Source organism: Phaenicophaeus curvirostris, chromosome 3 (genome assembly GCF_032191515.1).
Source record: "Phaenicophaeus curvirostris isolate KB17595 chromosome 3, BPBGC_Pcur_1.0, whole genome shotgun sequence".
Taxonomy (NCBI): domain Eukaryota; kingdom Metazoa; phylum Chordata; class Aves; order Cuculiformes; family Cuculidae; genus Phaenicophaeus; species Phaenicophaeus curvirostris.
Window position 1 is genome coordinate 50,653,520 of NC_091394.1, and position 70,917 is coordinate 50,724,436.

General features: G+C 41.3%; 3 protein-coding genes across 4 annotated transcripts; all 3 read left to right on the forward strand.

Moving 5' to 3' along the window:
* The first annotated feature begins 4,103 nt into the window (after positions 1-4,103).
* On the forward strand, positions 4,104-23,890 carry IMPACT (impact RWD domain protein). Its single transcript, XM_069853982.1, has 11 exons — positions 4,104-4,161; positions 5,433-5,561; positions 6,160-6,212; positions 7,191-7,253; positions 10,211-10,296; positions 12,007-12,135; positions 12,428-12,522; positions 14,804-14,877; positions 17,546-17,636; positions 21,715-21,849; positions 23,688-23,890. Exons 1-11 carry the CDS (start codon positions 4,126-4,128, stop codon positions 23,757-23,759), a joined length of 963 nt encoding a protein of 320 aa, XP_069710083.1. The 5' UTR covers positions 4,104-4,125; the 3' UTR covers positions 23,760-23,890.
* An 11,461-nt stretch (positions 23,891-35,351) lies between these two features.
* Positions 35,352-40,500, forward strand: LOC138718589 (histamine H3 receptor-like). Of its 2 annotated transcripts, XM_069853098.1 has the most exons (4): positions 35,352-35,438; positions 36,061-36,331; positions 38,578-38,744; positions 39,709-40,500. In XM_069853098.1, the coding sequence occupies exons 2-4, from the start codon at positions 36,085-36,087 to the stop codon at positions 40,498-40,500; spliced, it is 1,206 nt and encodes a 401-aa protein (XP_069709199.1). In that variant the 5' UTR covers positions 35,352-35,438; positions 36,061-36,084. The 2 variants fall into 2 exon arrangements, with proteins under 2 accessions (XP_069709199.1, XP_069709198.1); XM_069853097.1 differs by lacking the exon at positions 35,352-35,438 and having other exon boundaries at positions 35,800-36,331.
* Positions 40,501-45,844: 5,344 nt separating this feature from the next.
* On the forward strand, positions 45,845-52,593 carry LOC138718590 (histamine H3 receptor-like). Its single transcript, XM_069853100.1, has 3 exons — positions 45,845-46,201; positions 48,495-48,661; positions 51,580-52,593. The coding sequence occupies exons 1-3, from the start codon at positions 45,913-45,915 to the stop codon at positions 52,363-52,365; spliced, it is 1,242 nt and encodes a 413-aa protein (XP_069709201.1). The 5' UTR covers positions 45,845-45,912; the 3' UTR covers positions 52,366-52,593.
* Positions 52,594-70,917: the final 18,324 nt, after the last annotated feature.

The following is a 70,917-nucleotide window of genomic DNA, read 5'->3' on the forward strand; positions in this document are numbered from 1 at the left end:
AGATCACTCATTCTTTCAGAAACATGCAAAAATGCATGGCAGTGCCCTGGGGCTGAAAGGACTAGGAAGAGGAGGAAATGCTCAACAGTTAATTGGGAGAGAGGCTTGGATGTAGCAAAACCTGTTGTCTGAAGGTCTGTGTGGGCCATGGGTGGTCCTACTCCAAGGTACGCTGCTTGTGCTTAAGATAGATAGGCCACAGGACTACAGCATCCTGGCTTGTATCAGAAACGGTACAGCCAGCAGGAGCAGGGAAATGATCACCCCCATGTGTGACGCTGGCGAGACCACACCTCAAATACTGTGTTCAGTTTTGGGCTTCTCATTAAAAGAAGGACATTGAGGTGCTGGAACATGTCCAGAGGAGGGCAGTGAAACTGGTGAAGGGTGTGGAGCACAAGTGTTAGGAGCAGCAGCTGAGGGAACTGGGGTTGTTTAGGCTGGAGAAGAGGAGGCTGAGGGGAGACCTCATCGTGCTCTTCAACTACCCAAAAGAAGGTTGTAGAGAGGTGGGTGCTGGTCTCTTTTTCCCAAGTAACAAGTAATAGGGCAAGAGGAAATGGCCTCAGGTTGTGGCAGGAGAGGTTTAGATTGTATATTGGGAAAATATTCTTTACTGAAAGAGTGGTGAAGCATTGGGAGAGGCTGCCTACGGAAGTAGTGGAGTCTCCATCCCTGCAGGTGTTCAAAAAGTATGTAGATGTGGCACTTCGGGACATGGTTTAATAAGCACAGTGGTGTTGGGCTGAAAATTGGACTGTCTGATCCTAGAGGAATTTTCCAACCTTAATGATTCTGTGTTTCTATGAAGGGAAGCTAGTGAGTGCTGAGACAAGCTAGGTAAGTACAGGCAGTCCTGACAGAACCACAGCCAAGAGGCAGGGCAGGGAGCCTATGGCAGTGCCTCACACAGCAGGAGCAGCTGATAAGAGGTATGCTTTGACATCTCTCCTTGGGCTGGCCTGGCAGGAGGGATCCTGGTCCTACCTTGTGGGTGGGTAAGCAAAGCCCAGCTCTCTGGTTAGACGTTTCCCAGTCCCCCAGTGCAGCTCTCTCTGCCATCTCGATCCAGAAGCCAGTTGGGATCTGGCCTCTGGAATGCAACTGCAACTGCATGGGAACACTGGCCACAGAGGGATGGGACAGGATAAAGCCGGCAGTGACCATTTGACACCATTTCTCACAGCATTCTGCTTGAGAAACTGTCTGCTGCTGGCCTGGACAGATACACCCTCTGCTGGGTTAAAAACTGGCTGGATGGCTGGGCCCAAAGAGTGGTGTTAAATGGTGTTAAATCCAGTTGGAGGCCAGTCACAAGTTGTGTTCCCCAGGGCTCTGTGCTGGGTCCAGCCCTGTTCAATACTTTTATCAATGATGAAGGCATTGAGTGTACCCTTAGTAATTTTGCAGATGACACTAAACTGGGTGGAAGGGTTGATCAAGTTGAGGGTAGGGAAGGTCTGCAAATGGATTTGAACAGGCTGTGACCAATGGTGTTGTCACCAAAATTTGGAAAAGGAACTTCTTAACACCAATTGGGGGTCTTAAGAAGCAGGCATTCTTTTAATTTGGTACCGGATATACGGGGGGGATCAATCCTCCTACCTTATATACCAGTGATTATAAGTAGCAGGTTTTTATACACTGAATTTATACATATGTATTATATTTCTCATAAAAATCATGCATATTAATCACATTTCCCAATGCCAATTATAGTAGCTGTCCTCCCCTCGTGCATGCTGCCCTCAGTCCTTTATTGAGTCTGAGGTCTGCAAAACAGCCTCTTACCCTATTTTGTTGGCATCTGGCCGCCTTTGAAGTTTTCATATAAGGTTTGAAATAAGGGTTATCTTGACCTTCCATCTTTTTTTGGCTCCTGAAGTAATGGTCAGCTGCCAGTCTTCTGCAGCCTTCTTTGTTCTATTCTTCAAATATCACAGAAGGAGAAGATTTTACTGTTCATTAACTCCCATTGATTAGATTAGATTAGGTATTAGTATGGACCCTGCATTCTACATATTCTGGAAATCAGGAAAAACTTTTTCACAGAAAGGGTCAATGGGCACTGGCACAGGCTGCCAAGGGAAGTGGTTGAGTCCCTGTCCCTGGAGGTGTTTAAAAGACCGGCAGATGTAGTCGTTAGGGATAAGCACTACATTTAAATACCTGCCCTGGAGCTATTTCATAAAATCATTGAATAACCAGGTTGGAAGAGACCCATGGGATCATTGAGTCCAACCATTCCTATCAAACACTAAACCATGCCCCTTAGCACCTCGTCCACCCCTGCCTTAAACACCTCCAGGGAAGGTGAATCAACCACCTCCCTGGGCAGCCTGTTCCAGTGCCCAATCACCCTTTCTGTGAAGAATTTTCTCCTAATGTCCAGCCTAAACCTCCCCTGGCGGAGCTTGAGGCCATTCCCTCATCCTGTCCCCCGTCAGCTGGGAGAAGAGGCCAGCACTCTCCTCTCTACAACCTCCTTTCAGGTAGTTGTAGAGAGCAATGAGGTCTCCCCTCAGCCTCCTCTTCTCCAGCCTAAACAACCCCAGCTCGCTCAGCCGCTCCTCATAAGGCCTGTTCTCCAGCCCCTTCACCAGCTTTGTTGCTCTTCTCTGGACTCGTTCCAGAGCCTCAACATCCTTCTTGTGGTGAGGGGCCCAGAACTGAACACAGGATTCGACATGCGGTCTCACCAGTGCCGAGTACAGAGGGAGAATAACCTCCCTGGACCTGCTGGTCACGCCACTTCTGATACAAGCCAAGATGCCGTTGGCCTTCTTGGCCACCTGGGCACACTGCTGGCTCATGTTCAGTCGCTGTCAACCAACACCCCCAGGTCCCTCTCCTCCAGGCAGCTTTCTAGACAGACTTCTCCCAGTCTGTAGCACTGCACAGGGTTGTTGTGCCCCAAGTGCAGGACCCGGCATTTGGCCTTGTTAAACCTCATGCCATTGGACTCAGCCCAGCGGTCCAGCCTGTTCAGATCCCTTTGCAGAGCCTCCCGACCTTCCAGCAGATCCACACTTCCACCCAGCTTAGTGTCATCCGCAAACTTGCTAAGGGTGCACTCGATGCCTTCATCCAGGTCATTGATAAAGACATTGAACAGGGCTGGACCCAGTACTGAGCCCTGGGGAACCCCACTTGTCACTGGCCTCCAGCTGGATTTCACACCATTTCCCACCACTCTCTGGGCCCGGCCATCCAACCAGTTTTCCACCCAGGAGAGTGTGTGCCTGTCCAGGCCAGAGGCTGACAGTTTCCGAAGCAGAATGCTGTGAGAAACTGTGTCAAAGGCTTTACTGAAGTCCAGGAAGACCACATCCACAGCCTTTCCCTCATCCAGCAACCGAGTTTAAAAGATGGGTAGACGAGGTGCTCAGGGACATGGTTTAGTGACAGATAGGAATTGTTGGACTCAGTGATTTAAGGGGTCTTTTCCAACCTAGGGATTCTGTGATTCTGTAGAAGCTCATATTTCTGCCCAGGGAGGTGGTCGAGTCACCTTCCCTGTTGGTGTTTAAAAGATGGGTGGATGAGGCACTGAGGGGTATGGTTTAGTGCTTGGGATTGGTTGGATGCGATGATCCAGTGGGTCTTTTCCAACCTAGTGATTCTATCTTTCTATATTGGTTTGCTTGGGGGTATGAGGTTCAACTCGGCCAAGTGCCAGGTCCCTGAAGGTGTTTAAAAGATGGGTAGACAAGGTTCTCAGGGATATGATTTAGTATTGGACAGGTAGGGTTGGACTCAAATAATCTCCCAAGGTCTTTTCCAACCAAATAATTCTAGGAACATGCTGCCCAGGGAGGCGATTGAGTCCCCGTTCCTGGACGTGTTTAAAAGACGGGCGGATGTAGCGCTCAGGGATATGATTTAGCAGTGATCAGGTACGGTTGCCCTTGATGACCTCCAAGGCCTCTCCCAACCTACGGATTCCACAGCCCGCACGACCCCAACGACCCCCCCGGCCCCCGCGTCCCCCGGCCCCCGCGCATGCGCGCTCCCGCCGGCGAGGTGCGGGGCTGGCGGAAGGGCGGGCAGGCGGCTTCACCGCCGCTGCCGCGCAGGCTCCGCCCCCCGCGCATGCGCACCCCTCTCGCCCCCTCCCGGGCTCCGATGGCGGCGAACGGGGCGGAGGCGGCTCAGCAGCAAGTGAGCGGCGGCGGGGGGCGAGGGGGCTGCCCTCGGGCAGGCAGCGTGAGCGCCGCGATTTTAGAGTCAAGGAATAGTTTGGGTTGGAAGGCACCTTAAGGATCATCCAGTTCCAGCCCCTCTGCTGTGGGCGGGGACACCTCCCACCAGACCAGGCTGCCCAAGGCCTCATCCAGCCTGGCCTTGAACACCTCGAGGGACGGGGCAGCCACAGCTTCCCTGGGCAACCTGTGCCAGGGCCTCACTACCCTCACCGTGGAGAATTTCTTCCTAATGTCTAGTCTACATCTTCCCACTTCCAGTTTAAAAGCATTCCACCTCATCCTGTCACTCCATGCCCTTGTAGAAAGTCCCTCTCCAGCTTTCTTTTAGCCCCTACAGGTACTGGAAAGTTGCTATTAGGTATTCCCAGAGCTTTCCCTTCTCCTGGCTGAACAAGCCAAACTCTCCCAGCCTGTTCTTGTATGGGAGGCGCACTAGCCCTTGGATTATCTTCATGGTCTCCTCTGGACTTGCTCTAACACTTCCATATCTTTCTTATGTTGGGCATTCCAGAACTGAATGCAGCACTCCAGGTGGATTCTCGTGAGATCGGAGTAGAAGGGGGCTGCTGGTGAGCCCTGGCCTTGTGAGCAGCTCCGTGCCCGTAGGACGCGGTGCTGTCTGGTGCAAGTGCAGTTGTCTTGCTTCAGGCACTGACTAGTGACCACAGATTTGCACTGAAGGGCCATTTCAGATGATGTCTAGGTGGAAGGTGTCTGTCCGCTTCTTATAGGAATTTGTTAGATAGTTTTATTCAGTCTTGGAAAGAACGAGTGAAGAACCTTATTCCTTTCTATAACTATCTGAAAGGCGATTGTTGTGAGGTGGGTGTTGGTCTCTTCTCCCAAGTAACAAGTGATAGGATGAAAAGAAATGGCCTCAGTTTTGCCATGGGTAGGTTTACATCGGATATTAGGAAAAATTTTGTTACTAAAAGAGTGGTGAAGCATTAGAACAGAATGCCCAGGGAGGAAGTGGAGTCTCCTTCCCTGGAAGCATTCAAAAAAACACGTAAAACATGTAGACATGGCACGCTGGGACACGGGTTAGTAGGTACTGTGGTGTTGGGCTGACAAGTGGACTGTCTGATCTTAGAGATCTTTTCCAGCCTTAGTGATACTATGATCTGTAAATAAGCTGTAGAAAAGCAAGACTTAAAATTGTGGTTGCCATACAGAGTTATGTTCTTTGGGAGGGTCTGTTTATTTTTTGTGTAATGCTTTTTCTAGATTGATGAAATTGAAGCCCTTTCATCCATATATGGTGAAGATTGGTGTGTTGTTGATGAAGGTGAAAAAATCTATTGCATTAAGATTAATGATTGTTTGGATCAACCAAAGTGGACCCTCTGTCTGCAGGTATAGTAGTGGTAAGAAGTCTAGCTCAGAATTTTCAGTTGGACTGATGCAGGCAAAATCTTTCACCTGTATGAAACCATTTTAAATAGGATTTATTATCTACTCAAGAAGCTTTTTGGTTGGAATATATCATAGACTTTTCAGTGGTTGTTAGTGTAACACATCAATGTGCTTGTGATATTTTCAGTTGTTAAATATCCTAATTTCATACTTGACAAAACTAATTTCAGTGTTTTTTTTTCGAAAGAATAATTTTCAAAATATGTTTTACACTGACTTTGTGTAGGACATCTCTGGATTTGCGGCACTGCATTTCCATAAGTCAAGTAACCATATATGCAGTTCCTTTCAAGTGTCTTCTGCACTTTGTTTTGCATCCACAAAAATTGCATCATGTAATATAGTATTTGTATGCATTACCATTATTGGGATCCTAAATACAGATATGCAGGTTTTCTTTTTGCTCTGTAACACTATAGCCAACTATTTCCTTCATTTGTAACGCTGATTGTAGTCATAGTGCTCAACATCAGAGTCTGTCAGTACAACTTAGGTAAGAGGAGTAGCCCTGTGAATACTTATGCTGAATTTCTTTCAGGTGATTTTGCCACCAGGATATCCAACTGCAGAGCCACCTATTTATCAACTAAAGTAGGTGAAGGCTCTTGCTGAGAGTTATTTTCTTTCAAACATCTGTATTTTCTCAATTACCACTGTTAATTTTTTTCAGTTTAAGTGGAAGTTTAGTTGACTCCTTAAATTAAACTGTACTGGGCATGGGGCATGTTTTAAGCAAGAATATTCTATTCTTTCTCCTGAGTTAGCCTCATAGAGTTCCCTGTTACAGTTTGCTTGCTTCCCTCAAATCTAATTCTTGCAGCATTATTTTGTGGCAAGGCAGCAATTAGACTATGGAGCAATGGTGACTGCTGCCAGTTGTGTTGGACAATGATGTCTCATCGCTTCCTTGGGTGCACCCATCTTGTCTGGGTCCTTGTTTCAGATTGTTAGTCATGCTTTTCGTCTGTGCGCTGACTCTTGTTGGGATTGGAACCATGGCACGTGCCATTTTCCTGCTTTCCTTTCTTGCTCTCCTCTTGTCTTCCTTGATGGAAATGGAGACGAGTAAGCCAGGCCCCCAGTTTGCTTGATAGAGGGACCTGCAGGTCATGACATGCAGTGTGTCTACTGGATTTTGGTTAGCAGTATTAACAAAGCAATACAAAACAGTGCTGGTAAACTTAAGGCAAAGTTTATAGTTTAACATGAGACCAGGAGGACGCAGGTACAGAAACAAAGGGTCATTCTAAATAGAATAGATACTGTGGTTCTGAAGGAGTTGGAAAGGTGAGCTAAAAATATATAAGGTGACTCTGGAGTGACAGTGGCTTACCATGAAGAGACCATCATTCTTACCTGTGCTAAGAAAAGGCAGCCCAAGTTAGGAGTATTGCATAAGAACTAGGTGATGGTGCTTTTACCGGATGTTTACAGCTGGAACTTTGTTAAGTGGGAATGATTGACAATGTTTTATTTTCAAGGCGTTTATTGCATTTATTTTAAAATGAATGTTGAGGTGACAGGATTAGCATGTGGACACCATTTTTAATGTATTTCTTTTCATTCTAGTGCCCCGTGGCTTCAAGGACAAGATTATACGGAACTAGCAAATAGCTTGGAAGAAATATACCTGTAAGTTAGAGTCTCTGAAATGTAGTAATGGAGACAATGTATTTTCAGTTTCATGCCCTGCTCAATGTATATTTTTAAGTACCTGCATAAACTAGTAGTTGTGAAGCGATTGCAGCAATTAGCCATAAACCAGCAAGTTTATATTATAAATCTAAAAGTAAAGATGCTGTGTATTTATTAAGCATTTTGCAAGAGCGAATAGTGTTAAGCTTCGACAAATTTCTTTTGTATTGTACAGACAAGGTCTTCTATAAGGATAGAAGTCTTCATTTTGGCTCCTAGTATATCACCTTTTAGAATCTATGAGATTGCTTATGAATTGGTGCTCTGAAGTATGAGACTTCTGCTTCTGTTCTGCGTTTAAATGTGTAGCTGCAGCCTGGGAAAACATTTGTTCATGTCTTAGAGCATACAGTGGCAGAACAGTTTTTCTTAAAAGATAGCTAAGGGATAAGTAGGTTTAAGATCAAATTAAATACATGTAGAATCTATTAGCTTGAATTTGTAACGTAGCGGACTGTTCATTATCACAGTGTGCAGCTAACAACAACTCATAATGAATGCATGAGAATAAATAGAACATTTAGAAATACTCAAATTACATGTTCTTGAATTGCTGTGAAATTTGAGTAGTAAATGTAGTCATTTTATGTGGTTTATTTAATTCTTTCAGATCCCAAATGTAATATAAACAAAACAAAATGAAAGTGTGTCGTAAGGAAGAACAGTCATGCCTGAAGTATCAAAACCTGAACGTCTTGCATAAGGCATGCTTTTTAGTGCCATAAAAAAAGGAAGAGAGCACTTAGCTTGCATGAGGGTTTTTTAACTAATTAAGCAACGGATCAAGCAAAATTGAAATTTAAAAATGCACAAGGATTTTAAGTGAAAGCTTCTGTGGGATCGTATTAATCTCAGTTATTCAGTGTAGCAAAAAGGACAGAGACTCTCTCGATTCATAGGATTTTTGAGTGTCTACCTCGGGTGGAGCTGGTGTAAGTGGTTCCCTAACTGACTCGAGCATCTGTAGGAGTAGCATTGTTGTGAAGCAGGCTTTTCCCCCCCCTCTTTTTTTTCTTTTCTCCCTGCAGTCTTCTAGGTTGTTAAATTCTTAGATCAGTCCCTTGCAGGTCCATTCTGTTTATATCAGAAACTGTTCAGAGCCCTCACTGGTCTCCTGTCGTTTTTTGTTTGTTCAGCTGGAAATGAATATCTTTGTATTTTATGTCATTTTAGACTGGAGTAGTCACTAACGTGCATAGTGTTTGTAAAAGCTTTTTTCTCTCCAGTGTCTAATGTCAGGTAAACAGAGGTACTCTGCATCATTTAAAACGTGCATTTTACCAAGTTTCAAGTCCTCAGTAAATTTAACTTGCTTAGTTCTGCAGTCTAAACCACCATGAAGTATACTGTCCGTCACTGTCATCTCAAGAAGGTGGCAAAAGTAGATAATTGGAGATCACAAGTCTGTTTTGGGAGACCCAAAGTTCTTAGAAGTAAATATTTGCATTGTTGTTTTTTTCTTCCAGATATTATTCTGGTAAGATTATTCAATACAAAGCTTTGTTTGATGACTTAGACACAAGTGACAAGAAAAATAGCAGCATAGAAAGGCAACCTTTGAGACTTAAGTGTAACTTGTCAGAAACTGAAATTGACTTGTAGCTGAAGAAATTGTGCACAACAGAGAAATGTTATTCGTTGTCTAATGTCTCTCATTACATCATTAAAACAAACATAGTTCATCATGTATTGAAGTAGTGCTTCTGTACAATAAGAAGCAGCGTGAAATCAGGGCACTGAATTGTTCTGGAGAATGTCCAGACTTCGAAGACAGAGCTACAAGGTTACAAATTCCTTATTTTTGCTTGAATATTTTTCATATAACATGTACATTTGTTTGAATTTCTGATTGCATTCAGGAATAGTGCTGTATACGTTAAGCAAAGCAAGAGTTTAAAGATGTAATTCTGTTGCTGAGATGTATTTATGTGGTGCCCCAGATGGTGGCAGTAAGAATAAAATTAATGAGAAACCACGAGTTACTACAGCTCTAAATCTTTAGTTTTGCTTTTGAGCTAAGCACGCACAGTTCATAAACATGTTAAGATATATTACAAAGGCAACTTTTCAGGACATAATTTTAAATATAATCTGGGTTGTTTAGGTCCTGCTGCACATTAAGGCAGTGTTTCTTAACTCTGAATATATACACATAAAGATCGTGTTCATCCCATCCTGCCCCAGTGCCTTAATACACACTTGTACTCTCTGACTTCTAAACCTAAATCCTTGCCTTCCTGTCCTATAAAACTGCCTGTTACCCAGGCTCTACCATGGCAGTCGGGTGCTCCACCATGTCTGCAGCTACTGACCTACTATCAAAGTCCACCGAGATCAACCTCTGCTGTGTGTGCACTGACTCCTTGAGGGGCAAGAGAAGTGGAGCTGTTCAAGGAAGAGCTTCCCTCCTAAACATGAAGGGAAAGAGTTCCCTATACCCACAGAGAGGCTGAAGGAGCTCACCGCTGCCTGTACAATACTTTTTGCAGAGAAAACTGATCCAAAGCAAGCTCTAAAGGCTAGACATCCTAGCTTAGTATTCTTTTGAAAATACCGCAGACTATCCAACTTGTTCTTTTCACAGCTTTCCCCTTTCCTTAGTGACCAGAGAGTTTCTGTCAGTTGCCTGTTTTCATCCTGCATTGGTACTTTTAATGTTTGTTGTTTCTTTTTAAAAAGCAAGCCACAAAGAGAGCGTGTAATGGTGCAGATATCATGTGTTTCACCTGATGAAGTGCTGAGACAGGGCTTTCCACAAGCCTGTCTAGGCTCTTTATCTCTCTAGGTTATAACGTTCTATTTCTGAATGTCTGAAATCTGTATGTTATTTGGTATATTTTCCAAGTGGAATCCATAAAAATGGTTCTCCATTCACTGTGAATTTTAACTTCCAGACAGAACCTTGGTGAAAGTATACTTTATTTATGGGTGGAGAGGATACGAGAATTTCTGATTGAAAAGGCACAATCATCAGATCCAGGTACTTCGGAAAATACACAGGTTTTTCAGTTTGCTTCTTGTTCAACTGCAAAGTAAGTTTTCATTACAGTTAAAGCTTTATGCCCAGTTTTGCATTGGATCTAAATAACAGAAAACAACAGTGTTCGGTGTCCTGGCTTATTGTTTTACAGTGATAGACTCTCTTTTTAAGAAGCAGTAGGGGAAAAAAAGGAAGGGGATGGCCTCAGTTCTTCTAGAACTCTTCTAGAACAAGGTCCTCAGTTCTCTCAGGAATAAATACTTGCATGAAAAGAGTTCTTCACACAGGTACATTATGATTTGTCCTCTGTTTTGCAAAAGGTATCGTTCATATCACTAGTTTTTGGTGTTGAATGCACTCTTGGAGGATTGGAATTTTCCTCAGGAGAAGAAAAACTTCAGTGGAATATGCAGACAAATGACCAAGTATTCCATTGTACTTTCATTTTATTTTATTGGGGTGAGAAGTCATCTAGTTTTACGTCATCACTAGAGGTGCAGTGATTCTTCTGCTGTGACTCTTGTAGTGAAAGAGTTTGTGTACATTCACAGTTGTTCTTTCAAAAAGTGTTGGAGGCTTTTTGTGGGTTTTTTTGTGCCTTAAAGTGCTAAACTGCTGTGAAATGCATGAGTGATATTCATGCATGCACTTGGGGTAAAAGGAAATGCAGTATTTTTCTGTCATGGATGTTAAGTTAGTCCTGTAAGGAATAACCTCACAGGAATAATATTCCTGCAGAGTCAAAAAAGCATATGTTTTCAGTGCTTATTCATGATAAGGTGTGGTTTTAGTCTTTCAGTAAACTGTATTTTGTTGCCGCATCATAGAAATTCTAAGAGTAATTTTTCATCGAAATGAATAAAGGATGACTGGGAAGTCAAAGTTTTACAGACAACATTGGAAGTTTATTGAGTATTTTGATGGCAGCTTTATGGATTCTACTTAATATATGTAATGATTGTCCTAGGCTTTTTGAACGCACAGTATCAACCCTCTGCTATTTATTAAAAATACTTGTATTTCAAAAACAGAATCATCACCACATTATGGGCCCTCTAAATAGGAAATTGAATTGTGGTACTTCGCTGTATGATTGATTCCCTCTAAATCCAGTTGCCTGAACACTGATTCTGTGTGATGTTTACTCTTTTGCTATTGACTATTATTTTTTTATGTCCTGTGTGTGAAGGAAAGTAGGATTGTCAGAATCCCAGAGTACTTGCAGCATGTCCAGAGAGATGATCCAATATAATGATATTATTTCCTCATTAAGTAGCATTGGACAACAGCTCTATGTTTTTCTCCAAGTGACCTGTAAATGACTGCAGTTCTTGTAAAACATCAGATTATTTTAGTCTCTAAATTCAGATTAAATTAATGATAGCATTGTAAATGCTTAATGGAAATGGTAAACATTATTCTGTTCTTAAAAATTTTTAGATTTAATTAGTATTGAAACAGAAGATACTATGTGAGGATCCCTTGGCTTGAAAATCGTATTCCTAGTTCTAAGCAAGATCTTAGTTAATACTGAACTAAAGATTTCTGGGTTTTGTTGTAGTTAATATTACTATTCTGCATTTCATAATTCTTAATGACAAACTGATTTGAACTGAAAAGCCAGAGTTTTTTAAGAGAATAATTTGAAATTACATATTACTTGTCTCACAGAAAAATGTGTAATAAATTCTATTACTTGTATTTTAATAGAACTAGATATTAAGAAAACCAGTGAAGAAGATGTTGAAGATGATGGAGATGATTTTCTCCAAGACTATCAGCCCCTTCAGGAAGATCCAATTAAAATGTTAAATTATGTTACATCTGAAAGTCAAGAAGGTAAAAAATATTCCCTTATTAATTCTGATGAATAAATTTAGAAGAAAAAGGTTGTGAGATTCTGATTTTCTACTCTGCTTTTAAGTAAAATTAATAACATGAAATTTATAATAAAGATTAATAACAAATGTAAAAAAACCCAAAAATATTTTTGGTGGTTCTATATGTCATCTGTACTTGATTTTAACAAATCCCTTTTTTTTAAGTTGAGACATTCTTTACTTACGTAGTTATATACATTGTTTCAGTACCCTTAAAAGAAAGCAAATGGTTTCTTATTTGTGATTGGTAGATGAAGAACTGCCACCCATACATCACGGAAACCCAATCACAGATCGAAGGAGTACTTTCCAGGCACATCTGGCTCCTGTGGTGACACTCAGACAAGTTAGTAGCGATCAGTTCTGCTCTTTTTGTTTTTACTTTGAGATTGACAAAATATTACTGAAATACTTGGGTTTAAATGAATATGTATCTCTGTCTCGCATCTTTGTGTGCCATTACTGTCTGAGTAGTCATCAGTTTCTCTCTTTGTCTATCAGCTAAATAACTCTAAATATCAGCTCTGCAATGTATCCTAGCAGTTTTCTAGTTTTATTTTTGAAGTGGGTAGATACTGCAGTCCTTTACCAGTAAGTGCACTAAATGTAAGAGAGAGAATAAGAACATCGAAATTTGGCTTTTTGATGTTGGCAACGTGAGTCTAACGTGTTACTTGGAAAATGATTTAAAATGAATTTATAAATATTTTTCCTCCTTACAAAAGGCATTCTATAGGGAAATACACTTGGATAATACATAAGTAAATCTTTTTTGAGACCTAAGTGAGAAGGCTAAGTATGCTTCTAGAGTTGTACTTGCCTACAACTAGAAAAAATGTCTGCACTGGTTCCTGTGTCTTACTGGAATCATTGGTAAATCTGGACCTAGACAGAGTGCTAGAAAAGGGCAGCTACATTTTGTTTCCCATCATGCTTCTGTATTTCAGCAGTTTAACACAGGGGAAAGAAATCATCCCTGAGTTTTATATTACCGTTATTTATTATTTTTAAAAAACCTTTGTGGAATTTGTCCCATTGCTTCTTGCACCAGAATTTACTTTCAGAATCCACAGGATTGTATGAAAATGTACCTTCCTGTGTTTGCTGTGCATCAGTCACTTGTAACTTAGTTTGTTATTCCTCTCTGCTTTCTCTGTGCAGTTGGATTTTTAAGGCATCTATCATCAGCATTTTCATAAAAATAGCACTGCACCTTAGTTATTTTCTTAGCTGTGCGCAGTAGCTATGAACACCAAGTCCACATGAACTGTGTTGCTTTAGAAAGGAAAGAAAGAATGTCTTTTTCTCATTTTAAAAAATTGTTGCTTTTTGATCATGATTTATGAGTGAGATTATTCCTGCTTATAAGGAAATCTGTCCCCACAGACGTGGGTTTCCAAAAGGACAGTTCTGTATTAAGAAACATTACTCACTTAAAGTGGGTTAGTAGGTTCATTTTTGCATGCAAAGACTTTCTTAATTTCTTCTTATATGACTTTTTTTTTTTTTTTTAAAGAGAACATATGCACAATAAACCTAGAAATTTTTGGTCAATTTTTTGGTATCTCTTTAGGATAAAGTCAGTGGGAAAAAAAGGGAGAAAACAGATGTCTGAAGCAATGTTCTCTGTTCATAATATGGGTTTTTTCATGGAGGTATCTTATACTTGAGGTGATTTTTGTGAACTGAATTTCTTCCAGAGGAATTGGAAATAGCAGAGTATGGCTAAGACATACTAAATATGTATAATGGCTACACCTCAGAGACATTATTATTTGGAGTGAATGGGAAGCATGTTTTCCCAGACTTTCACAGCTTCAGTAATATTTTCCTCAAAGTAGTGTTAACTTTGTATTATGTGCTAAACCAATGTCTTGATCAAAGCTCTCCTTTTTGCTAGACCAAATTGGAAAGAGTTGAACAACTGCTAGCTTGGTTAATTAGAAACAAAAGATGAACTGGTATTGATAAATGTTTCAAATCTGGTACTTCTTAAGAGCAGAGAGGTGGACATGGTGGGAATACCTGTTTTCTGGGAAACCCCGACACTTTCAAACCCATGACAGAACATTTTGGTTTTGTTATTATTCTTTCTGTGAAACGGAAACTTGAAAGAAGCTGTGTTTGAGGAAAAAGGAAAAACTCAAAATAAAAGACAGAGATTTCTAAACATCACATGCTTTTGTGAAATAGGTAAAAGCAGCGTATAATGGGAAAATGCGTGTCAAGTTGTGTTATATTCCAGCTTAATGTTATAGTTGAAAAAAAATAAGTGAGTGTAAGTGATGCTTAATACCAATTAAAATGTTTTCTAGATCTTATGGTCTCTCTTTTTTAAGTAAAGTGATTTGACAGTTCTACGTCTTCAGCAATAACATGAATGTACACAATGTACAATTTCAAGGAGCAGCTCTTTTCAGTATCCCAGAAAAATTATTTGAAACCAGCATGAGAGTACTGAGAAGCCACTTCTTGAGTTATCACACTGAATATTTAATTAATTTTATGTCAAAGTGTAAACCTGTTTCATTATGGTATTAAGAAGGAGACCTTTGCTTAGCAGTGATGTTTAGATGATGTGTATGAAATTCCATTGTGAAAGGAAGCTTATTTCTGTTTTTTTAAAGGTAAAAAGAGTTCTTGAAAAATTATATGGGAATAAGAAAATTGCAAGTGCTACCCACAACATTTATGCATACAGGTGAGAGGTGAATAGTGGTTTTTTTTTCCCAGTGTTCTTTAACAAGTAAGTGTGAGATAAGTGAAAAAAGTAAAATCCATTGAAGAAATTCCTTGCTATTAAATCTTAATGGGAGTAGATTTATTACTTGTGCGGTAAAGGTTTTAGGCTTTATTTTTGAATTTGAGGTAAAGAATGTAGAACGTATAGTAGGAAACATATAGTGGTGCAAATTATTTGACACTATCCCAGAGAGACATGGATTTGACAGGTGGACTGCTCGGAATTGGCTGGATGGTGACACTCAAGGAGTCGTTGTCCTACAGCTCGATGTCCAAGTGGAAACTGGTGTTGAGTGCTGTTCTGCAGAGGTTAGTATTGGGACTGGCTCTGTCAGAGACATGGATAATGGGATTGAGTGCACCCTCAGCAAGTTTGCCAGTGACCAAACTGTGTGACATGTGACGCACCGAAGGGAAGGGTTGCCGTCCAGAGGGATCTTGGCAGGAGAGGTGGGCCTATACGAACCTCGTGAAGTTCAACAAGGCTGAGTGCAAGTCCTGCACTTGGCTCTGGGCAATCCCAAGTGTAAATGCAGGCTGGGCAGAGAATGGATTTAGAGCAGCAGCCCTGAAGAGAAGACCTTGCGAGAGTTGTTGGATGGAAGTTCAACATGACTCATCATTGTGTGCTTGCGGCACAGAAGGCCAACTGTATCCTGGGCTGCATTGAAAGAAGTGTGACCAGCAGTGCGAGGGAGCTGATTCTCCCCCTCTACTCTGTTCTTGTGTAACTTCACCTGGAGTATTATGTTGGGTGAAGTCTGGAACTGTCAACACAGGAAGGACAGGAATCTGTTGGAGCAAGTCCAGAGGAGGGCCATGAAAGTGATCCAGGGGGCTGGAGCACCTCCCCTACAAGGACAGGCTGAGAGAGTTGGGATTGTTTAGCCTGGGGAAGAGAAGGCTCCAGGGAGACCTTATAGCAATGTTCCAGTACTTAAATGGGGCTACAGCAGATTTGGGGATGGGCTTTTTATCAGGAGTGCAGGGATAGGATGAGGGGTAACAGTTTTAAGCTGAAAGGGGGAGATTTACATTAGATATTAGGAAGATGTTTCTCCCTGTGAGGGGCATGGTGGTGAGAAATAGCGGATATCCCATCCCTGGAGGTGTTAAAGGACAGACTGGAGGGGGCTTTGAGCAACCTGATTCAATAGAAGGTGTTCAAACCCAGTGGAAGAAGATGATCTTTAAGGTCCCTTCCAACCCAAACTATTCTATGACCCTATGAAATACTTAAAGATAGTAAAGCAGAATTAGGAATAAAAAAAAGACTAAAAGTGGATTTGAATATGTGTTGTTGTACTTTATATAGTATGTGTGAGCGTGGAAATGCTACATCATCCTGAACTAAATGTGTTTTTGCTTGGGTAAAGTAACTTTCCCCTCACATTCCTCTCTAAACTTAAGGTTCATGTTTAGAAATAGCTGAAAAATTTTTGTTGAAGTAAGAGTTGAAACAGAAAGCCTAATGCAGACATCTGGCATATGAAGTTGCAGCTGAAATACGAGAAACTTGAGGGAAAATGAGAAACGCATAGAATTGAGTTAGGCAGTGGTCTGTTTCTGGCAACTTTCGTGAGTATAGCTCACATGAAATGAATTAGTCCATGTAGTGATATAGTTTGTCCAAGGGGATATAAGTGACAGTATAAAGGTCCCCTTTCATTACTCAAGGAACCACTCATCAGAAGAAGCATGTATAGACACTGGTCCATTTATGGACATCCTGATGTGATCCTAATGAAACATAAAACGAGAGCAAGCGAAAGCTTACTTTACTAAAAAGTTAAGTAAAGTAAAAGGTTTCTGTAAAGAGGGAACTTTGTTGATTTTGGTGATGATCTGGCTGCTTTCACTGATACTCTCTTACTGCACTTCATCAAAAGCAACAGAAACATACATATTTCTTCATATTTGTCATCTAATACCAGAAGCCTCATTGTGTCCTGTGTGTCTTAACTAAGTTCGGAAGTTATGAAATCAATTGGTAACAAACGGCAAAACTCTGAGTGTTACTTCTGGAAAATTAGACCTGGGCAGCTGTCCCTTATATGAAACAATGCACCCCAAAGTTTCCTAGAGTGCCCTCATGTCAGAGACTAATTCTGCAATGGAAAAGATATGTTACAACACCCCTGAGGAAGGAGATGGCATTGAGAACCTGAAGGTGAATTTCAGTAGTAGTATCACGCTGCTGCTGAAATATAGACCTGATTAATTATTCATAATACTTTTCCCTGAGTTCTTTTAGCTTGAGACTGCAGACCATAATTTGAACCTGTATCTGATAGAGTTGGTTTCATATAGGCATAACTGTTAGGCTAAAAACCTAAGGATTTTTCTTATTAGGGACTTTACACTGGTAATGAGTCTGGAGCTAACCTGAAATAGCTAACGTCTATGTAAAAGCTTCTCAAAACTTGTTCTATTCAAATAAGTGTTTGTGGTTTACACTAAGCCTCATCCTGTCTTCATATAAATGTCCCTTAGTTGAGAAGTAGAATTGCTACATGCATGTATGAAAAACCTCTGAGAGTCCATTAATCTTGTAAAAGTGTTGGTTGACTGATGTTTTTTTGAATCTATTTTACATTAATTTTTTCTTTTTTTTTTTTCTTTTTAAGAATATACTGTGAGGATAAGCAGACATTCTTACAGGATTGTGAAGATGATGGGGAGACAGCAGCAGGTGGACGTCTTCTTCATCTTATGCAGGTTATAAAGATTTATCTTTGACCTTTGGAATTCTTGAACAGATTTTAAACATCACTACAGTGTAAACAAACTTGTAGAAGATTTTTTAATTCTTGCTCCGCTTTTAGCAAAATAAATGATTGCTTTCTCAAAGGTGAAAAAAACCCCACAGACTGTTTCGTTCATTGGGATTTTCAGGTCTTGGATTATAGAAACAAATAATGTTTCATAGTTGGTAATAATAGTTTGAAAGGTTTAAAGGATAAATTAGTGTCGATTCCTATGCTTACTATGTGGTATAAGGTATTTAAATAATGAAGACTGGAAGAAGCCGACTGACAGAATGTAACAGCTGACCTGAGAACAGCCTTTCATTTGGCTTCTTTGAATATTTGTGATAAAGAGATACATTTGAACTTGCATAGTAGAACTTCAAATGCAAGAGGTAGCGGGAGTGAAGAAGTTAAGCCGTTTTGATAATTTAATCTGTTTCTTTGTGCTCTTTCCAGTTCTGGGATCTTAGCCCTAATACTCACATATATTTTAGTTTTCAAGTGTTGATACAATATGCCCTTTGCAATGTTGCTGCTAAATGTGAATTGACATTGACAAACTGATTCACTGGCATGATGCAAGCCCCAGTAAAACCATAAAATATCACAACTACAGGGCACAGCTGGGTATGTCTCGTGTAGTGCCTTAAGTCACTTAGCTGTATCAGCACGCTAATTATTGTTTTTTATTTTGATTTTTAAATTGATGTCCCCTTCATAGCCAGACTTTTGCTTTCCTGTCCTTTGCTTGCTTGTGTATTCATAGAATCATTTAGGTTGGAAAAGACCTTTAAGATCATTGATTCCAACCGTCATCCTAACACTGCCAGTTCCACCGCTAAACCATGCCTCTAAGCACCACATCTACGTGTCTTTAAACAGCTCCAGGGGTGAAGCCCTGATAATCCAGGGGCTGATATTTAGCAACCTGCCACACCGCTTAGACACACACAAGTCTATGAGGCTGGATGAGCTCCACCCAAGGGTACTGAGAAACCTGGAGGAATTGCTCACCAAGCCACTTTCCATCATTTATCAGCAGTCCTAGATAACTCTGGAGGTGTTTGTCAAATGGAGAGTAGCAAATGGGACACCCATCTACAAGAAGGGCTGGAAGGAGAATTGAGGCCCATCATTCTGACCTCAGTGCTAGGGAGGGTTAAGAAGCAGATAATCTTGACTGCCATCACGTGGCACTTAGAGGACAACCAGGGGATCCGGCAGAGTCAGCATGGGTTTAGGAAAGACAGGTCCTGCTCTGACCAACCTGATCTCCTTCTATGACAAGTTGACCTGCTTAGTGAATGCGGGAAAGCCCATGGATGTTGTCTACCTAGTAAAGCCTTTGACACAGTTTTCCACAGCATCTTCCTGGAAAACCTGTCTGCTTATGGCTTGGACAAACATACTCTTTGCTGAGTAAAATACAGGCTGGATGGCTGAGTCCAGAGAGTTGTGCTGAATGAAGTTAAATCCAGTTGGCAGCCAGTTGCAAATGCTGCTCCACAGGGCTCGGTATTGGGGCTGGTTCTGTTTAATATCTTTCTCAGTGATCTGGATGAGGGGATTGAGTGCACCCACAGTGAGTTTGAGTTTGCAGGTGACACTGATTTGTAGGGAGATGTTCTGCTTGAGGGAAGGAAGGCTCTACAGAGGGATTTGAACAGGCTGGATTGGTGGGCCAAGGCCAGCTGTGTGGGATTCAACGAAGCCAAGTGTTGGGTCCTGCACTTGGACCACAACAAACCCATGGAACACTACAGGCTTGGGGTAGAGTGGCTAGAAAGCTCCCTGGTGGAAAAGGACCAGAGGATGTTGGTTGACATCCACTGAATATGTGCCAGCAGGGTGCCCTGGTGGCCAACGACATCGTGGTTTGTATCAGAAACAGGAGCAGGGAAGTGGTCATCTCCCTGTACTTGGTGCTGGTGAGGCTGAAATACTGTGTTCAGTTTAGAGCTACTCACTACAAGAAAGACATTGCTGGAGTGTGTCCAGAGGAGGGCAACAAAGTTGATGAAGGGTCTGGAGCACAAGTGTTATGAAGAGCAGCTGAGAGTGCTGAGGTTGTTTAGTCTGGAGAAAAGGAGACTAAAGGGAGACCTTAATGCTCTCTACAACTACCTGAAAGAAGGTTGTAGTGAGGTAGGTATTGGTCTCTCCTCCCACGTAACAAGTGATAGGATAAGAGGAAATGGCCTCAATAATTTTAGTTCTTGTACTAGGGAGGTTCAAATTGAATATTAGGAAAAATTACTTCACGAAAAGGGTTGTCAAGCATCGGAACAGGCTGCTCAGGAAAGTGATTGAGCCACCATCCCTGGAGGTATCTAAGAGATCTGTAGATCTGCTGATTAGGGACATGATTTAGTGGTGATCTTGGTAGTGTTAGACTTACAGTTAGACATGATGATCTTTGAAGTTTTTTCCAAGCTAAATGATTCTATGATACCAGCATGAAAATTAGGTGGTTTGTTTACACTTATTGTTACTGTGTTTATAGTTCTTCTTTTGCAATAGAAAGCTTATTTTAGGTAAACCTAGCACTTCCGTCAAGATAGTACTTTCCGGTTACAGACAGCTGTATTTTAGATCAGTTCTTTTGAACTTAGAGTTAAAAAATTTTCTGTTTACTGTGAACAGTTGCTATACATAGGAGTTTATGGCTGATGTGTAAATTGTCACAAAACCTGCCCTGATCCTTCTCTTTTTTTCCTTTTCCTTTTCCTTTTTTCCTTATCCTTTTTTGTTTTACAATTCTAAGAATATTTCTTTTTTTCAGGATGATAGAATCTTCTATTAGTATTGCTCGAATTAGTCAAATATGTGTATTTTTCTCCTTTGTGGAAACAATGAACGGTGTTAGCATGCTTTTTTGATAGCTACCTCTTAAGGGACTTTTTTCTCCTCTACCAGATCACCCTGATATCTTGCAGACCACAGTATTTTCACTCAGCCTTATGCAAATAAAGCTGTGTTTGTTCTGTCTGGCTCCAAGCCATCTGTGTGACCTTCCACAGAGATTTCAGATACCTTAGTTTGAGGGATGAATTCAGGATCATGGTCACATGCAAGACTAATCTGAGCAAAAATGCTAACTGGTCATTATCAGTACACATTTCCATGCAGTAATGTGTATCTTGTATTTTGCCAGAATGTGTGTTTCTCTCTGATACTTAAGTCAGTTGGCATTCCCTGTGTTTGCTGATTATAGGTAGATCTTGAGCACAGTATTGCTGTAAGGAGGAATAAATCCTAGTTTTCAAGTCTCGTTAAGTCACCTTTAGATTTTGTGAAAAGCAAAGCTGTTGAAGTCTGCCTATGTTTCTTGCCTTTAATCATTTTTATTTATTTCTCTACTTGATTTTGTTACTTAGAGTCTTAAAAGAGCTGTACAAAGGCTGTTTAATTCCTTTCAGTCCTATTTGCTAATGCAACTATTTAATGTTGTGTGAATTTTATATATGCCTTTTTGAATTCAGAAAGCAACTGCTTGGTTTTAAAGGGCTAAGACACAGACCTGGAAAATGCAGAGGGTTTCATGTGTTATCCAGCTAAGTCTTGCTAGCTTATGGCATTTTAGGTATCCACACGTATAATACTTCATCCACCAATGCTTCCAAAAATGTGAATAGACAGTCTGTTCAGTGGCAGAGTTTCTCTGGAAATAATAATTCATCATATCAAAGAATAATAAACGTAACTCAGTACTTTTCCCTTTAAGTAATGGCTGAAACATTTGACACATGAATGAGCACCTGTAGTGCATATGAGACAGCTTTGTGCCCTTTGTGAGGTATATATTGACTCATTTTATTTTGAATGTACCTTTGTGTAGGAGCTTGGAGAGGCAGACTTGCCACAGCTGTTGACTTGTCATTGTTACCCTCTGATATCATATGTGTGACCCAGAACTGGCTAAAAATTCTTCTTAATAATGCAAGATAGTAGACTTTTTCTGTGTTTAAAATTGCTGTCAACAGTAAAATTAGTTCAAGTAAAAAATAACAACTTTTATTTCCTTTTTCCTTTTTTTTCCCAAACAGATTTTGAATGTCCAAAATGTGTTAGTTGTGGTATCGCGCTGGTATGGAGGTATTCTATTGGGGCCAGATCGTTTTAAACATATAAACAATTGTGCAAGAAATGTACTTGTGGAATACAACTATGTACATTCAGTGGTAAGTTTCTTCCACTTAGAATGAAAGCATTTGTGTGTGAACTTGTGTAAATTGTCACTGTTAGATGAAGCCAGGAAGAAAGTAATACTTCCTCTGTGACCCTCCAGATGCTTTGGTGCACTGATAGTGTACACAGGATTAGTGCAAAGACTTTTGAAGAACTTTCAAAGAAGTTAGTTTGGTTTGTAAGTATTGAGGCATGCGATGGAAAGGTGGAAGCAGTTGAGGACATTGGTTTTGGACACAGATTTAAGGGTTGAGAGAGGATGGGAAGGGAAAATGCCTCTTTTTGTATGTTCAGAAGACTGGAAACTGCTGCTTCTCATGCTGTGCCACCGGCTTTAGCGTGTAGGCAGACTGAGCTTGGGAATTGCTGTAACTAGGGAGCATTTTAAAAATTGGAAGCTTTGTTAGACCAAAGAAGTTTTAAGAATTATAGATGATGGACACCATTTAAAAAGAAATCTGGACTAAAATAATTAAAACAAATTAACATCACTGTTACAGGAAAGATTGAGGGAGTATGTTTTCAGGAAGTTTAACTAGCTCGGAAGACAGACTTCCAAATGTCTTTTATTTTCTTCACCCTCAGAAGAGCATGTTAGATATGTCTGTGTATATTGTATTATGTAATTGCTGACTGGAAAGGTTCAAGACAGTAGGAGATAATTACTAATGGATACTTGAGAAAGTACGCAAATATCAGTTTTCCTTCTGTGAAAGTATCTTAAGATTAGTGAGGCTGAAAGCTGAGCGTTCTTCCCCATTTCTCCCCCTGCACTTTTCAGTTATTTGTTTTTAGCATTTTAGAGTTTCTTGTATATACTTATTGATTTACCTTCTTATCAGTATTCTTTGAAAGTGGTGTTCATAAAATAAAAGGAAACTAACAACACTTTAAGCACTAATCCTCAAGAGAAGGTTTAGTACCAAAAATAACTTTTTTCTGTTTTTAATGACTTACCACAAAATAAATACAGTCTTAACAAATGTATTTTGTTACCAATGTCCATCAGAAAAATAACGGATGGAACTTACAGTAATTATTATACTAGTACCATTGGAAAAAGTATTCTTTTAGATAATTTAGAATAGCAGAGTTCAAACATCCTGTTAGGGTCCGTTTCCCTCCAGTGAGCAAGAGGCAGAAGGGAGTAGATAAAAGTGTCCCAGGTTCTGTAGTGGTACATTCTTTGACCATTTGGAGGAATGCTTGTGATGAATACCTACTGAAGAAAAGTCCTGATTTTGACGACTGGCAGTCGAAGCAAGCTGTGCGTTACAATGTCAATCCAGCAAGACTGGAAAAATGTTGTTTTTCCCAGTGTAGATTTATTTCACCTAACGGAGCGGTTTTAATATGCTGGTGAACAGTATATTTCTTGATAAGGCCACATCCACTCTCGAGTTTTGCAGTATTGTGTAGAAGTATTCATGTACTGGTAGCCTCTTCCTTGAGTGCAAATGGCTTAGATTATAGCTATGTCTATAATTTGTCATTGCTGAAGGCAGAATCATAGAATTATAAAATCATTAAGGTTGGAAAAGACCTCTAAGATCATCTAGTCCAACTGTCAGTCCAAGCTGCTGTGCCTACTAAACTATGTCACAAAGTGCCATGTCTACACACTTCTTGAACACATATAGAAGTATCTAAATAGCAAGATAAGCAGACAAATTAATGAAACTGAGTGGATAAATATGATAGAATTCAAAACGTTCATAAATGCCAATGAACTATGAACACGGTTTGTATTAAAAATAATTCTCATAGGTGACCTTGAGAAAATACTTAAGATACATAAGAATGTTGTTTAAATTTTTGTTTTTCATTTCAGGAAGAATCATCTAAACAAGCAGGAAAGAGCAAAAAGGTAAAGAAGGACAACAAGAAGAGAACAGAACATTAATTTATTTTTAAAAACTATGAAAGATTGTTTTGCACATATTGATACAAAGAAAACATGGACCTTATTGCCTTATCCAGTATAACAGACATTTTGTATTTAAAAGAAAATTCAGTAAAATTATGGATATATTTTATCTTGTTCTGTGATTTCTTTCACTCTTCTGAAGTAGCGCTTAGACAGAAGTTTCCTGTGTTCTTATGCATTTCAACTCCTTGTTAGGAGGGCATTGTAACACCGCTTCTCCATCCCATCCCCTGCCACTTGAGCTCAAACACCTGTCTTGTATTACAAATTGAATTCCCTTGTTTGTTGTATTAAGGGTCAGACTGGAGTCATTCATAGACAAGGTCACTTACGAACTTTGAGGTTTTCTATACTTAAAATGAAAGTGTATGGTCCAGTGCCATGTTGTCTTGGAGAGCTTGGTCATGCCTGTGCAGTTCTTGATCATGCTAGGTAGGGCCTGTCTGGTGACATAAGAAAGACTGAACGTGGGCGACGAACTAAGAAATACGATGCAATTACTTCAGAATTTATTTGAGGATTGTTCTGTGAGTGTTTGGACTCGAGGAGCCTGTTGAAAAGTTGAGAATTAAGTGTTGTGTAATTAAAGGAATTTGTGATTTCAACAAAGAATATGGGAATTTTGAAATCAAACTGTTGCAGCTAGTAGTGAACATTTGTAGTCACATTCTGAAGTGACTTCTGTTGGTGCAGGGTGAGAAAAAGCCAAGTGTTAACTATATGATCACAAACACTTGAATTTTCTACTACATTTTTAATACCTTCTAGATTTTTCTCTAGTACATAACAAAAAAATTAACAGAACTTTTTTTCTGTTAATTATCATATTGCTAATTAGATGAGATTAAATTATTTTTTTTTACATTTCTTTCTGTATCTTCCACTTGGGGAGAATGGACTTTAGTGATCTGTTGGGATTTTTTTTTCCTCAAGTTAATTTCTAAACTTTGGATTCTTTTCATTACTATCTGAGTCATAGGTTCTTTCCTAGGTCAGGTCCACCTTGTATAGTTTATTAATGCAGTAATGTCAGGGTTGTGATTATTTTTAATGATATTGCTCTAATGACACTTGCATGGTTTAAAGGCCTTGAATGTTTCGAGGGATGGAGCATCTAGCGCCTCTCTGGGCAGCCTGCACCAGTGTTTTACCACCCCTGGCAAAATATCTCATCTAAACTTCCCCTCTTTTAGTTTAAAATCATTACTCTCTGTCCTATTGCTACAGACCCTGCTAAAAAGTTTTTCCCCATCTTTCTTACAAGCCCCCTTTAAGTATTGCAGTGCTGCCATAAGGTCTCCTCAGACTCATCTCTTCTCCAAGCTGAACAACACCAGCTTTCTCAGCCTCTTTTCATAAGGGAGATGTTCCAGACATTTGATAGTTTTTGTGGCCCTCCTCTGGACCTGCTTCATCAAGTCCATGTCTTTCCTGTGCTGAGGCATCCAGAACTGGATGCGGTATTTCAGGTAGGGTCTCACCAGAGGAGAGCAGAGGGGCAGAACCACCTCCCTTGACCTGCTGGCCACGCTTCTTTTGATGCAGCCCAGGATAGTGTTGACTTTCTGGTCTGCAAGCTCACATTGCTGGCTCATGTCCAGCTTCTCATCTACCAGGACCACCAGACATTCTGCTACAGCTGCCCAGGATTCAGTTCATAGAATCATAGAATCACCAGGTTGGAAGAGACCCACCGGATCATAGAGTCCAACCATTCCTATCAGGGCAGCACACTAAACCATGCCCCTCAGCACCTCATCCACCCATCCTTTAAACACCTCCAGGGAAGGTGACTCAACCACCTCCCTGGGCAGCCTGTTCCTGTGCACAATGACCCTTTCTGTGAAAATTTTTTTCCTAATGTTCAGCCTAAATCTCCCCTGGTGGAGCTTGAGGCCATTCCCTCTTGTCCTGTCCCGTAATTCCACTAGTGGTAATGTAAGTTTTTTTGTGGTTTTTTTTTTTACAAAGAGCATTTTTTAAGCTTGAACACTCAGAATCAAGAAGTGATTCTGAAGGTCTGAACTTTTGGGTGCTTGATCTGAGGTACACAAAAGCTAGGTGTCTGACCACTTTTTTTTCATTACTTTTTTTTTTTTTTACCCAGAACATACAGATCCTCATCCCCAAGGATCTCATATTTCACTGCTGTGTGTTAGCAAAACCACCAAAATGGAAGAAACAAGTTTTAAATAACTGCTTGCTGCGTAGATGGAATAGATCATTTATGTCATCCAATCAGTGAGCAAAATTAATCACCTATTCCTTAAAATTGCTGGAAACAGACCATCAAAGTGGAAATGAGTATTTCCATGCTGTTTCTTTTTTATAGGATGTGAAGTGCTGGCTAGCTGTGCTGTGGACACTTTTGGTTAGAGAAGTTACTTTCTCTTCCTGTTTTTGTTTGTAAGCATTTCCTAAGTTTAAACTTCCCTTATTTTAAGAATGAGTTTTCATGTAGCTTTCCAGAAGAGTTTTGCAGTGCAGGATTGTCCTTTCCTTTGAGAACGATGCCTCAACATACCTCATGGCCTAAAGAAACGGTGATTCTTGCTCTCATTTTTCAGCTTTGCTTCAAGGAGACTGTATCCCATCACTTATTTGAATACAATTGTTTCTGTGTTGTAATTCAGAAAACGTTAGAGCACCAGTGGTCATTGTGTGTCAGAAATTCAGCACTGCTGTAACAGCTGAAATCCTTGTTTTCACACTGGGACTGGTAACCAAGGACACAAATAACCTGTTCCGCATATAGAGCAGAACAGCAGCAAACATATGGATTATAATTTGGTCCTTACACTTCTGTCATTGCCTGTGATGCATTTGGCTTGTTAATAAAGAAATCAAGAACCTAACTTCTTTAGAAACTGGGCTGTAAAACGGTTTGTTTCTCTTATTGTAGAACAGTGGTACCCCAGAATCTGAGAAAGAAAATAAGTTAGCCTACTCTTACAAGGCTTGCTTCCTAAGTCACTTGTGCTCCAAGGCTGTAAGCTGTTGCTCCAGGAAAATAAGCAAATATCTTAAAAAAGGGGAAAAAAGTGAAATTATACTTCACAGTATTTGTGGAAGGTGCAGGTTCCTGTTAGTCTGACCTTGGATAGGCTGGTATCTCTGATGAAGTTTGAGCACATTGAAGTGTATGTGCTTGTGAAGTATGTTATTTTAAAGCCAGTGCATTGCTTTTGAACAGAGTGGAATTACTGACATCATTTGTCTCTGAACGATAGTAATGTTAGATTGGTATTCACTTATTAATTAAGAAATGTGAAGAAAACAAAATAGACAACTACTTTTAATCATAATAGCACTGTCATTTTGATAAATAAAAATAATTTAGTTTTTATGTTGCTGACATAAGTAATTATTTTTGATTTTTGGGGGTATGCTTTACAGATACTAAGAAGTTGTAGCCCACAGTATGTATCTGTGCAGAAAGCTGAAAGGTTTGCTGTTTCTGTTAGGTATGTGTCACCATTTTTGCAGGTTCCTGTGGTTAAACAAAGTTAAGCTGAATCAGCAAAAGTACCCCGATGGTGGGAAAGGAAGGAATTTTTGCATTCTGATATCTGAAGTGTGCTGATGGGCGATCTGCTTTAGATTTGGCACAGCTTCCTCCCCTAGCAGTAACAAAGGGTGAGATCAGACTTTGCTTTTGAGTAAGTTGACGATGAAATGTCCATACTCCTGTTCAATGAATTATTATAAATACTGATATCCTAAACTCCTACTGCTAAACAGGGTAATAATCTTGCTTATCATTGGAAGCTATGATTTAAAATTAAAGATTTCTAAATAAGGATCTAGCGGAATGTCTTGAAAATCAGTAAATCAGAATGGAGCACCAGTGTTCTTCAGTCCAGAACTTGATGGTGTAACTTGGTGAGAAATCAGATTGTGTGCATGAAATAGCAAAAAGGACCCAGCCAAGGGAAAGAGATCACAAAAATGGCTGGCAAGAACTTATATTAAAAATAATATCCTAAGAGAAAGTATAGTATTAAACTGAAGCAACATTTTTAACAGCTGAGTTTTTGTTGTCAAATATTGTAAATTTGTTTAAGACAATATTAGCCATATCCCCTTCTTGTGGTAGAATTACATTTTTCATTGACTGGGAAAGAAAAAATACATGAAAGGGATTATAGCATTAATTCATATCTAAACTACAGTTGCCTGTCATAAAAATATGTCCATGAAGAAACAAACACTAGAAGAAAAGGGTAGATTGTGACTTCTGTTTAATTTATTTTTGCCACTCTGTTCTGTCTTATCTCTGTTTTACTGTTTTACTGGTTTTGCTTTGCTTTTTTGGAAATGAATCAAGAGTATGGCTGAAACCAGATTAGTCATTACAGGACCCCAGTCTCCTACAAGGTACTATCAGAATGATTTATTTTTCTTTGTGCTCAAACTTAAGTGACTGTACCAAGAGCTGGAGTTCATATCTGGTCTCTGATCGGGATATTTTGTTAGCAAAGTGCCTTCTAGAGAACTGCCAGGTGATTTCTGTATAAAACAGACTTCAAAGAGAAGAGCCTTAATGAATTCAAGACAATTGAGCAGTGTCATTCTTGCAAGCATTTCTTCAAGCAGTGGTGATGAAACAGAACATTTCATCTGCTGCTTACCGGGTGCATCAGGGAAGGAGGTAGCTAGAAAACTTCCTTCCCTGGTTCACGAGACAGACTACTATCCTTTGATAGTGGTCCAAACTGGTAATGATGACCTAACAAACAAAAAGGCCAAAGCCATCAAGAATGGCTTCAGGGCAATTGGGAAAGTGATGGAGGGCTCTGGGGCACAAGTAGTATTCTGCTCCATCCCAATGCTAAATAGAGAGGAGGGGGAAGCCAGGAGGAAGAATTCGATTAATACCTGGCTCCGAGCCTGGTGCGAGGAGAGGGGCTTTGGTTTTTTTGATCATGGGGGGGCTCACGCACCCCCAGGCTTTCTCGCTAAGGGCGGGACACATGGGTCTCCTAGGGGGGCTAAAGCCCTTGCCAGAAACCTAGCCAAGCTCATAAATCGAGCTTTAAACTAGATGTGAAGGGGGAGGGGGTTGAGCCCAGGCTAGACAGGAATGAGCCTGGATGTGGGGAATTGGTGATTGGGAGAGGGTGCGCGGGCGAGGACCACCAGTACCTCACCGCACAAAAAGTGGGGGAGAACACACCTCGGGCTGTTAAGGGAGATGCAGGCACTCTGGTGTCAACTGATCCAGTTACCAGGCAGTTGGGAAAGAACCCTGTTCCCTCTAGGAGGGCTGAAGGCTCGGCAGCTCAGCTGAAGTGCATTTACACCAATGCACGCAGCATGGGAAATAAGAAGGAAGAGCTGGAAGCTGTCGTAGGGCAAGGGGCCTATGATGTCGTTGCCATCACGGAAACGTGGTGGGATGACTCATATAACTGGAGTACGGCTATGGTGGAGTATAAGCTTTTCAGGCGGGACAGGAAGGGTAGGAGAGGAGGTGGGGTAGCCCTCTTTGTAAGGGAGGACTTGGACATCACTGAGATGGATTGTGGAGATGAGGAGGTTGAGTGCCTGTGGGTCAAAATCAGAGGAGCCCACCAGAAGGTAGATTTTGTGATGGGAGTCTGTTACAGACCACCCAACCAAGGAGAAGCAGCTGATGAGCTCTTCTATAAACAGCTGGGGTCAATCTCTAGATCGATGCCTCTCGTTTTGGTGGGAGACTTCAATCTGCCTGATATCTGCTGGGTGTACAACACAGCAGAAAGGAAGCAGTCTAGGAGGTTCCTGGAGTGCGTGGGAGATAACTTCCTTGCACAGTTGGTGAATGAACCAACCAGGGAAGGTGCCCTCCTGGACCTGCTGTTTGTGAACAGAGAAGGCCTTGTAGGGGATGTGGCGGTAGGTGGACGCCTAGGACTAAGCGACCATGAGATTATAAAATTTTCTGTTCTAGGTGAAGTGAAGAGGGTGGTTAGCAAGACGGTAACATTAAATTTCCAGAGGGCAGACTTTGATCTCTTCAGCAGGCTGGTTGGTGAAGTCTCATGGGAGACAGTACTCAAGGGCAAGGGAGCCCAGGAGGGCTGGGAGCTCTTCAAAGGGGTGGTCCTAGCAGCTCAGGAGAAAGCCATCCCCGTGGTCCGGAAAAAAAGCCGGCAGGGGAGAAAGCCAGCTTGGTTGAATAGAGAGATCTTGAGGGATATCAAGAAGAAAAGAAATGTTTATGGCCTCTGGAAGAAGGGACAGGCCTCTTGGGTGGACTACAGGAGGGAAGTGAGATTGTGTAGGGAAAAAATCAGAAGGGCTAAGGCTCAGCTAGAAATTGGATTGGCCAAGTCAGTGAAAGATAACAGAAAATCTTTCTACAAATATATAAATAATAAAAGGAGGACTAGGGAGACCATACAGTCCCTATTGGACACAGAAGGGACAACAGTAACAGGGGATGAGGAAAAGGCTGAGGTACTTAATGCCTTCTTTGCCTCAGTCTTTAGTCGTAAGGAGGGTCGTTCCGCCTGTGTACAAACCCATGAGCTAGAGGAGCATAATGAGGCTCCCATGATCCAAGAGGAGGTGATCAGAGACTTGCTAGCCCGACTGGACAGTCACAAGTCTATGGGGCCGGACGGGATTCACCCTAGGGTACTGAAGGAGCTGGCGGATGTGCTGGCCAGACCCCTTTCCATCATCTTCCAACAGTCCTGGAAGACTGGGGAAGTCCCACTGGACTGGAGGCTGGCTGATGTTGTGCCCATCTACAAAAAGGGCCGCAGGGAGGACCCAGGAAACTACAGGCCTGTCAGTCTGACCTCAGTGCCAGGGAAAGTCATGGAACAGGTGATCTTGAGTGCTATCATGAAGCACATGCAAGAGAACCGGGTGATCAGGCCCAGTCAACATGGGTTCACAAAAGGCAGGTCTTGCCAGACTAACCTGATTGCCTTCTATGACAAAGTGACCCGGTTACTGGATGAGGGAAAGGCTGTGGATGTGGTCTTCCTGGACTTCAGCAAAGCCTTTGACACAGTTTCTCACAGCATTCTGCTTGGGAAACTGTCAGCCTCTGGCCTGGACAGGCACACACTCTCCTGGGTGGAAAACTGGTTGGATGGCCGGGCCCAGAGAGTGGTGGGAAATGGTGTGAAATCCAGCTGGAGGCCAGTGACAAGTGGGGTTCCCCAGGGCTCAGTGCTGGGTCCAGCCCTGTTCAATGTCTTCATCAATGACCTGGATGAAGGCATCGAATGCACCCTTAGCAAGTTTGCGGACGACACTAAGCTGGGTGGAAGTGTCGATCTGCTGGAGGGTCGGGAGGCTCTGCAAAGGGATCTGAACAGGCTGGACCACTGGGCAGAGTCCAATGGCATGAGGTTTAACAAGGCCAAATGCCGGGTCCTGCACTTGGGGCACAACAACCCTATGCAGTGCTACAGACTGGGAGAAGTCTGTCTAGAAAGCTGCCTGGAGGAGAGGGACCTGGGGGTGTTGGTTGACAGCCGACTGAATATGAGCCAGCAGTGTGCCCAGGTGGCCAAGAAGGCCAATGGCATCTTGGCTTGTATCAGAAACGGCGTGACCAGCAGGTCCAGGGAGGTTATCCTCCCTCTGTACTCGGCACTGGTGAGACCGCTCCTCGAATACTGTGTTCAGTTCTGGGCCCCTCACCACAAGAAGGATGTTGAGGCTCTGGAGAGAGTCCAGAGAAGAGCAACAAAGCTGGTGAAAGGGCTGGAGAACAGGCCTTATGAGGAGCGGCTGAGAGAGCTGGGGTTGTTTAGCCTGGAGAAGAGGAGGCTGAGGGGTGACCTCATTGCTCTGTACAACTACCTGAAAGGACGTTGTAGAGAGGAGGGTGCTGGCCTCTTCTCCCAAGTGACAGGGGACAGGACAAGAGGGAATGGCCTCAAGCTCCGCCAGGGGAGGTTTAGGCTAGACGTTAGGAAAAAATTCTTTACAGAAAGGGTCATTGGGCACTGGAACAGGCTGCCCAGGGAGGTGGTTGATTCACCTTCCCTGGAGGTGTTTAAGGCACGGGTGGACGAGGTGCTGAGGGATATGGTTTAGTGTTTGGTAGGAACGGTTGGACTCGGTGATCCGGTGGGTCTCTTCCAACCTGGTTATTCTGTGATTCTGTGATTCTGTGATTCTGTGATTTAAATGTCCTACTGCATATCTGGAAATCTTCCATGTTGAAATACGCATAGGTCACTTGTCTTTAAAATCTACTGCCCTTGACTTTTAAAAGTGAAGATAATTGTCTCTCTAATTGCAGCATAGTAGTTCTTGGCTGTTTGTAATTTCTTGATATTGCAAAGTCTGGACACTTTAATAAGCAGATAATTCAGGGTGATGCTTTTACTGTTTAATATCAGTTCTTGTTTAATGCTTGGGGAAGAAGGAAGGGAAGAGAAAGCTGTAACATTTATTTGTGGATCCTTTTGGTGTATTAATCTGTAGTATGGATTTGTTGTCTAGCATGTCTACTTGAATAAAATTCTGTATCTTTTTATAGGATTATCATCAAGAAGTTCATATGCTGCTGTGACCCCAGCTGCAAATCAGCAGTTTATTATCTACTTCAGATGTTTTTCTAGCTAGACATGTTTTCTAGCCTGGTTTAATCATAGCTATAGCCACACTAAAATCTGCTAAAACTTATGTAATGGTTCTTCTATTAAACTTAACTTATACTACTGATGTTTTTTTAAAAACAAAAACCCAAACTTGCTAACTGGTGTAGATTATCTTTGGGATGTGAGCAGCTTAGTTATATGGTGTTATGACTTGTGCAAAACAGGTCTGTGGCGTCTGAGGTACATTAACAAGGCACATGAGTGCAGCATCCATATTTTCAGGTGCTCTGCTGCACACAGACTTTCCAAGCATGGTGTGAAAGAGTTAGATATCCAATATTTCAAGAAACCGAGTTAGATCTAAGTTAGTTCCAAGAAGAAATGCTGAAGGGGGTAGATGGAGAGGAATTAGATAGCCATATACTGCTAGAAAGCATCCTCGGATTTAAGATGTTTGGTAAGGTCAGCTGCCGAATCTTCTCTTGAGACTGGAGAGTATATGGGTAAAGTGCTGAGCTAGGATGAATCATGTCTTCAGCTTGATTTTGGAGGCTGTGAAATCTGGCTTCCTTATTTCCCAAAGGAGTTATTTTCACTAATAGATTGAAGTTAATTTGGAGAGTGTCTTTCATTCTCTGCCACTGGCATAGTTTTTTAATTAATGCAGAATTTCCCTCAGATTTTGAGAAGCTCACTAAGCATTACCTTCCTTCTGGAGCTAAGGAAATTGAAGCAAAGAGATCAAGTAACAGACTGAAAAGTGCAAGGAGGGTCCGCTTGGACTAGAAGTAGAGCCAAGAATTTCCAGGTTCCCAGGTGACTCTAGAACTTCTAAACTTTATTTCACTTCAGCTGCTGTCTTAATTCTTGCATCAATAAATAAAAATGTCAAACAAAAGCAGAGAATTCAAAGTTATAACTTATTTCTCAGCATAACTTCTTGGATTCTCTTATCTTAGAAGGGTTAGCACAGTTATTGCATATATGTTGTAGGTAAACTGATAGTCTGTTGCGTGCTACAGAAGTGAAGATGTAGTGGGTGTATCTTGGAAGCTGTTAAGTGGGCAGCGTCCTTATTTAATACACATAATATGCTCCTAATTCAGTTCCTCAGCCCTGAAGATTTTTGATTAAGATACAATTTGAACCTTTCTATTTATACTTCGTAAAGCTTGAGGGAAAAGAAAAAGTCCAAAACATTACAACTCAGAACTGTAATTGTACCATTAACAGGCACAGTAGTTGCAAATTACCTCAGTAGCTTAACTGCTTCTGTAGCTTTAATTATTTTAGCATAGATTCCCACTGAAGAAAAAAATGCATAAAACTTGAGAAAAGGGTTTGCTATTAAGAGGATTCAATTTTAACTGCAATTGCTACAAACAGTGGTTTTCAGGCTCATTGCTTGTCTGTTTGTGTGTTTTTTACGAAACTGTATTCTTCCAGAGCATTCTTCTGCTTTTGTAAGGTTTTTGCAGCCTTTTGTCATCATGGAGATCATAACAAATGATTCAGGAGATTATAACAAATGCATTTTCCTTTGGGGCTGGTAGCTATATATTGCTTCCTCATAGATGGTCATTCTGTAGAATACCTGCCAGCTCAAGTTGGTATTTCTGGCCATTTAGGGACAAGTTAAGAATCAAAAGTATATATGAAAGTTTCCAGTAGTAAAGAATATTTAAGAGCTTGGGTCTTCTCCCATCTTCTACAGTTGAAAAAGAGGGGATATTAATGGGTATGGGGAAACCCATTCCAGTACCTCTTCCTGTCTGAGGCCAAGCATTCCTGAGTCTGAAAGAAGAAAACATTTTACGTACTTTCCTCTAGATTGTGTGTCTCATTGCAGTTTCTGAGCATCCACTTATGAATGTTTGCAGCAAGTATATTGCGTGTGTGCAAACTGCCTTAGGTTCAGTGCTTCCTACCAGGGGGTTGTCACTCTGAATGCATAGGAGGGAGGTGTTGCTCCCATGATAAGGTGAGACCAATCAAAAAGGACTGTTTGCATTAGGTGTGATGAAGAAGTATAATTGGGACATGGTACCAATTTATGTAGGATCAATGATAGGAGAGTATCCATGACATTTTTCCTGCTGTTCTCTGGATTTGAATGCATGGCAACAACAGAAGGATTGTTACTCTCCTTCAACATGATGTCTTTTATTATCGATAAAATGCAGGAGCAGAAATTCTTGGGGTAAGAAGGTGACTGTTAGGAAGATGAAGTGAAAATAAAACGATGAAATGTCACCATATTGGCACCTTGAATAACCACAGAGGCACAGGGACCACACAAGCAGTGTATTTTGCCATGTTCTTACACTCTTCCTTAGGCTACAGGTAGCTGAGGCAGGTGGAATACACAGTTGCCTGAACTCTTAATTTGGCCCCACCTTTGTTCACCACTTTATTTTCTTTTCAACCACATGATAGCTTTGACCTCAAAAACTTTGTGTAGATCAGTTTCAGTATTGCTAGCAGAGGAAAGGCTAGTGGTATTACTTAGTAGTCATTGTGAAAGCGTTTTCTACATTTACAGCATTACCTGGAGTCTAAATAAAGCTTAGAGCAGTAATGGATCTGCATGCTGTGAAGATATTTGTATGGATAATAGAGTTTTGCATTTTTTTTGCACTGCTGCCATTCAAATGTTTAGTAAAAGCACGTGGCAAATGCTAATGAATTTATTTCCCACAACAGAAGCACAGACATGACAGCTAACGCTTTTCAAATTTAAGTATTCAAAATTAGACACCAAAGTGTTTTCAGAGCCCATAATAAAAAATGATTGAATTTTTACAAGTGTGGAATACTCACAGCTCTCTGCAAAGTGGCTTCATTACTCATACAAAATACAAGCACTTGCGAAGACACACAGTTTCTCGCACCAGTGTGGAAAGAAAAGCCTCGTCCTATTAAAGTTAATTGCCAATCTCTCAGTCACATTCAGGGAGTCAGTAAATTGTGCCTTGGTTCTGGGATGGCAGCAGCTAATGCCGAGTCACTGTGGTGGCCAGTACGAGTTTTTAAACCAATTTCAGTGGGCGTTTTGCGACTGATCTCTGAGGGCTGGACCGTTCATTACTGATTAACTGCTCTGGTAAGTAATTGTATATGTATGCTTATTTACAGCATATCAGTTTTTAGCCCTACAGTGCACAGAAAGAGGAACAACAACAGCAGCAATGAAATGACCACGCCTTAGATCAACAAAAATTGTAACACAATAGAGAGGGACCACAAACTTGCTGAAATATGCTGACACTAGATAAACAAGGATGAAATTAGAAAGTAGTTTAAATTCTCGTAAAGGCAGGTACCCAAGATTAAGAAAAAAAGAGTTATTGTACATAGTGCTAGCAAGCAAAACACTTCTGCGAGGGAGGAAGGGAGGGAGGAAGGGAGGGAGGGAAAAAAGCATGAAGAGAATCTCAACCCTCCTGACCTCACTAGATAAGGATCAGGTTGCACAAAGAAAAACTTGCATTTTAAAATATGAGCTTGGAAAAAATGCATATTTCTAGCTAGTAACTCTTCTAGAGATCTACACGGTTTAAAAAGTCTTGGGAAAACTAGATTTATCTAGCAGCAGAACCTTTTGATTTTTTCCCTTCCTGAGTAATCTTTTTTGGATATTTACTGGATTTTTGGCCTATTCTGTTTATACTCCTTATAAATCTTAACCTTTTGGATAACCCTGCCAGATGCAAATTTCTTCCCAGACTGAACCGACCTGGACACACAACATGCCCAACAGCACTGCTGAAACTCCGCATACAACTGGAACCTGTAACGAGACTTTGTCCACACAGCCACTGAGCTCCCAGTTTTCACTGGGTGTGCTCGTGCTGCTGGCTTTCCTCATGGTGTTGCTAACTCTGGTCACCACCCTTGGAAACATCTTGGTGGTCCTTGCTTTCATCATGGACAGAAACCTCAGGCATCGCAGTAACTATTACTTTCTCAATCTTGCTATTTCTGACTTTGCAGTGGGTAAGTCGCAGCCGTGGAGGCATGTTTATTTGTTTCCTACGAATCTTAGGAGAAAAAAGTCTTCTTTTGCTGTGTAGTTTTGTCAAAGAGAACTATTTCCTATCTGTGTCTCTAGTGGAAGGGTGAGGAATGGTGGAAACTGCATTAAGTGTCTTGGCAGCCTTCTGTTTCAGAATTACATTATCATAAGAAGTGGATCCTTGCCAAGTAGACAGGTAATGCTTAATAATATTGCTTCAGGAAAAAAATACTAGTGTGCATGAAGCTATGTGGAATAACAAAGATAGGAGTTGTTTGTGAAGAGTCTTGACTAAAGTCTAGGTGGACAAGTTGAATAAAGCACGTATGATCTGGAAGAAACGCATGCGTGGTTAATGTCTTCTGATTCAATCTACTCTCATGCTGAACAAGATAATCATCTCAAGTTTGCAGCTAAATAGTGACGAATAGTATCTTTCAACATTTCACTGTATATTCTCTATCTAGAGTCATATTTTAGGAATATGTGTTTGTGTAGGTAAATAAAAATTCTAAACCAAAGAGTTTTTATTAGGAGTTTTATATTATATATAAACATATTTGCATGTATACATATATATATTTGTTTACACATAGGATCACAATGTATTTTGAAATTTGTACTGGGAAAAAGTACAATTAAAATGCTAGTGTGATGTGCAGCTGCAGACTGATGTGTCGAAATATTCTGTGGACTGTTCAGTGTCTGGTGAAAGCCTTGTTTAAATTGTTGAATGGGCAGAAGGCTGGTTTTAAACAAGTGTGGCTATTTAATGAAATCTCTATTTTGGCTAGTCGCATTACAACAAAATCTTTCGGAAATGTTTTTATTCTACTTCTTTTACCTGTACATTAGGAAGGATACTGAAAGAACTCAAGAAATTGTCTTTGTTCTTAAAATTTATTGCCAGTATCAGACATTCTGTTATAGGGCATGGCTTCTAATACTCTGGTCTTTGTAATGTCCAGATCTCCTTGTACAATGTTTTGATCCCTTCCCCCATATGGATGACTGTTTCCAACTCATAAATGCTTTGTTTTGCCCCAGAGCTCTTGCTGCCTGCACTCTGACTACAATGCACAGGGCAAAAAACACAACAGTGAACAGAAAACCAGGGCAGAGAGGGGCGTTCTTTGGTCTTGCTTACAATCTAGAATCATAGAATCATAGAATAACCAGGTTGGAAGAGATCCACTGGCTCATCGAGTCCAGTCATTCCTATCATCTAGCACCATATTGAACAAACACCAGCATCCAGCTGAGAAGCACAAAGTAAATAATGTCCTCTGTCAAAGAAGGAAGTAGAGCTAATTTGGCATTATTATGTTGGAAGGACCAACTGTTAGTTGCTCTGTAGATGCAGAGATTCCATTTAATTGCTGTTCACTGCATTCCTGCATTGCAGTGGAATATGCCGTTAGCTCTTCAGCCTTGCAAGGCTGCACTGTGACTGTGTGTATAGTGTAATCGCCTAGAAATCCATTAAAACGAGACCACATTGGCACTTTCACATTATTTGAATTTGGCAGTTTAAATTTAGCTAGCCATGAGTGTGTGTCACTTATATATGCTCCCACTACTTGTGTTCTCATAGATCGTACCCTATTAGCTCACCACTGAAAAGTGATTATGATCAAGGATTATGATGAGAAGAAATGTTAGACTGGGTGTACTTAATTCACTGTGCAGTTTTTGACAGCCTTCTGATTAGATCGTTTTAAAGATTAGTCTGAAATTCATACCATGTTTCTATAAAAGTTACTTCTGGAAGTCTTCCAGACACCATGTTGTGCTTCCGAGAGGATAGAAGCATGTCAATTATATCATTTAATGTAGAAAGCAGTCAGTAAACTCCATTGGCGGTGGTAGTGGGGGAAGATGGAGTTTGTTTGGTTTTTTTAAATTTCATTAGCTTAATACAGAATAGTGTTTGCTTCAGCAGGTAGAAAAGCCAGCTGCTCCTTCCTTTAGCAGGTGATATAAACAGGAGAAGTAATAATGATACACTATAAATGCGTTACAGCTTTCAGAAAGATATTAATGATAAGAATGTTACTAGTGCCTCGGCAGTGGTCAACTATTCATTGGTTGCCTGAGAATTCAAAGCCTTCTAAATGACAATTCTAGTCAGTATCGTGCTTTATCAGATTCCACCGAAATGCTTCTAGGGTTTCACAAGCACTGCCTGCAGTGCTAACTGACGTGTGCATTTGGTTTATTTCCATAGGTGCGTTCTGTATGCCTCTGTACATCCCTTATGCTCTGACAGGGACGTGGCACTTGGGAAGAGGCATGTGCAAGGTCTGGCTAGTTATGGACTATCTCGTGTGCACAGCTTCAGTGTTCAGCATCGTCCTTATCAGCTACGACCGTTTCCTGTCAGTTACAAAAGCTGTAAGAAGAAAATTTCTAATTATTTCTTTATATATATATAGAGAGAGATATATTTCAATAAAACTCAGTGTTCACAATAATGCTAGAAGCTAAATTACTTATTGTACCTTTTTTTTCAGCAGAAAATTTGATGCTTCTGTGTTGCACTGGTACTTAGAGACAGGAAAATGCCTTGCCTATGATTTCAGTATTTCTTTCCCTCCTGCCCCCTGAATTAGAAACTATTTAATTGCACTACAGAGGAGATGGAGAGGTCAAAGTACAAAACAGGCAGCAGGAGTGTGGAGAACTTGGACTCTGGTCATGAGGAGAGTGTTAATGAAACTCGGTTGAGTCAAGGATGTGCTTAGGCTTAATTTTAAAAAGAGAGGAGAGTGTGGAGAGAGATGTGGGATGGACTGAGTGAAGATCAGATAGGGTCTGCATTACTGCAGGGGGTGAATGACATAAGCTGCCAACAAGCAGTTGGGTGGAAACTAATCCCTTGAAGCAAGAAGAAGAATGGATCAGACTATGCAGAGAGGTAAGGGATGTTTCTTGAGTATTATCATTCTTCTGCTTCAGAAAATATCTGGGGAATGCAGTAGTAAATATTATCATTCACCATTTCTAAGCTTTACCTGGTGTTTGGTCCAAACAGAAGATGATCAATATCCTTTGCTTTTCATGAGTCTGGTAGCTTGAGTGACACAGGCTGTGTTAGATTGGGGGGTTCTCACTTGCAAATTGCTGATACAATGCCTAATCTCTTTATCTCTTTATCTTGTTCCTCAGTGTTGTGGTTTTAGGGTTGGTTGTTGTTTCTTGTTTTTTGGTTGTTTTTTTTTTTTTTCTTAAGCTGCAAGTATGAAACCCTCTATATTTAAGAAATAGTAATACTTTATTCACTTGCTTGTCTTTTTGAGATTGCAAAAATTATTTGAAAATTTTATCTGAATACTTGATATGTACTTTTCCTTCACAGGTATCTTACAGAGCCCAGCAAGGAATAACGTCCAACCCTGTCATCAAGATGGTGGCTGTCTGGGTCTTTGCCTTCCTCCTCTACTGCCCAGCAATCCTCTTGTGGGAGCATGTAGTTGGCCACAGCGTGGTAGCAGCGGATCAGTGCTATGCTGAGTTCTTTGAGAACTGGTACTTCCTCCTGTGTGCATCCACACTGGAGTTCTTTGTGCCACTGCTCTCGGTGACCTACTTCAATGTGCGTATCTTCCACAACATCCAGAGGCGCCAGCGGCGTGGCAGCGTGCAGGCCTGTGAGTCTCCAAGAACCAGCAGCATGTCCTGGAGATTGTGCCTCTTGCTAAGACCAGGAATGCCTTCTTCATTGGAAACAGAAGACAGTGTTTCATCATTAACGAGGTCATGGAGACCAGCAGTGATGGCTAGCTGTCCATCTCCAACACAAACCAGTCCCAGGGCTCTCAGAAAGGAATTTTCTTTTTCTCGCGATTCAAGGACTGGATCAAAACTGCAGCGGGACAGGAAAACAGCGAGGTCACTTGCTGTAATTGTATGTGTCTTTGCCATTTGCTGGGCCCCATACACTTTACTGATGATTATTCGTGGGGCATGCCAAGGAAAGTGCATCCATAACTCCCTGTATGAAATAACCTTTTGGCTTTTGTGGATTAATTCCTCTTTGAATCCATTTCTTTACCCTCTCTGTCATATGAGGTTTCAAATGGCTTTCATGAAAATATTATGTCCCAAAAAGTTTGCAACATTGACATCACGTAACACACCTTGTGTTTAGATATTTAAATAAATGACTTACAGATAAGAGGTTCCTCTCTTTTTTAGTGCTGTATTTTCTTCAACAGAAATAGAGAAAATGGCAATAGTAAACAAGTTAAGAGTGCTGCAGTGGCATATATTTGCCCTGATTTTGCTAGTTTTCAGGATTTTGGTTATGGTTTTGTTGGTATGATGCCAGGTTAAATGCTACTTAGTGCAATTTGAAGTATAACAAGTTTTGCTGGATGTCCTTGGTTGGTGGGTTTGAGATACATTTTATTTTTTTTTACTTTTTTTTTTTAATATAGAGCTGATGCTATGAAAGAACTCCTCTATAGATATTTCTATAGAGGTTCATTGGAGCAATATACCTGCTTGTGTACTTATTGAGTTAAAATTTACATCCTATTTGTGAACTTACAGCTATCAGTGAAGATGCAGTTCTGCTATGTTTTGGAAAGGTGGTATAAATGTTCACAGGAGCAGTATAGTTGTTGTTTTTTTTTATAAACTCTTATGAAGACAAGATAGTGCCATGTAGTTGTTATAATTCTCAGAGTGAGAAATATGTAAGTAAATGGACTGCCTAATCCAGCATAGCTTTCCTTTTCTGATTTTAATATAGTCCATACCTGGTGTTGCAGGAGACGGTGCACATAAGTTAGTAATTCTGCATGATTTTCAAGAATGAAAGTTTCTATGGTAATGGAATTTTGAGATTGGTTGTCAAAATTGTCACAACATAAATAGTTGTTACTCTTTTTGCATGGACTGTCTTTTTTCCTGGGAGTGTCCGCCTCTTTAGTCATGCTTGAATGATATTTAGTGCCAAATTTGTGCATTATTTGATTACCTAAAAGACAGGCCAGGTTTGGGCACATGATCACATCCCTGTTGAATTAGCAGAGCAAGCAATACAAAGTTCATGCTGGATTTATGATTTTGGCTGGCTGTGCAAGAACAGACAATACTCTCTCGGATGTAAAGCTTTGCAATTGCAAAGATATTCCATCAAAGTGTCTGGAACAAATTTGAACTGACAGCATGATTTTTATACTAGATCAGTTCTTTGTGTCCTGCTACTGTTATGTGATAGGGATTTTCTCTGCCACTGAACCAGTATCAAGCTGGATATTTTCTGTCACTGAACAAGGGCCATGTTCACTGCTTGAGAATGGGACTCACAGAGGTCTATCTGAAAGCTGGCACAGAGGTGTCTTGAGCAGCTATTAATAAACAACGTGGGTGAACATCTGGTGCTGAAAAGAGTGAGTGAAGGCAATGGAGCTTTATTATAACTCATTCCGTTTGCCATAATTTCTTGCCTTGTGTAAGGTGTTGCAAATTACCCAGAAAGCTTTCATGGATAGGTAACTGGTAGTCACTGGTTAAATGTTTTTTTTCTCTCCTTTTATGTAGTTTTCTTTCTTCTTTGTATACATATGGAATGTATGAAACATGGAAAGAGAAATCTGATGTACAACACAGTGAAGAACAATAGTCAGTTTAAATCATATTTTTTATCTAATTTGAAATTGGCTGTAGAAGTGTTGCAAAAGCAGAATACTCCTTTGCAAGTACAAGTCAAATACAAGTAAACAGCTTAATCCTAGCACAAAAGCCGATGGCTTGGAGCAGCTAAAATATCATTCGGTTCAGTGGTCTGGAACTGAAGACTTCTCTTGACAGTTTTCATGCTGGTAGAAGAGTGTCTTTCACCACTCATTCTCCTTACGCTTTCTTGCCTCGCATGGATAGTGTTATGGATTGTGAGCCCTATTGCTAAGACAGATACAGATTTAGGAAGAGGTTGTTGATTCAGCACAACAGTTTTCACTTTCACAAACTGGCATAGATTTCATGATGTTCGTTTTTCTCTGAGGCTTAAAAAACCGAACACACACACACACGCGCACACACACACGCATGCGCATTTAAAAGTTATTGCATAGCTGGTGTACTAAATAAATATCTTTTAAACAGAGAAACCACAGGTAGGCCCAAAATGGGAAAGCATTTGAGTTATCTGCTTTTCTGTTGCTATGCTTTTAGTATTAAAATTAAGTGTACATCTTGTGATTTAAAAATGTGTTATTTACTTTGCAAAAATGACTTTCAAAATTACTGACTAGGTAAACTGTATCCACATCTGGCAGTACTGGAAAACTAGAGTTTGTCTGGGACCACAACGCGCAGCAAATTTGAAGCCACATAGAGTAGTGAGGCTACTAGAGATCAGTGTTTTTGATGTTTTCCATAACACACACAGTGTTTAATCTGTTTTGTCACACCACTCCTGTATGTTTTAAGAATTTGTTTTATTTTTCTAATTGTTGAAAATTTTTGCTCATACTCCTAGGGTACGTGAAGCACTTGCTTGCTGTGCTCACTGCATTAAAGCCGTCTTGGTCAAAGTAGCATCCAAAGTCTTCTCCTTCCTATTGGAAATTTTGCAGGGTTGTGGTAAGGTATTTATTCAGTATTTGTTCTTGGATCTACCTTTCATGCTGTGACACAAATGGAGTTTGCTTGACAAAATGATTTCTAAGCTAGCTTTCTCTATCTACTCACTTTTCATCATTTCATGTCCCTGAATTTTCTTGTCTTTCTAGATATCCAATAGGGCTTGTAAATACATGATGACACTAGGCATATGATTCAATGAGGTTCAACTCAAACCACAACAGTATGTTTCTAACTTGACCCTCTCAGGTCTTAAAAAACTCCACAAACAATAAATAATAAATGTTGGAATAAATTGTGTTGTCTTTTGTTTGTTTCTTTCTTTCTGGGACAAGTATTTATCACTAATGATTCTCCTACTATCTGTCTTGTTTATGTTAGGCTATGGTTTTCCTCTACAGGAAGAAAGGAAGGAGAGGCCACATAGATTTCTCCCTCAGCCCATGAAGAACTGTGATTAAAATTTCAGCATTTGATTTGCTCCCTAATTTTTCAAAGAAAATGGCTACTCTCCCCTTGTCTGTGAATCTAATCACTTTATCAAGGAAGACAACCAAGTTGCTCAGGCATAACTTAACCCTGGTAAAGGCATGCTGACCTTTCCCTCCCTCGAGTTCTCAGAAACTCCTTCCAAGAGGACTTCATTATTTTCCCAGGGACCAAAGGGAGGCTGACCTTTTGTCGTCATAACATCCTTTGAAGCTGGTTGCAACATTTGCCTTTCTTCAATTGTTGGGAACCTTCTTTCATCTCCATGACTTTTCAAAGTGGCCTTGCAAGGATGATAAGTGGTTCACTCTGCGTCCTTGTGTACAGCCATTTGGTGTCATGGACTCTTATGGATCAAGTCCTCTCAAGTAACCCCTGTCTTACTCTTACCTGCTCCTGACATGTCTCCTCCTTGAACTCATTCACTAAGCACAGAGGAGAGAGACCTAGTTAGTGAAGGATAGAGCAAAAAAAGCATTGGGTACCTCAGCCTTATCCATATCTGCTGTCACTGGATCCCTGGCACTGTTCAACAAAGTGCCTGCATTTTTCTTATTCTGCAGTTCAGTGTTAATGAGTGGCTGAAGTTCTTCATGTTGCCTTTGATGTCCTTTACAAGCATCAACTCTAGGTGAGCTTTGGTTTCCCTAACAACATGCTTACGTGGCTAGGCAATGCTTCTATATTCCTTCTTTGTAAACTGTCCCTGCTTCAAACTCTTCCATGCTTCCTTTTTGTATTATAGCTTCCCTTGTCAACCAGTGTCCTGACATCTCCTTGTTTTCTTGAGAACTTGGATAGACTTTTCTTGTGCACAGAGGCTGATGTCCTTAGAGGCTTGCAGGTTCCCTGACCTCCTTTGCACTCCCGAGCTGCATCTCATGGGATCCCACCTACCACCTTCCTCCTGCCTGAAGTCTGCTCATCTGAAGTCCATGGTCTGTACTGCTCTCTCCCTCCTCACTCTCTTCAGGATCTTGAACTCCACTACTTCATAGCTAACCAAGTCTGCTGTTGCTCTGACCAACTCCTCTTTACCAAAACCCAGCCACTCTAGCTTTGTCACCCCTGTTGGCTCATTCAGTGTTTGAATCGGAAAGATCTCCCCAGTGCCCTCCAGGAATATCGTCGACTGTTTGTACCTGCTGTGTTGTCCTTCCAGCAAAAATAACGAACATTGATGTCCCATGCAAGAAACAAGGTCTGTGAGGCTTCCTGAATTTTCTTAAAGAAGACTTCACCATCTCCCTCACTCTGATTGAGGTGCTGTGCAACACTCTCCTGCAACTACATCATCCCATGTCACTGGCTTTGTGACTGGTGGCTTTGTGAGTCCACAGAGATCTGGTTCCTCCTCTGTGTTTTCCAGATTGCTTTTGTGCACGTGCATCTGAGTCAGGTGTCTGTTTGCCACATTTTATTATTCCTGAGGTCTTTTGTGTTCCTTCTGTCCTACACCTTATACTTTTATTACTATTTACAATATATTTCCCTTTGCTCCCTAAGACAGGATCAGAACACTGCAACTGCACCTCCCTTCCCCAATTCCTGTCCATGTCCTCTTTCCTTGTTTCTTGCCCTGCATTTTCTCTAGCATCTAGCATTCTGGTTGCAGTCTGAAAAGCCAGTTGCAGAGTGTCCTGTGGTGCTACAGAGCCATTGAGCTGCAGGCATGAGTCACAGCCACAGTCTGCCAACTTCTGCACCCTCTTAGCAAAATAAATTAAATTGCAATGAGGAAGAGATATGCTTTCCCATACCTGCTAGGGGCTAAAGGTTTGTCACTTTATGGAGTGGGAGTTTACCTGGAATTACATGGGAAGTGGAGAATTAGATAGGTTATGCTTTGAAGGTCTTCCAAAGTCCAGGTATTTGGTTTGCTGTGCCTAGGGCTAGACTTGTTGCAGATTAGGATGAACTGTAAAGACATTAGTGATACTTCTGCTGTGTATAGCTGAATTTTAAATGCTCTGTAGCCAGCAACATTAAGAAATATACATCTGTTCTTAACTGTAAAATTTAGCAAGTGATATAGCAGCAAGTACAACAGTGCCTACATTTTACTGTAAGAGAAACAGAATTGTAATAATTTAAATCCTGTTGACAACTGGGGAAGTGAAATTGAGATCTGTTTTTAGCTTCAGCGGAATTCAATGTGTAAAAACGCTTACACAATGCTAATATGCAAACAGCTTGACTGTGAAAAGAGTTGTTTTCAAACTAACTTTTCTGACCTCAGTAGATAAGGATCAACATTCAGGAGAGAATGAGATAATTTATTTAAAGTGTGCACTTACTGCTGCTTATAAGACACCTTTTTAATAGATTTTATTTTCATGTCAGTAGGTACAGTCTGATTAAGAAATTTTACAGAAGTCTTATGTTCCATTATTTTGATATTGTGATTTTTTTTGGATGTGTCAGTATTTGGCCCGGCCTGTTAATGGACTTGTCTGAAGCTTTTGGATAACCCTGCCAGATGCGAATTTCTTCCCAGACTGAACTTACCTGGATATACAACATGCTCAACAGCACTGCTGAAACTCTGCGTATGACTGGAACCTGTAATGAAACTTCATCCATGCAGCCACTGAGCTCCCAGTTTTCACTGGGTGTGCTCGTGCTGCTGGCTTTCCTCATGGTATTTCTAGCTCTGGTCACCATCCTCGGAAACGTCCTGGTGATCCTTGCTTTCATCATGGATAGAAACCTCAGGCATCGGAGTAACTATTACTTTCTCAATCTTGCTATTTCTGACGTTGCAGTGGGTAAGTGGAGGCATGCACTATTTTTGTCCTAGGAATCTTAGGAGAAGCAATGGGGTTTATTTTCTGTCTAGTTTCTTCAAAGAGAACTATTTCCCATCTCTGTCTCTAGTGGAAGGGTAAGGAATGGTGGAAGGTGGATGAAGCGTTTTAGCTGCCTATTACTTCTCAAAATAATATGTTATAATGAGAAATAAATATAAATACTGTAAGGTTGCTCCAGGTAAAAAAGGAACAACTATTGCATGTGAATGCAAACTGAAGGTAAAAAGGTTTTGATTTACCTTTGCTCCTCCTGTAAGATTGTTCATCACACACTTCTAGACATCCTTATATTTGACAGTGTAACTGTTTACTTACACAGCTATCTGTGGTACATCCAGGCAAACGAATTACTTCACTACATAGTACTAATGGCTTATGAGTGTCTTACAGTACAACAGAATTCTTTACTACTATGACTTTTTGCTGGATTCAACTCAATGAAGGCTAGAGATCAGATGGTTTGCCTGATACCAATAACAGCCTGCTGGCATCTCCCATCTGTTTTCCTTATTAGTCCTCTCTTCCCACAGTGTCACTGCAGAAGTCCAGGAGATTTGGCCCCTGGAGGTGCTGTGGATCCAGTCCTGGCGGGTGATGCCAGGTGAGGGGGTGAGGGATGTGAATGCCTTGTGCTGCACTCCTTCAGGGCTCAGGCCAGGGAAACAGACCCCACAGCAGAGAAATCCTTCCATGATCCCATGGAAGATGTTCCATTTTGACTTGAGGCTAGCAGGGAGGTATTTCTGCATACAAGTTCTTCCTCTTCAGGACAGTCACAGAGGCCAGAATTCACTAAATCATGAGGAGGGAAATAGCACTCATTGATCTACTCCACTACTGGCAATACCAGCCCCTCTAACTACTATTCATTTGTCAGTTCTAGTGAAGTGTATTATTTATACCTTTAATATTTTCCTTCATTTATGTCATTTACAACTGGTAGTGCCTAATTCTGGGGCTCACCCCACAGGGCAGAAATCAAATAGTGTGTCTGCTAGAGTCTTTGCTTTCCTGCTCCAGGCAGACAGTTTGCTAGAGCTGCTATTTCATTGCTCAGGTCTTCTGCAAAAGTCTGCTTCCTCTCCCATCTTACAGTTTAATCAAGAGATTTAAACATCTACTTTTTACATCAGTTTTTGTTTGTGGCTGGTACCGCATGGTGACTTAAATCAACCAAGGGGAAATGACTGGTATCAGTACTATTTTGGCCTATAGACTATGTAAATCTAAGACTTCGTCTCTGGGATAAGTCAGAAAATGTTTTATTTTCTGAATCACTGCAGTATTTTTTAATTTCTTAGGAATCTGTAACCTTTCCAGGCATGTAAATCAAGTCTTTAGCATCCACTAGTTAGTAAGAGTGAGTATAGCTTAAAATATAAATGCTTAAAACCTGGTTATTGCATCTGTATTTATACCTATAGCTAAAAGCAGTCATTACATTTTGACATCGTGCCAAGCATTGATTCTATTGAAGTTGATGAGAGCAGTAGTTGTCATCAGCAGTTCTGAAAAATGAATATTTTGTACGAGTGATGCTGCTTGTATTTAAGGTACATGCTAAAACAAGTCATCAATATTGGAAGCTCTGTGCACATTTCCCTGTTGATAACAGTCTCTCAGCTCAAAAAACCCAAATGTAATAAATGAAAAAGTAGTTCTGGAGTTAATGTTGCCTGGAGAACAGGAATGAGATTAAAACATCTGTTAAAAATAGGAGAACATTCCATACTTCTGCTGTTTGCTCGATCTTTGGTAGAACAGATTTCCAGATACAATGCAAACTATCCAATACATTGTCTCTACCTTACAAATGCTAACCAATCTTATGTCAATAACTGACATGAACAACACCTGTAGAGGTCATTGGGAGAAAACTCAAACACAGATGAAAGAGATAGAATGATAAGGTTACACGTCAGAACGCAACCAGAGTGCAAATACACTGCAGCGCTGATTATACATGTTTAGAAACTGTAAGCTGGTTAGATTGTAGTTTACTTCTCCAGCAGTCCCTTCATTTCTAATTTGCCCTGAGTTTTTTCCCAACCATCAGTATACCCTAAGAATTAATACCTAGAAAAAAATTGTCAAGTATCATGGAATGTAAAAATTTCTGTATATAAATTACATATTAAAGGTAACAGATTTTTTTTTAGATGAATACCAGAATAGTGTCTCTCTCTGCTTCCAGGAGTACCATTTGCAATCCATATGAACTGCATAGTGTTTCTGTGGTTCCTTTCCATAGGTGTGTTCTGCATGCCACTCTACATCCCTTACAGTCTCACGGGGAAATGGCACTTAGGAAGAGGTGTCTGCAAGCTCTGGCTAGCTATGGACTATCTCCTGTGCACAGCTTCAGTATTTAACATTGTTCTTATCAGCTATGACCGTTTCTTGTCAGTTACTAAAGCTGTAAGTACCCTGTTTATAACTTCTCTGGTTTTGTCACAAGGTTGTTGATGGATTATACTCACCAAAGTTTGTCATATTGGTTGAGTATAAGCACAAATTTAATTGAGATAATAGGCCTCAAAAATGTGCTGCCATGTGAAGATTCTTAGATATTTGCAGCTAGTTGTTGAGAATATTGTGTTGAGCATGCTCCAGCCCAGAGCCATTCAAACAGGACATTTCTCACAATTTCTGCTGCAGGTTTCTGTTGTGTTACTACTCAGTGGAAAGATGAATGAGGGTTAAACGTGGCTCGTAAAAATGGAGCAAGGAAAGAGGAAATTCAAAGTAAGTTGAATTTGGATTTGCACCTAAAAGCAGGCATAGGAGGAAAAGGCAGTGGGACTAGGGCAATGAAGTGAAGAACACTGAGGAGGATGTCTAGGCCTGAAACATGGCCCCAAATGGTCCTAGAGAAGATTCGGAGCAAGAGCAAATGGGGCATAGAGTGGGACAAAGGACAAACTGCAGTGACTGACATATGCAAGAGAACTGGGTGATCAGGCCCAGTCAACACGGATTCACAAAAGGCAGGTCTTGCTGAACTAACCTGATTGCCTTCTATGACAAGGTGACCCACATACTGCATGAAGGAAAGGCTGTGGATGTGGTCTTCCTGGACTTCAGCAAAGCCTTTGACACAGTTTCTCACAGCGTTCTGCCTGAGAAACTGTCAGCCTCTGGGCTGGACAGGCGCACACTCTCCTGGGTGGAAAACTGGTTGGATGGCCGGGCCCAGAGAGTGGTGGGAAATGGTGTGAAATCCAGCTGGAGGCCAGTGACAAGTGGGGTTCCCCAGGGCTCAGTGCTGGGTCCAGCCCTGTTCAATGTCTTCATCAATGACCTGGATGAAGGCATCGAGTGCGCCCTTAGCAAGTTTGCGGATGACACTAAGCTGGGTGGAAGTGTTGATCTGCTGGAGGGTAGGGAGGCTCTGCAAAGGGATCTGAACAGGCTGGACCGCTGGGCAGAGTCCAATGGCATGAGGTTTAACAAGGCCAAATGCCGGGTCCTGCACTTGGGGCACAACAACCCTGTGCAGTGCTACAGACTAGGAGAAGTCTGTCTAGAAAGCTGCCTGGAGGAGAGGGACCTGGGGGTGTTGGTTGACAGCGACTGAACATGAGCCAGCAGTGTGCCCAGGTGGCCAAGAAGGCCAATGGCATCTTGGCTTGTATCAGAAACGGTGTGACCAGCAGGTCCAGGGAGGTTCTTCTCCCTCTGTACTCGGCACTGGTGAGACCGCATGTCGAATCCTGTATTCAGTTCTGGGCCCCTCACCACAAGAAGGATGTTGAGGCTCTGGAGCGAGTCCAGAGAGGAGCGATGAAGGTGATGAAGGGGCTGGAGAACAAGTCTTATGAGGAGCGGCTGAGAGAGCTGGGATTGTTTAGCCTAGAGAAGAGAAGGCTGAGGGGAGACCTCATTGCCCTCTACAACTACCTGAAAGGTGGTTGTGGAGAGGAGGGAGCTGGCCTCTTCTCCCAAGTGACGGGGGACAGGACGAGAGGGAATGGCCTCAAGCTCCACCAGGGGAGGTTCAGGCTGGACATTAGAAAAAAATTTTTCACAGAAAGGGTCATTGGGCACTGGAACAGGCTGCCCAGGGAGGTGGTTGTGTCACTATCTTTGGAGGTGTTTAAAGGATGGGTGGATGAGGTGCTGAGGTGCATGGTTTAATGGTTGATAGGAATGGTTGGACGCGATGATCATGTGTGTCTTTTCCAACTTAGTGATTCTGTGATTCTGTGACTGTGGACATGTGTCAATAAACTCCTCTAGGTGCCTATGGTAGAACCTCAAACTTCAGACACACTTTGTCTCAGCTTTCTGTGGAGCATGCTACCCACTGTATGTGTGCTTTATGTCTTGATTCATGCTAAGGATGGAGGCCTGCATTTCTCACTAGCATAGCTAGTGAGAAACTAGTTCAAGAGGCAGAGAAGTGTCAGGGAGAGCTAAAGGTTCTAGTTCCTTGGTGATGTTTGAGAATGTCAATGTGATATCATATAATAGAATTTCAGCTTTATTTTTATTAAATGCAATTAATTCAACTTATTATAATTTCCTTTTTATTATTTTATTTTAATTTAAGGAAAAAAGCTGGGAAATCAAGCACGAAAACATTTTGCACATATGAAATTTTACACTGGAAAGCCAAAGACTTAGCATTAACGAAGTGAAAAATTAAGACCATTTGCACAAATGTAATTAAGACCTATAGACATTTATATGATAGTCTTTAATGATGTTAACTCATACTTCTTTTTTTTTCCAATTGGATATCTAAGCTCTCATATTTACACATTCACTCTGACATCACGGGAAAGGGATGCTGCAGGATGTGAGCTACAATTTATCTGTCTGTTCTGCAACACATAGTACAGGCCCAAGAGTCAGGGAGAAGAAAAAAAAAAAGATACTTTTGTGGTGTTATCAGCTTAAGACTTTAAAGGTGGGTTTTAAATTTATGCGCCACATTATCTGTTGACAACTCTGACGCATATAGTCCCATTCGATTGTAAAATGCTGTAAAATGCAGTGCAGTCGTCAAAGAATGGGAGTCATGTTCTGAACAACTATAAAATGCTAATTACTCTGGCATTTCAGACCACAGATGTCTCAGACAAGACATAACAAATTATGAGGTACTGATGGATGTTTCATCACCTGCAGCAGGATCCTAGCACACTTAGATTAACTTGTAGAGGGACACCCTATATTCTGTCAGCACCAATGAATACTTGTGTGAGCTTCAGCTGATCAGCATAGCTGTAGTTCTAAATTACTGAGCACTCTGCTAAATTCCTCTCCTGCTACTTCTGTTAATTCCAAAACATGCCTCTACAGGTGCAACCCTTTTCTTTTTTCCTTCACAGGTATCTTACAGAGCCCAGCAAGGAATAACGTCCAACCCTGTCATCAAGATGGTGGCTGTCTGGGTCTTTGCCTTCCTCCTCTACTGCCCAGCAATCCTCTTGTGGGAGCATGTAGTTGGCCACAGCGTGGTAGCAGCGGATCAGTGCTATGCTGAGTTCTTTGAGAACTGGTACTTCCTCCTGTGTGCATCCACACTGGAGTTCTTTGTGCCACTGCTCTCGGTGACCTACTTCAATGTGCGTATCTTCCACAACATCCAGAGGCGCCAGCGGCGTGGCAGCATGCAGGACTGTGAGTCTCCAAGAACCAGCAGCATGTCCTGGAGATTGTGCCTCTCGCTGAGGCAAGGAGTGTTTTCTCCACCATCAGAAGCTGAGGACAGTGTTTCTTCTTCCATGAGGCCAAAGAAAGAGTCTTTGGTGACTGAGAGCTCATCTCCATCCAGAGGCAATTCTGTAATCCCGGAGAATGACTTCTCTGTTTCTTTCTGCACAAGGACAAGGTCAAAACTGCAGCAGGACAAGAAAATAGCGAAGTCACTTGCCATAATTGTATGTGTCTTTGCAATTTGCTGGGCCCCATACACTTTACTGATGATTATTCGTGGGGCATGCCAAGGAAAGTGCATTCATAACTCCCTGTATGAAATAACCTTTTGGCTTTTGTGGATTAATTCCTCTCTGAATCCATTTCTCTACCCTCTCTGTCACGTTAAATTTCGATTGGCTTTCATGAAAATATTATGTCCCAAAAAGTTTGCAACACTGAGATCAGGCTCTTTTTAGAAGAAAAAAAGAAAAAAACAGGCTCAAGAGGAGCTGAATGAGAGATGTAAGTAGCCAAAGTTTGAAATTAGAGTTAGTCTCTACCAGGAGATCAGTTTAGTTTGAAAGCCTAGATAAGGCTTCCATGAAGTATGTCCTGCTACAGATGAACATCCATGCCCAAAGTTTGCGTGCTTTTCCCAGCTCTTTCAGTTGGCCAGCTAAAGGACATTGCCTCTATCTGACTTACAATAGCAGTCTATCCACATTACCTTCATTTTGCTTGTTGAAGATACTATTTTCAACTTCAGCACAGCTTATATGAACAAAAATTCATTTGTAGTACTATTTAAAAATGCAATAAATGTGAGTATTTACTGTAAGGTCAATGTCGTGGGTTCACCCCACCTGGCAACTAAGCACCACACAGTCACTTGCTCTCTCCTCGCCCTAGCGGGACGGGAGGAAGAGAATTGGTAGGGTAAAAGTGATGAAACACATGGGCACATGAACACAAGAACAGTTTAATAATTGGAATTATAATAGTAATACAAATTGTAATGAAAAGAAAATTAAAAAATAGAGAGACATAAGCCCCCCAAAAATACAAGTGATGCAAAGGAAAAAAATTGCTCACCACCAACCAGCTGATGACCAGTCAGTGCCTGAGCAGCAGCCCCCCTGCTGCCAACCTTTCCCCTAGTCTTATTGCTGAATTTGATGTTTTATAGTGTGGAATATCCCTTTGGTCAGTTGGGGTCAGCTGTCCCAGCTGTGTCCCCTCCTAACTCCTTGTGCACCCCTAGCCTGCTCACTGGCAGAGCAGTGTGAAAAGCAGAAAAGACCTTAACTCTCTGTAAGATGGGAAGGAAATGTTGCTTCACAAATCTTAGTCAAGAAAAGTTGAGTCTTATTGCTATTTGTGTGAGGGTGCTGTGGGCATCCAATAGGCCTTGACCTGCCATGACCACCCAGACCCCCTCCTACCAACATCAACCTTTGGCCCTGGAGCACCATGAGACTCAGGAAGAGGTCCTAGCCTGAGCCACTGAGTGCCTGTAAGCAGCTCTTTGCTCTCTGTTTTGCATTTTTTTTTGAGGTTTTGCTGCACTTTTGTCTCAGCCTTGAACCCAGCTTGTCACCTCATGTTTGTGTGATGGTCTTCTCTAGCTATATTTGGGGTACTAAAACATTCTGTAGTGGAAGACTATCTGTGATATCGCTTGTCTCTCAGAAAGAACTCGTACAAATGACTTCCAAACAAATCCATTCTGACCAGGGGCTTCCCAGGAGATTCTCAGCTCTGCCTGACAAGGGTCTTTTGCTCTTCCCTCCAAAGAATTCCAGATCTTACCCTTTTATTTATTTTATATTAGGCTAGCACGGCACATTGTGCAGTACCATCCTATTGCTTTATTGTTATATCAGTCTTCCTTTACTAAGGCATCCTTCAACACTGTTTTTTTCCTTGCCATCTCTCTACATTTCATATATTTCTGTAGTACCCACTTTCCCATATAGTGTCATGTGATTCACGTTCCTCCAGATTGTTGTAGTAGCTATAGATTTGCTCCAGCACATATTTCTGTGTGCCTTTCTCAACAGTTCCTTGGTCATATTGGTACAGCTCTTTCAGTAAACATATCATAGGTGTGATTTTTGTTATCACTCACATTATCATTATCTTTCTTGCTTCCTTTACCATAAAAACATCTTTCTTTTTTAAGAGATCTGTGAAGAAATTAAATATTCCCTGAGTAAAACCTGCTGTTGTTAAAGTGTTAGCAGTACATAAATACCTCTCCTACCTAATACAAACTTCACCATTTATAGTCCACCTACTTTAGGCTGATGTAATTTTAGGGTAGAACACAGAATTCTTGCATGTCATTCCTAGAACAACAGTGTTGCCTTATTTCATAAATGCCAAAACTTAATGACCTGTGCTCCTATCAAATATAAATAATAATCATTGCTGATTCCCTTTGATGATGTGAAAGATCTGGCTCACTTTTTGTAAGGATTTTGAGAACTAGGATTAAACGTGAGGTAAAATGCAAATTTTTTAATTTAGACAAGCATTAAAATTTAAAAAAAATCAACCAAGATCATAAATTAATAAATTTTAAGAAAAGAAACACAACAGATGTATCTAGACAAGAAAAATTCAATTTCTCTTTGTTCTGATTTTCTATCTGTGTGCCTCAAGTTTAAAAACAATGTTTCAACAACAATGTTAATAAAGTGAGTTAGAAGTAGCTTTCCTGGTGTAAATACTGTAAAGCATTACAAAGCAGACTGGCTGGATTTGTGTATGGCGAAACTGGAACCGCATGATGTAATGAAAGAAGATGAAGTTCAATTTTTTACTGTGCTTTGTTGTACAGAGAGGAAATTGAAAAAGCAGACTGTCTCCTTCCTTACATCACCAAATCTAGGTATTGCCCTCCCGAGACTTTTCCCCTCTAGTTTTTGATAGGAAAGGTTGGACTCGATGATCCGGTGGGTCTCTTCCAACCTGGTTATTCTGTGATTCTGTGATTCTGTGAGTTCTTTTTTTCAGGATCTGTCTACTGTATTTTAAGCTGGATCGAACTTTCTTGCCTTTGCCTTTTCACAGTGCTCTGATCTTCACGTGTGTGTATACTTGCTCACTCATTTTCCCTCCTTGCTAAGCAACTCCATCCAAAGTTTTTATCTTGAGTATGCTTTCTTTTTTCAGTAGGAACTCTCACTTATCACTGTATCTTCAAAGAAGCTCCCCCAGAGTGCGATTTAGAGGAGAGGTCTGACTTAACCTCTTGAGACAGCAGTCGAGAGGGCCTATTCACCTCAGGTAGGCTTGTGAAAGCAGGTACTCTGAATGTATCTGCTGGTTTGCCTTATGAGAGATTCTCACAGAAGCCCAACTTTTTTTTGAAATGTTCCTCTTGCTGTTCAACCGATGTGCTCCTGCAGATGTCACTAGTGTTACACGGTATGTTAAAACCTTGCAAATCTGTGGGTTTTTCAAAAGGTGTCATTTGTATTTACAGTCCTGCATGATATGACACCAGCACCTTTCTGCTAGAAATGCCACCAGATCTGTTATATTACGTCTAATATTTACTCTGCCGCAGAAAGGATTAGGGAAAGGACTTATTACCTTGGCAAAGAAAGGAAGACTTTAGTCATACAGATAATCAGAAGTCAGTGCGGTGCTTCTTCCTAAGCTGCCCTGCATAGAAATTGTCCTTTGCTCTGCATTTAAAGCGGATCCCTCTATCATCCGTGGAAAAGGACACTCATACCAAGCTAAGAATGGGTCCTCAGCACTGGCTCATTGCAAGAAATGTGTCTTCTCCCCTGATGTAAAAGGCTTTGTTCTCACGATTGCTTTAAGGCTATTTAGCTAAAAAAGCAGCAGCCTGTCTCTCCTACCCTTCCTGCTCTTGCTGCTGCTCCTGGCACCGTGGTCCTGCCCTGCTGCGGTGCTGGGTGAGGGCTTTTACAGCTTCTCAGGAAATTCAGTGTAGGAGCCAATCCAGGTGAAAAGTAACTATTTTTCTGTTTGGCTGATTCTTTTAGGGCAAGTACCCTATCTACTTTATCACAGCAGCACATAAGTGTTAACTGTTGATGTAACAGAAGAAGTGAGACCTCTCCCTTTGTCAGCAACTTACTTTTGGGTCCACTTAAAATAACCATGAAGCTGCAGGTTTAGGTATGAGTACTTGGATTGTTTCTCAGTCATTTTCTGCAGATCAGAGCTTTAGCTTGGCTCTCTTAGTAAACTTCCAGCAACTTCAGCAAAGTTGTGCCAAAACAGAATGGAGTAGGACTTTGCCTGATCTATATGGTGGACATCTTCAAGGGAATCTGTTCAGCTGGGCTTTTAGGGATGGAGGCATTTCCCCAGCAAACAGATCTCAGTTCCACTGCTTTCCCTGTCATGGTAAGGGTCTTTGTAACTTTTGCTTTATCTTAAGTCCTTTGTATGGGAGAAACTGTCTGTAACTGTTAAAATCAGTGGCGTTCCCTGCTGAGACATTTACATTCAACTGTTTGTTCCGCTTTTGACAACTGACTGCAGGCAGAGTCTCTCTCAAGTATATACAAAAACAATATGTCAGTGCCAATGCCTGCATTAGAGGACATGATCCAAATTAATTTCTGGAATAATGCCATGGAAGTTAATGGGCATAGCCTCTTCTGTTTAACTGTTTGCATTATTTGTATTATACTTCATTAATATTCTTTAATGTATGCAGATCAATCAGTTTTCAACCTGTTCTGCTATCACTTTTTTAGGTTAACTTATTGCCTGGATTTTCTGGTATTATAGTGATAGGCACACTATTTCTTTTCTGCTCTTTATCAATGGGTTATTCATACAGGTTAATGGCACAGCACACTTGTTAATTTTTTCATTATTGTATATCAGATTTCCTCTGCCTCGCATTTGCCCTTTTGCATTGGGCTGGGTATCATAGAATCATAGAATGGTTTGTGTTGGAAGCGACCTTAAAGGTCATCTACTTCCAACGCACCTGCCATGGGCAGGGACACGTGCCACTAGACCAGGCTGCTCAAAGCCCCGTCCAGCCTAGCCTTGAACATCTCTGGGATAAGGCAACTATGACTTCTCTGGGCAACCCGTGCCAGTGCCTCACTGCGCTCACAGTAAAAAATTTCTTCCTACAGTCTAATCCAAATCTCTCCTCTTTCATCTTAAAACTGTTACCCCTCATCTTATCAATGTACTCCCTGTTAAAGAGACCTTTCCCAGCTTTTCTGTTGGCCCCCTTTAAGTACTGGAAGGTTTCTATAAGGTCTCCCTGGAGCCTTCTCTTCTCCAGGCTGGACAATCCCAACTGTCTCAGCCTGTCCTCAAAGGGGAGGTTCTCCAGCCCTCTTAGCATCTTCGTGGTTCTCCTCTGGACCCACTCCATGTCCTTCCTGTGCTGAGGAAAACAGAACCGAATGCAATACTCCAGGTGAATTCCCACCAGAGTGGAGTAGAGGCACAGAATCATCTCCCTTGCCCTGCTAGTCACACTTCTTTTGATGCAGCCCAGGATACAGTTGGCTTTCTGGGCTGCAAATGCGTGTTTCTGGGTCATGCTGAGATTCTCATCCACCAGCATCCCCAAGACCTTCTCTCCAGGGCTACTCTGAATCCATTCTCCACCCAGCCTTTAGCTGTATATCCTGATAGAATGCAAAATGCACTGGCCTCTGACTCACCCCTTTTACAGCCTTGCACCTAGTGTTGTGCCCTTCCTCTCTACCAGGAGGACTGGAAATAGGATCCTTTGAAGAGCTGTGTGTAAATGCTTGTTATTTTTTTCTTGATGAAGAATGGCAGTATTGTCTTCTAAAATATTCCTTCCATTTAGCATGCAGTTTTTATGTCTTCCTTGGTACCAGAACCTGTGTCTATTAGAGACTGAATAAAGGAGAATTTACACCAAAACAGAGGCAAAACCATGCTTTAATTTTCCTCAGAGATTTTTGCTGTGTCCAGTCCTTAGGCCTGCATCTCTGTGCAAGTTATTTCTTGTGAAGTCACTAGATTTGTTGCTTCTTGGTATTGTGGTAGGACACATCTGGACAGGGAGGAAAAGCAGAAGGTTAAGATTAAACGTATTCCAGCTTTTGAGCCTTAAAGAGAGCCCTGAACTCCATTGGGTAGCCAATATGGAGGGCAAATCACTGAGGTATTAAACCTGGAATAATGTGTGATGCTGAGCTACTTTGTCATTTAAAATATAGAATAAACCTATGACCAACTTATAGAATCAGTGGATCATTAAAGTTGTAAAAGACCTCTAAGATCAAGTTGAACCATCAGTCCAACACCACCATGCCTACTAAATCATGTCCTGAAGTGTCACATCTACATGTTTTTTTTAACAACTCCAGGGATGGTAACTCCACCACTTCTCTGCGCAACCTATTTCAATGCTTCACCACTCTTTCAGTAAAGAAATTTTTCCTAATATCCAATTTAAAACTCCCTTGGCACAACTTGAGGCCGTTTCCTCTCATCCTATCACGTGTTACTTGGGAGAAGAGACCAGCACCCACCTCACTACAACCTCCTTTTGATTAGTTATAGAGAGCAATAAGGTCTCCCTCCAGCCTCCTCTTCTCCAGGCTAAAAAGCCCCAGTTCCCTCAGCCATTCCTCATAAGACTTGTTCTCTAGACTCTTTACCAGTTTTGTTGTCTTTCTCTGGGTGTGCTCCAGCAGCTTAATGTGTTTCTTGTAATGAGGGACAACTTGGAGAGGGCAGTGAGTTTTCAGATGGAGCTAAGGAGGTTTCTCCTGGTCTCTTGCTGACCAGGACAGGGCTTATTAGGGAAAAATTCATGTCTAATTTGATTGGGCACACAAGGTGAAATCAATTATTTTACTGGCACTCATACTAATGGAACTTCAGGCTTCCAGTGACACTAGGGTATGGAAGGAGAATGACACGAAAACTATAGCTCCATTTGAGGAGTGATTGTGCATTTTTTTCCTTTTGCACTGGGATGCTGAAGTCAGTATCACTGGTCAGCCCCAAGGGAGTTTTGCTACTTTTAATCTGGCAAAAATATGGTTTAGTTTTTTGAATTGTTTGACCTGGAAGACAAATGCATTTTACGTTCCAGTGCTCCAGTGGGTAGAAATGCATAATGTCACATAGACCAGCATACGCAGACTGCTGGAGTGTCTGAATGTAATGTATTAAATTGCTGCACTTCTGGTTGGACCACACAGATCCTGAAAGGCAGGAAGGAAAAGCCTGGACCAAATGGGAGATGTGAGGGAGGGTAGTTAGTCATCTATTAAAAGGGTAAACAGAAGAACTCCTCTGGTTCGGGTAAAGACCTTCAGCTGTATCTTAATATCTGTTCTCACATAGCTTCTTAGGTGCTAGAAAGGACTGTCTGAAGATTAGCTAAATCAATTACCACAGAGAGATATAGCAGACTTCTTTGGATGTGTTTTTCATGAGAAAGGGAACCAGCAGAGCAACACGTGCGATTCAGTGATATGTTATATTCAGTTCTGGGCTGGAAAAGATCTGACAAGCACCTTTCTACCCCTCCCCTCCCTCTAAATTTGCTAGGTTTTTAGCTAAGTGTCTTTTAAAAAGGTTGTTAGTAACATGGGTTAAGTTTATTAGATTGCTGGGGTTAAAAAATGGTTTCTTTAGTTTTTGACATGTCAGCAGTGTGAAGAAATATCCAGAGTGGAACAGTGTGTGTTGGACTTTTGCGCTGCTAATAATATCATAGCTTTATGGTTAGGTTGAGGAGCAGGGACTACTTCACCCACAATAGACCAACTCAAAGTCTCTCTGTAGTGATTAGTATTCCTGGAGCGAGTCTGTTTATTTCTTGCACTTGAAGTCACAAAGTGTTCATATAGGCCATTGCCTGCTCTCCTTCGTCCTCCTGATCCTCCCAAAGCACAAATCACCAGTGTAAGAGTTCCTGTGGGTGCTTTTTAGCAGACCTTGCTGTTAGGATCTTTTCATCTTGGATTGTCTGTCTTTCTTGCTTCAGGCCATTAGCCTTTGCCTTATCCCCTTTGACTGCTCTGCATAATTCCTGCCTCTCCATGGCTCTTCCTGGCTTAGATTTATTAATTGAAAGGAAAACTGCCATTATGGCCCAGCCACCTGAAGGGCTGCTGGTGAGCCTCCAGTGGGGCAGCAGCCTGCAAAGAGAAGTTCTGCATTTCAGACTGCCCTGGTGGATCTTGCCACCAGCTGTGCTTGGTTGACAGTCAGGGCACTCCACAGCTATGAGACGAATTTGAAAGCTGTGCCCTGCCCTGGAGAGAGCAGGGCAGAGATGTCAGGTAGGCAACAGAGCACCATGCCCAGGAATTACCTTTGAGGAGCTGAGTGCCTTGTGCATAGGGACCTGGATGACCTAGCCTGTAGGGCCTCCAATTCTAAGTAATCTTGGCATGCAACAATGAGCATCAAGGGCAGGTTTACCTAACTTAGGACTCTCATCAGGCTTGTGAGTTCAAAGCTGGGCAAAGATGTCTGATTCTTTTGGTTTTTGCACTAAGTTTCACGCTTTGCAAAAAAAACACATTTTTTTTTTAATTTTCTTGCCTGCAAACTTTTGTTTAATTCCTGCTCCATTTTATAGCCAAAATGTACTTCTCATTAGTACCCCTGAGGAGGTATCCAGACTATAATCTGTTTATTTACTGTTCAAGAATGAATGTGGTTGAGATGTTTGTTTGAAGGGTGAAGCAGAGACGCAGGCAAGCCTGAAAGACCTTTGGCTGAGCAAACAAGGCAGTCCTTAGGCTGCCCTATCACTACTGCCCTGTTGGGGTGCATGAAGGTGCTGCAATCCCTTTTTATTCCAAGCCACAAATTTCCCCTCCCACAATGTCCCAAGTGGTTCCATTAGCCGGAGCTGCTAGTCCTTTAAAGACACATTCTTTCCCTTTGTTCATTCTTAACAGCTCTGGACATACACAGAGCCAAATTCTCTCCCCACCCTGTACTTTTGGTAAGAAAATAGAAAGAAGCAAAGCTATCCTGTATTTACAACAAAAGATATAGCAGGATATCCTGAGTTCCTGCTTGGCAACGTGCTGGACATTGGTTTCTAGGTGGTGAAAACTGCATTGTGCGTTATTCACTTTTTACATTCTTTTATTATTAGTATTATTGTTATCAATTTTTCTCTTACTTTGCTCTTCTATTAAACTATCTTTATCCCAACCTATGAGTTTTACCTTTTTTCTTTCTGATTTTCCTTTCCTTCCCAGTGGGAGGAAGGGCTGAGCGAGTGACCACAGGGTACTTAGTTGCTGGCTGGGTCTAAGGTGTGACACAGGAGGAAGTACAAGGGGCACATGGCTGCCTAACACTGAGTAGGGAAAATAAAGCTTCTCTGAAAATGAGGGAAGATTTAAAAAAGAAAGCAGACTACCTGCAAGCCTGTTTATGTTTTACAACATTGGTAAACATTGTGCAATGTGTGACTGAAACTCCGCTAAAGGAAGAAAAATGGCAAAGTTCTGTTGTTCATACAAATTTCAAATGCTGTGGGATGCATCCGTTAGTCATACAAAAAAATTGTGATGTTATCATTTTATTATTCCTTTTCAGTGGTCCCCAATCTCATAAATGGTGAAGAGGGGTCCCCAAACTTAAGGGATGTCTGCAATATGGACAGTAAACTATCTCTCTCAAGTTTGCACTTCCACACGAATGCAGACTGACTTTGTGAAGTCAGCTGAGAGCCACACGCAGTTGTGACATTTCTAAAAACTTGCAACTTTTTAATACTATAAAGTTTATACTTTCATTTGCATACTTAAGTTTAACAAATATTGGTCAGATTAATTCTTGATATAGTGACACAGGGAGTTTAAGTTCTTTTATTTTAAGATCTCAGGTGAGCTAAGAGTTTAAGGTGATTTAAGGATTTAGATAAGTAGAAAATAATAAATGGTCTCTAAACCTTTAACGCAGTTCAGCTGCAGCTTTGCAGACCATCCCTCAGATATTTTAAACATTTTAAGTCTTCTTTGTGCAGCAGAGATTGCTTTAAGTCCAGCATGTTTCAAAGCTGACTTGGTTATACAGTGTGTCCCTCTCAAAGTGATCTGTGCCACTGAAATAGATGGTAACTAAAGTTTAATTTTTTCCCCCAAACATTAATGCGTTTATGGATGCTGTAAGCAGTTTTCTTATGTCTGGTCTTGCAGTGTCATACTTGTAGGTAGAAAGTACCTGGCCCTGAATGGAGCTCTCCTGCTCCCTGTTGTTTCCAGCTTCTGTGGTAGTGGTCAGCTGTGAGAAGAGGCTGAAGGGGCCAGTAGTAGCACTTCATATAATTGCAGAGTAATTTTCATAGAATCATAGAATCATAGAATAACCAGGTTGGAAGAGACCCACCGGATCATCGAGTCCAACCATTCCTATCACATTCATTCCTATTGTCACAACCATTCCTATTTCGTTGGAGAGGATCTGTGAAGGTCATCTAGTTCAAGAGAGAATACTTTAAATGTGTAAACAAGTTTTACCTTTTTTGGTCTTTTTTCCTCTGTGTCAGTTCTTTTAGTTCTCTGAGAAAGTGAATAGCAAATGAAAGCACGGCAAGTACAATTCACAATTATTTTCCTATTTGAGACTTCTAAAGACACACAAATTTTAAATGGTGGGGAATGTTTCTGAAGCAGCAAAATGGGAATCACTATGCATGGGATCTACCACAGTGAGGTACTTCCTCCCAGCTGCATCCTGCCCCATCAGAGGGGGAAACAGGCATGGGTCCATGAACTCTGTGAGCAGCCAGACAAACCTCCTGCCACCTCACATTCTGTCCATCGCTGCTGACAGGTCCTACTTTGTAGACTAGTTACTAGGCAGCAAGTAACAAAATTGGTAGTGGGCATCACAACATGAAAACAACCTTGTTCTCTGTTTCTTCCTCGAGCTTTGACTCCATTTACTGTATCAGTGTCTCCCAGACTTTCTGCACCTACAGAGCATTGTGAGTCATCACAATTTATTTCACTACCTGGTCAGACCTAGTGAAGTTTTGATTGAAAATGCCATGCCTTGTTACAGTGCTACGGATGGGGAAACCAAACTAAAAAGTAGGAGAATGCTTGACTCTCGGCCAACTGTTTTAACTGTAAACAATTTGCACCTTCTCTTACTCACATGGAAAGTCCATATTAATTGTTAATAACATCCAGCCAATATCTACAGCAATAATTACGTATTGCTGCCAGACTTTATTTCTATTCCTACATTTATTAACATATTAATGTTATTAATTATATTTAAGATAATATTAATCGACATTAAAATACAGGAAATTTTGAATACAAATTATGTGAAGCATTATAATGACCCACTTATAGTGGTTCTCAAGTAACCTTGCATTTAATTGTCGTTTTGCAAATTCAGTAATAATGCTAGTTTTATGCTGCATTTCTTAACATGATCTAATTTGAATAAATTGACTTGAAAGTTGGTTCAGAGCATGTGTTTTATGTAAAACCATAGTAATGGTCTTTGAAAAGCACCAAGAGGGAACTGAGGAAATAAAGACAACCCCTGAGTGTCTGACACTTCCCTGCTCTCAGGTCTCTTTTTTGGGCCATCCTTTCTCAAATATCCACTGTTCATCCTGAGATGTAATTAAGTTTTTGTCTCACAACTCTTCTTGGAAACATTTTCCTGAGCTGCGAAGGTTTACAGCTCATTTTCTTTCCAGCCTGTATTTACTCTTGAACACTTCGTATACATACGTTCTCTGCCAGTATTGTCTTTTATTTAAGATAGGTCTCCTTTCTCCTTGCTGCTTCTTGCAGACACATCCCCAGTCAGCCATCCTTCACAAGGCTGAACAGCCAGACATCATACATTGATTTTCCTAACCTTCCCTCCGACCTTTCTGTGCCTCTTCCAGCTGGAAGGTATTTCCCTGAAAAGTGGATGACCAGAATTTTATGCAGTTTTCCATATGGTATCACCTGGGCTTTGCACAAAGACATGAATGCTCCCCCGCTTTTACTGGAAATACCTCCCTGTTGCCCTCATAGCTACCTTTTCAAAAAAAGAAACCGAGTGAGCCTGGCAAGGTCTACCGTTAGTAAACCCATGTTGCATTTTATCACATATTGCTTTTACCTCTGCATCATTAATTAGACTCCCCACAGAATGCTATTTTAAAACCTAGCAAGCTAATCAAGTGGCTCTAATAGACCTGTAAATATGGGTCAGGTTTTTTCACCTTCTTAACTGCAGGTCATACTCTTTCTCTCCTCAGTCCTACGGCACTGTCCACAAGTTGATTACTTTATCAAAGAGGTTTACTAACAGACTTGAAAAATTCTGTGGCAGAGCTTTCCTAACTTAAGGCAGGATATTTTCTCATCCTTCCTGTATGAATACTCCGTTTGTCTAAGGGAAGCTGTGCATTTTCTTTGTATTAAATATTCAGTTTTGTTGAATTACCTGCAATTTTGTTCTTTGACATCAACAATCTAAATTGCTAAACATTTTTGCTTTGTTTTGCATTTAATTTAAGCTAAACTACTTCGTAAAAAATGTTTTCTATGATCAGCTGTCCTGTGTAGTTCCTTTAGTATGCACAAATTCAAGTCTAGACTGTGAGCATCTCATCTTTTTTGAAAGAAGGTTGTTGACGGTTAGCACCCTTTTTGACCAGCCTCATTAATGATGTTGGCAGACCATACTACTATTAGAAGCATTTAGTTGCTAACCTATATCCAGTCTGTCATAGTTGCCATAATAACGTTTCTGAGAGCACTAACCTCTGGAACAGCCTTAGTGAGGTTGTTGGGCTGATCATTGGAAAATGCTTTTGTCCCCAACAGTAACTTTGTTTGTCCTCAAGCTCTTGTGTATTGGTGCCATCTTTCTTCCTTACTCTGGCTTCCTTCTTGTATAACTGCCTTATAAAATTCAGGTTATTTTTTAAAAATTTGTGGTGAAATTCAGTGGTCTGAAGGATGAAACAGAAAAAACCCAAGTGTGTTCGTTTGAGGAATAATATTGCATGCTTTAAAATATTCCTTTGCAGTAGATTTTGGAAAATCCAGTGAGGTCAAACATATTGTATGAAATATGTTATAAGTGTTCTCATTTGTCAGCTAGGGATTCTTTTATTTATGCCTTTGATTAGCTGTTATCCAGTTTGGGGACACTGGGAAAAATTGAGAAGAGTGGAAGCCCATAATGAATAGCAAGGAGAACACATTTTTCTATAAAGAACCACCCCCCGCCCCAACCAGACTATTCTATAAGCAAATGTTCCCAGTGGAGATAGTCCAGACAATCGCACCTGGATACCACCTGGCTATAATTAAGGTTCCAGAATGGAAGGTGTGTTAAAGTGGATATCAGAAAATTTAACACCATCTCTCCTTTATTCACCTACTGTAGAGATTCCAATTGCTCTGAGCTAGATAGTACAGGAGGATGGACCTATAGGACTCCGAATACCTCTGAGGAAGATCTCTTGTTTTTGGCTCTACCAAGGTCTATATGTGTGTATATATATGTGTGTGTATATATATATATACACACATTGGATTTTCATTGCTTCTCTGCCCTACAAGGAGCAAGCAGATAGACAGGTTATTGCTATGACTTACACTGGATGCGCAAGACGGAATTTCTTTGAATCTCTCCGAGGAGCCCTGCATAGTCCCCGTGTGTCCCCTGTTGTCCTTGAAAGAGTTAATTCTTCTTAAAACTGCACTCACAATGCCATTTCTTTCTAGCACCCATTACAGTCTGTGTTATTTATTTCTCAGTGCATCATTCAGCACTAACCTTCCGAAATACTCGTATGTTGCTTTACTATCCTTAAATGGAGAAAACACAAGAAAGTTTGCAGATATTTAAATGTGGGCTGTTCAGAGACTGGCTTGATTGGGATGATATGTAATGCTTAGGCTGAAAAAGTGAAGGGGAAAAATTAAGTTCAGCAATGCAGAATATACTAATCAGTCGGTTAAAAGCTAACGTAGTACCTTCATTAAATGTTAAAAATCTCTGTTGGAACGGTATTAGCACAGTAGGATTGTGAAGAGCCAGAGGTAAATAAAGACTCAGAGCAAATAGGCCTCAGCAGAAAAAAAAAAAAAAACCAAACTGGTTCACCTTATTGCGATCAGAAACTGCCCTAATATATGTTGAAAATTATGCCTAATCTCATTATCATTATTATTAGATGTGACCTTGTTAAGTTTCTATAGTAAGAGTAAATGAGGAAAAAAACCCAAACCAGTATGAGTAAAGACATTCCATAGATTTCCATGTTTCATTAGTTTTATAGAGGAACTTGGAACCGGAGACTGTTGCGACAGACAGTGCAAAAGGTGACTTGGAAGCTGATTGACTTCCTGACCTGATGCTCCAAGGGAAGGACAAAGGGAGAGATATGCAATCAGATATTATCACGATTTGATAACTGGAGACTTACAGACAAGCTGGACCAAGATTTGGCCGTGGTAGGTGGTGTGTAATCACAGAACGATCTGATCCTTGCTTGAAAAACTGTTAAGAAACTTGATATCCATGCAATAAAATAAAATAAAATTAGTGCATGAAGAGTACTTCAGCCATCTGTGTCTCCTTTTCAGCCTTCAGGGATCATAAAAAAACTGGGCATTATAGAGGGGTCTAGAATTAGGACCCGAGGGAATGGCAGGAAGGTTTGCCAGGGGAGGTTTAGGCTGGATATTAGCAAAAGGTTCTTCAGCCGGAGGGCAGTGGAGCACTGGAATCATGCACATGGACTTTTGGTACCTCTCTCTCTCTTCTTTGGTGCTTGACTCTACCTTGATGTGTGGTTTTGGTGATCTGTCTTTGCTGGAGAGGCTGGGAGCAGCTTAGGGACCCAGTGAGTGATCAGTGTTGTGGTGGAGAGAGTGTGCTCCGGGAGAAAGGATTAGCATAAAAGAAGGTGTGAAAAAGAGAGAGGAGGGAGCAGTAGGTTCATTTGCTGCTTGTGGCTTGAATGGGAAGCAAAAAGAGACAGAGGAGTGGGGTCCTCAGGAAGAGGAGGGCTGGCAGAGGGGGTTTGCACATTGGGAAGCTTGACCCTGGTGCAAGCAAAAGACTGTAAGGCAGTGAATGAACTTGAAATGGGGATCAGCATAAGGAAAAAGGCAGACAGCTACAAAGGTGTAATGAGATCCATTTTAAACAGGCACAAGAAGTAACATGTGACTTGGATTTTGCCTTAAAGAAAAGCTGCTGCAGTCAATGTAAATAATGGTGAAAGATTCAATCATACAGATGAAGATGTTTGTGTTTCAAAATAAATTTGAAGTGTTTGTATTTTGGACACAGTCAAAGTCTATAGGGCAGGAAAAAGAGAAAAGGTGGTAGGATTTTCCCCATCACACCAAATAAATAACGAGCATCCTCACACATAAGATGTCTAAAAAAAAGAGACCAGTCTTCTTTCTTTGTATAGAAGAACAGCTCTCTTCCTCGCTAAAGTTAGAATAAAAGAGTATCAAACTGACTAAAGAAAAAGAATGCAGGCCCAAATAAGTCTCGAAATATATATATATTTGGACAGAGTATGAATGTTTAAAAGGTATTAATATACCTTCTGAGAGATAAGAAAAGGTTCTGCCATTTCCTATTATCTGGCTTAGTAGGCTGAATAAGTGAATAATTCAGAGACCAAAGTTTCACCAATGAGCGAGTCACCTAGACTCCAAACTATTAGCATGCAGCCAAGGCACATTGAAAAAGGAGAGTTCATCCACAGTGGTTTTAGTAGCTGCTCCACTCAGTGGAGAAATAAATCAGTTTTTCCTCAGTTAACACAAGATCTGAAAACCCATCAATTGCTTCCACAGTATCTGCAGCACAAATGGTATCACAGATGCTTGATTGTGGGTATAAATTAGCATATTATGCCCACAGGGGGAGGCTAGATGATGATGGCTTAGTAGCTGAAGCCTGCTGGCCTCTGGGAAGGTGCAAATGTAATGTCAGATGACTCAGTCTGCCAGGTGAGCAAGAGGAGCTGTGCCCCTGCGAAACAAAAAGGTGAAAAATGAAGACATATTATAGAGCTGTGATTGAGGCCATAGATGCAGTGGGCACCTGACAGTAACACTGTCTAAACGCTGATGTTTAGAGTGAAGGAAAGGCCCTCAGCATATTTGAAACTTAAATCAATGAGAAGAAAGGATGGTGATGTATCTGGGTAAAATGCCACTAAGCAAAATGCTAGGTCTTTCCTCTCACCTACTGGACCCTGATGAAGGAAGGAATATGACAACTACTTGAAGGTTTTATGAGTTGAAAAGAGTTGTAGGAGCTGTCTGTGAGAATTCAGACCTCTATCTAGAAGGCAGTATTTGTGCCAGCAGATTTGCAGATTTTTTGCTGGCGGCAGGGAGTTAGGGAGAGGACAGAACTGCTGTAACATCATCCTGGTGCCTGATCAAGTCGAATATGGACATATTTAAGAATCACAAGTTATTATTTACATAAGTATAATTTCAAGTTCCTTGCTCAAACCCCAGTAGGCTATCCTGAGTTTGTGAAGCACTGCTGGGCTAAATATACCAGGAGTCAGTAGGATTGTGGTGGGTAAAGAGCAACAGGTGATGGATTTACTGGTGTTTCAATGGAATCCCATTACAGCCCCACTTCTGGTTCTGAGGGATAATAAGCAGCATCAGTGCAGGACCAAACGAGGAGAGGGAATCAAAACCAGCACTCCAATTCACCACACCAGCCTGGCTGGGCCATCATCTCACTTCCTGTAGCATTTTTCTCTTATTGTACTTTCTCACGGCAGCTTTTCATCCCCATCTTTTTTATATTCCCATCCCTTTTGTTCTTGCCACCCACATTTCTTCTCTTTTACAAAGAGTTCGATTCCTACAAATCTTCCAACACTCAACACGTCTCTCCTGGTGTCCTGTTGTTCATGAGGCAGCATCTGCATGGTGCCAGGCGGGATCCTTTGTCAGCAATTGACAAGAGATGCTGCTGCTAGCTGTTACGCGTATGAAAAGGAAGATGATGCTGAAGTGATGTTGTTAGAGAACCACGCAGCTTTTTCCTCACGTCAGGAGGACAAGTCTACAGATTTCTCTTTCGTTGCTGCCTGCCAGCATGGAGCTGTCAATTATCGCCTGTGCTTTGACACCCGAGCAGCAGCCTGGCCTCCCCCTCCTCGGCCATCCCTGCCTCCTCCTCTGCGCAGAGCTGCCTTTGCGGGTTAATGAGCCACTGGTGTAAAGCTGGCACCCACCTATCGTGCTGACAGCTGTACCCTGTCTCCAGGAGTCCTGACACGTTACCACTGCTATCGCTGACCCAGGCCCCTCACTGGAGCTGTTACGCACCTAGCAGTAGCTGGTTTCCCATGGGATTTTCCCTCTTAGGTTTGGAGGGGGAGGACAGCAGCAGTCAACACTGTTAAACAAGCAACTTAAGTAAGAAGGTTTTTCTTACAGGCTAGGTCAGAGTGAGCAGTGGAAAAGCAGAGTCCATCCTCCTCCTGCTTGCCCTCTACACATGAAGCGGTTGTGGGTGACCTGAAACTGGAGCAGCTCCCTGATGAGAATGGACAGCACATTTCTCTGCTTACCTTCTAGGGCATCCAGCAACAGTAACAATGAAAGTGGCCATGAAAAACAACCATTTTATCATCATGAGATCAGTGGGATGTACCCTTGAAAAGGCAGGGGGTTCATGTCCTGGGTGTGCACCCACAGCCTCGCTTCTACAAGTGGAACCTGTGCAGGCTCTTCTGGGTCATCAGTCATCTGCTGGTGCCATCTCATCCAAGACAGCTCCAGTTCTGCTCAGGTGTCCCATGGCATCCCCTAAATGTTCACTGCTAGTGAGGAACCCACCATCAGGATTTCCATAAAGAAATCAGTTCCTAAGTGGCATGAGCTATGCTGGAGTAAGGCTGGGGCAAGTGGGGATTGTCCCAGGCACTCTTGTGAGTGGCACACAAATGGGAGAAACAGGCAAAGATTTGGAGTGAGATTGCAACCTCCTGCTCTAGCAGGAGACCCCAAGGGGAAACTTCTCCTCCCTCAGATCTACCATGTGGTGGGAGGAGGTGTCCACACTAACGTTCTGCCAATATCTTCAACCAATCACAGGCTTGCAGATCTTACAAGAACAGTGTTCCTCTTCTGTGACTGAAGGTTGCAGGAGATGACCTGTAGCAGGGAATGCTTACTTCTCAATTAGTTATTGATTTTCTTGCAATTCACTGACAGTCCTGAATGTCCCTGGAGCCATTGGGAAGGTTAGAAATAAAGCTACTAGTTACTTTAATTAACTATCTATTTTTCTTTCCTCTCAGGAAACAAGAAGCCACTTCATAACATGCATGGGTCATAGATTCCTCTCTCAGCATCCATGTAAGTTATTTAAATGATAGAGCTATGATATCTACAGTGCAGCCAAAGATGATGACATTGGGAAGTGGCTTCTCATGTAGTTACACCGGTCCTTAATCTTTTTCACAATCTATTGCACAAGCAATAACTCAGATGCATGGAGCCCTTCTCCCTCCTTATAATGGCATTTTTCCACCTGATGAGTAGTTTTACTACTAAAGATCTTATGAGAGGAAAATTGGGTGTAAGATTTGGGTTAAATTGTGTTTAAGCATTTGTAATCAGTACGATTGCCAGTAACATAATATTCTTGGAAATACTGGGATGTTGCTGTATAAGGGATCTTAGGGGCAGTGCTGCTGATGAAGAGATGCTTTGTAGCAGAAGAGCTAAGTTGATGCAGCCACAGAGCCCTCCAGCACAGGCAAAGCAATGGGCTGTGGTTCAGAGGAAGGAGGGTGAGGAGAAAAGGGCACTGAAGCTGAGTTTGGAATGCCCCAGGCACCGCTAGAGAGTGGAGACTACTGCCTGTTAACTTGCCTCCCATCACTCCTTCACAGGAGCTTTTGCTACTACAGCTAATCCTGCTCTAGGGATTTACGAGGAATGAAAAAAAGGAATAAAAATGTCACTGCTTAAACCAATGCAGTTTCCAATAGAGGTTTCCAGTGCGGATTTAGC

Excerpts from the sequence above, each read along its gene's own strand:
- IMPACT (XM_069853982.1), top strand. The coding sequence starts at position 4,126 with ATGGCGGCGAACGGGGCGGAGGCGGCTCAGCAGCAA. Across the intron at positions 4,162-5,432 it reads CGGAGGCGGCTCAGCAGCAA|ATTGATGAAATTGAAGCCCT; the intron begins GTGAGCGGCGGC and ends TGCTTTTTCTAG. Across the intron at positions 12,136-12,427 it reads TACATCTGAAAGTCAAGAAG|ATGAAGAACTGCCACCCATA; the intron begins GTAAAAAATATT and ends TGTGATTGGTAG.
- LOC138718589 (XM_069853097.1), top strand. The coding sequence starts at position 36,043 with ATGCAAATTTCTTCCCAGACTGAACCGACCTGGACACACAACATGCCC. Across the intron at positions 36,332-38,577 it reads TATTTCTGACTTTGCAGTGG|GTGCGTTCTGTATGCCTCTG; the intron begins GTAAGTCGCAGC and ends TTATTTCCATAG. Across the intron at positions 38,745-39,708 it reads TCCTGTCAGTTACAAAAGCT|GTATCTTACAGAGCCCAGCA; the intron begins GTAAGAAGAAAA and ends TTTCCTTCACAG.
- LOC138718590 (XM_069853100.1), top strand. The coding sequence starts at position 45,913 with ATGCGAATTTCTTCCCAGACTGAACTTACCTGGATATACAACATGCTC. Across the intron at positions 46,202-48,494 it reads TATTTCTGACGTTGCAGTGG|GTGTGTTCTGCATGCCACTC; the intron begins GTAAGTGGAGGC and ends TCCTTTCCATAG. Across the intron at positions 48,662-51,579 it reads TCTTGTCAGTTACTAAAGCT|GTATCTTACAGAGCCCAGCA; the intron begins GTAAGTACCCTG and ends TTTCCTTCACAG.